This window comes from Artemia franciscana, unplaced genomic scaffold, assembly GCF_032884065.1.
Source record: "Artemia franciscana unplaced genomic scaffold, ASM3288406v1 Scaffold_855, whole genome shotgun sequence".
Lineage (NCBI taxonomy): Eukaryota > Metazoa > Arthropoda > Branchiopoda > Anostraca > Artemiidae > Artemia > Artemia franciscana.
The window spans coordinates 1,749-73,837 of NW_027068522.1; the positions used below are offsets into that span (position 1 = coordinate 1,749).

The 72,089-nt window shown below is 34.7% G+C and overlaps 1 protein-coding gene and 1 pseudogene across 3 annotated transcripts in view; both read left to right on the forward strand.

The window, feature by feature from the left end:
- Positions 1 to 20,288: 20,288 nt before the first annotated feature.
- On the forward strand, positions 20,289 to 42,720 carry LOC136043705 (pseudouridine-5'-phosphatase-like; annotated as a pseudogene).
- A 2,971-nt stretch (positions 42,721 to 45,691) lies between these two features.
- LOC136043706 (roundabout homolog 1-like) overlaps positions 45,692 to 72,089 on the forward strand; it is a 156,630-nt gene continuing 130,232 nt past the window's right edge. For 2 of the 3 annotated variants that reach the window (XM_065728594.1, XM_065728596.1), the window contains exon 1: positions 52,320 to 52,467. In XM_065728594.1, the coding sequence (XP_065584666.1) occupies positions 52,428 to 52,467 (40 nt within the window). In that variant the 5' untranslated portion in view covers positions 52,320 to 52,427. Of the gene's footprint in view, positions 45,743 to 52,319; positions 52,468 to 72,089 lie in introns of those variants that run through there. The other variant, XM_065728595.1, reaches the window with a different exon arrangement.

The window sequence follows — 72,089 nt, forward strand, 5'->3', positions numbered from 1 at the left end:
TAAAATGACTGATGAACTTACCATGGCAAAAGCCGATGAAGATGCTCAAAGAGTCTATGCCAAAAAACTTGCTGCTGATAGAGAAAGTCAGAAAAGAAAGCGTGCCGAGGAATCAAAAGAACAGCAAGGAAACAGGCTTGAGGCTAAAGAACGCAAAACCGCGCAGTTAGATGAAGATCCACCTGGACAGCGAGAGTCAAAACATATCAAAACTGAAAATGATAGCGATGATGATTGGGTTTGGGATCTTGACTTAAATAAGGTCATCAATGCCTACCAGATTTAAGTTAAAAAAAACAAAGGTTCGTCGATATGTATTTCATAGTGAAGCTGAAAAATAAAGAAGAAAAAGAAAACTGAAAAAAGAAAAAAATGTAAAAAACTAAAAAATACTAAAAAGAAAAAACACTCAAAGAGAAATTACAGACAAGGACACAAATGACGACCGGGACAAAGGGAATATAAATAACGACCGGGACACTCAAAGAGAAATTACAGACTGGGATACCGGGACACAAATGACGACCGGGACACAGGGAATATAAATGACGACCAGGACACAGGTATTTAAGAATATCGTTCAAAGACAAATTTTTAATTGTAAGAAGACCGTTGAAAGAGAAATTTCTAATTGTAAAATGACTGAAGAACCTACAATGGCAACACCCGAGGAAGCTGCTCAAAACGAATGTATTCAAGCCGAAGTAGCTGAGTTGGTAAAGCGTTATGTTTCAGGTTCTAGGTCCGAGAGGCTCCAGGTTTGAACCTTGGCTTTAGCATTAATACAAAAGAAGAAAAAAAACTAAAAAAGGTAAAAACTACAAAAAAACTAAAAAGAAAATATATATATATAGATTTATATATATCATCTTTTCCACAAAAATAATAATTTACTGCTTCTGCTTAAAAACAGCAATCGAATTGATGCCTCCTGATACGCAACTATCAACAAAGTGGCAATCGTTGTGGTCGGTGATCAGTTCTTACCTCGAGATAATATTCTTTATAGGCGAAACAATCAGTTGACAAGAATTGCTTAAACTCATCGATGCTACGATGCCCTACAATATCCTGACGAATATAAATGACGCCCGGGACACTCAAATAGAAATCACAGACTGGGACACCGGGACACAAATGACGACGGGGACACAGGGAATATAAATGACGACCCGGACACAGGAACACAACTACAACGGGGACGCCGGGGGGCATAGGGGGATATATAAATGACGACGGCAACAAAGGAAATGGTCGATTAGCAATCACCATCAACAAAGCTCAAGGGCAATCAATAGAATCATGAGGTATAGATCTGAATACGGATTGTTTTCCCATGGACCATTATGCGTTGCATGTTCAAGAGTCGGTAAACCTGACAATCTATTTATATGCACAGACGATAGGACAGCAAAGAATGTTGTATATTCGCAAGTTTTACGTAGTTAAAAACATATATATATATATATATATATATATATATATATATATATATATATATATATATATATATATATATATATATATATATATATATATATATATATATATATATATATATATATATATATATATATATATATATATATATATTCACAGGTGGGACATAGGGACACAACTACAATGGCACGTAACTAATATGGCGCGTAACGACTTACGCGCGCGGGGGGGCTTGGGGGGCACGAAGCGCCCCCACTAATTTGGTGTTGGGGTGGCGCGAAGTGCCACCCCAACAGCTAGTATGTATATATATATATATATATATATATATATATATATATATATATATATATATATATATATATATATATATATATATATATATATATATATATATATATATGATATATATATATATATATATATATCATGAAAAGAGAAATCACCAATGCAACAGCACAAACACAAAAAAAGAGAGAAAAAAAAAGAGAGACAGAAGGAGAAAAGGAAGACTGTTTTCCTAAATTAGTGATTAATATAGACCAGCACTTGAATGAGGCCTTAACCCTACTCATCCATACAATCACATAGGTCAAACAGCATAGCCATACACAATCAACCATAAAGAATAATCCATGGACAGGCAGTCATGTCGTCAATAAGTATATGTATATATAAATAAAAATAATATATAAATATACTACAAGTTTTTGAGGAAATAAACACTTGCAACTCCCAATTGGTTATATTGGTTGGGCTAAAAAAAAAGAAATATATATGTAAGCGTTGGTAACATTTTAGTTTAGAGAGTGGGGGATCGGGGGCGGGATTTCCTTCATATAAAGATAGTTTACATTAATTTAATGATTTTAGCTTAGTTTTTATTATTTGAAAACTGAAAACTTTTTTTTTCACGACTGAATAAGGACACCGACCGGTGTCCCAGTCTGTAATTTCTCTTTGAGTGTCCCGGTCGTCATTTATATTCCCTGTGTCGATTTATATTCCCTGTGTCCCGGTGTGCCGGTGGAAGCCTTATATACTTATATCTTGCGAATATCAACATTCTTCGCTGTCCCATTGTCTGTGCATATAAATAGATTGTCAGGTTTACCGACCCTTGAACATGCAACATATAATTGTCCATGGGAAAAAAAATCCGTATTCAGATCTTTACCTCATTATTCTAATGATTGCCCTTTTACATTCCCTGTGTCCCGGTCGTCATTTATATATCCCCCCTGTTCCGCCCCCGGCGTCCCCGTTTTAGTTGTGTCCCTGTGTCCCGGTCGTTATTTGTGTCCCGGTGTCCCAGTCTGTAATTTCTCTTTGAATGTCCCGGTCGTCATTTATATCCCCTGTGTCCCAGTGTCCCGGTCTTTATTTGTGTCCCGGTTTCCCGATCTGTAATTTCGTCAGTCGACAAACATGACGTCAGTCGACAAACAACTTCATGACGGAATAATGCTCAATCCTCATAATGACGTCAGTCGACAAACATGACGTCAGTAGACACACAGACAAACAACTTATTTATATATATATATATATATATATATACTAGCTGTTGGGGTGGCGCTTCGCGCCACCCCAACACCTAGTTGGTGGGGGCGCTTCGCGCCCCCCCCAAGCCCCCCCGCGCGCGTAAGTCGTTACGCGCCATAATAGTTACGCGCCATTGTAGTTGTGTCCCTATGTCCCACCTGTGAATATAGATATATATATATATATATATGGTTTTAACTACGTAAAACTTGCGAATATACAACATTCTTTGCTGTCCCATTGTCTTTGCATATAAATAGATTGTCAGGTTATCCCCCTGTTTCCCCCGGTGTCCCCGTTGTAGTTGTGTCCCTGTGTCCCGGTCGTCATTTATATTCCCTGTGTCCCGGGTCCCGGTCATCATTTGTATCCCGGTGTCCCGGTCTGTATATACATTCGTTTTTTAGTTTTGTTTTTCTCCTTTATTTTTTTCCTTTTTTTTTCTTTTTTAGCTTATTTAGATTTTTAGATTTTTTAGTTTTTTTTATTAGTTTTTAGTTTTTATTTCTTTTTAGTTTTTTTGTCCCGGTCGTCATTTATATCCCCCTGTTTCCCCCGGTGTCCCCGTTGTAGTTGTGTCCCTGTGTCCCGGTCGTTATTTATATTCCCTGTGTCCCGGTCGTCATTTGTATCCCGGTGTACCGGTCTGTATATACATTCGTTTTTTAGTTTTGTTTTTCTCCTTTATTTTTTTCCTTTTTTTTTCTTTTTTAGTTTATTTAGATTTTTAGATTTTTTAGTTTTTTTATTAGTTTTTAGTTTTTTTTTCTTTTTAGTTTTTTTGTAGTTTTTACCTTCTTTTTAGTTTTGTTAATTTTTTTTTTTACTTGTGTCCTGGTCGTCATTTATACTCCCTGTGTCCCGGTGCTTTGTTGATTGCTAATCGAACATTCCTTTTGTCCTGGTCGCTTTCTCTTTGAGTGTCGTCATTTATTTTTTTCTTTTTTAGTTCTTTTAGTTTTTACCTTTTTTAGTTTTTTTTTAGTTTTTAGTTTTTTTAGTTTTTTACCTTTTTTTAGTTTTTTTAGTTTTTTAGCTTTTTTATTTTTTTTATTAGTTTTTAGTTTTTTTGTAGTTTTTGCCTTTTTTTTTAGTTTTTTGTCCTGGTCGCTTTCTCTTTGAGTGTCGTCATTTATTAGTTTTTTCCTTTTTTTTTTTAGTTTTTTATTGGTTTTTACCTTTATTTTAGCTTATTTTTCAGTTTTTTCCTTTTTTTTAGTTTTTTTTTATTTTTTATTTTTTTTAGTTTTTTACCTTTTTTTAGTTTTTTTAGTTTTTTTAGTTTTTTAGCTTTTTTACTTTTTTTATTAGTTTTTAGTTTTTTTTTGTAGTTTTTGCCTTTTTTTAGTTTTTTCAGTTTTTTTTTTAGTTTTTTATTGGTTTTTACCTTTATAGTTTTTTTAGTTTTTTAGCTTTTTTATTTTTTTTATTAGTTTTTAGTTTTTTTTGTAGTTTTTGCCTTTTTTTAGTTTTTTCAGTTTTGACGTCACCTAATCCAGTTTTTTCAGGTGACGTCACCTGACACATCCATCCACACATCCATCCATCCATCCATCCACAGACAACTTATTTTTATATATATAGATATATATATATATATATATATATATATAAATATATATATATATATATATAAATCATTATATATATATATATATATATATATATATATAAAAGATAAAAAAAAGGATACGGCATTAGACTTTACAGTCCGTACCGGCGGTGCTGATCTCCGTTTCTTGGCCCTTCAGCCAGGAAGTGCAATGGGGGGTTGGGGGCCAGCCATCCTGTGTATATATATATATGTGTATATATGTATATATATATATATATATATATATATATATATATATATATATATATATATATATATATATATATATATATATATATATATATATATATATATATATATATATATATATATTCACAGGTGGGACATAGGGACACACTATAATGGCGCGTAACGACTTACGCGCGCGGGGGAAGGGGGCTTGGGGGGGCGCGAAGCGCCCCCTCCCCAACAGCTAGTATATATATATATATATATATATAATGAATATTGTAGTAATTTTTTACTACAAACTGAATGATCACTAGGTTGCTTTAGTATGGTTTCAGTCAATATTCATTATTCAGTCAATTTTTACTTCAGGTCAGAATAGACGAAACAGTTTCTCAGTGCGACTTCTTCCAGAAATTTTGTTTTCAATTTAATAAAAACTTTTGTCAATAAATTTTAGTGGTCGTGAAATTTAAGCATGCCAATTACTCATTGTGTTTTGCTGCATTATCTTGTAAATTATGCTCCCATTTTTCCATAAATTTTCAAAAGAAAATAATTAGTTTTAAGAGAAATTCTCTCTGAACTTGACAGTTTTTATTTGAACGGCGGAAAAACTATCGGGCAAATACTCTTCTTACCTTCCGTAAAGAGTCATCTGTTAAAATCTGATTTTATCTATTTATTCTAGGCTTTGGTTTTAGTGAGGGAAATCACCAAAACAGATATGCAATTTAAGCCTGTCACTCATGTTCTTTTTGACATGGATGGATTGCTATTAGGTGACTGTTCACTTTGTTTTAAAGCTCTGATAATTTAATCTATAATTCATTGCTAGAATTGTAATTAATTTTTTGAATCTTCATTGGAATTATTTTAGCCTATAATTTTCTCTTGTTAAACTAGGCTAGGTGGTGTTGAGATAAATAAAACATCAATAGTAAGCAAAACCTCCCAGATTTTCAAAGCTGTAGAATAGTGGTTTTGCAGAAAAAAAAATTAAAGCAAAAAGAGAGGCATTGTTAGATTGCTAATTTTATGGTTTTATTATGCAAGTTGTATTTGTGACAATTCACTGTCACATACCTTAATGGTCTGGTATAGCCCTGGGCTATATACAGAACCATTGCAAAATAAAATTAGTGCTATTATTTTCCTTGTTTTATGCTCTTTTGAACCATAGTTTAATGAAGTTTTGTTCTGACATTTTTTTTGCAAAGGTAATCATAGTTTTTGCCCTGGAACTATAAGTCAATCTTCAATGATATGGTAAGTTTTTTGTTCTCTGATAATTGGGAGATAAAATTCTAGTTGGGGGCTCTTGCTATGTTGGAAATTAGCCTATGCTAGTTAAGCTATGGAAATAAGGCTAGTATCCTTTTGAAGAAGGATTAGTAGAGGTTGGTGTTTCAAAATACCTTCTCTGGAGATTATTAACCCTATGTCTACTCCATGCTTTTTGAGATTATTTGCCTGTTGTCTGCAATAATTTCAGTATTACATATTTATTGTGTAGAGCAGTTTGACAAATTTAGATGATACAAGTTTGTTTATGTTTAGCAGTTAATAATTATATCTTTTAATTGGTTAAATATGAATATTTGCAAAGGGAGTGAAATTGAGAATACATCATGCAAATGCAAAGAAAATCTCTTTCAAAAATATATGCTTTCAAAATGTAAGAATTGCAAGGAGCATATAGTTGTATTGAGCTATATAATAACAAATGAAAAAAGCTGCAAAAATACTGTAAAAGTATATAGGCTACTATATATAAACTATATAAGGTAAAATTCCGGTTTATTGACTTTTGGCTATCTCAGAAAAAGGTTAGGTTAAGAAAATGAAACTTCCAGGGATAGGTCTAAAGGCTAAAGTATATCCCAGGAAGGTATTTTGAAGTACCTGTCTCAACTCCTTCTCTCTCTAGAGGGTCTTGACCTTTGATGGAGTTTAAAAATATGTGTGTTATGAAAGTGAAACCTTGCAAAATAGATCTTCTGCTTGAATACAGTACTTCAAAATTTTTTCCATCTTCACAACTTTGCTCAATCCAAATTTGTAAGGTTTTAAAGATATGCATGTGCATTTCCTAAATTTTGAAGAAAGAAAAAACATTGATATGGCTCATAATTCTACTCAAATAACAGGAATTGTATTTTCAGAACTAAAGGCAGAGAAAAGGCAACTGGTAACAAAAAATTAAGGTAAAATGTTGTTTTGTGAGAATTTCAAAATTTTGTCAGAAATTTGTCCACATGTCATGTAGGCGAATTTCAGGGCACATTTTCCCTCTAGAGTGAAAATGTATGAGGTGGGTCCTTCAAAATACCTTCCCTGGATATACTTTAGCCTGTAGACCCATCCCTGAAAGTTTCATTTTCCTAACCTAATCCCTTTCTGAGATAGCCAAAAGTCAATAAACTATAATTTTACCGTATATAAAACAAGCTGTGTAAAAATAATTGCTCTTAGGATATAGGGCATCTTGAGAAGCATTCTCTGAATGCAGTTTTAAGGGTTTCTTTCAGCCTGCTCAACTACTTTCAAAGATAGCAAAAAGCTCCTCAAGTAGAACTTCACCTCAGATTTTCCTCCTGATTCCAAATATAAAATTCATTTCTGTCAGAACTTTTCTTTGCTTCTACTCCCTGTAATGGTCAAGCATAAGGTATACCCTGAATATATAACAAATTTGAGTCACAGATTGAATATTTAATAAAAAACACTATTTTAAATCAGTTAAAAAATATGAATAGGCTAACAAAAGAAAGAAATATGATTTGTGTTTTTAGGCACTGGGTTTGAAGGGGATTGAACAGAAATTGTTTTTAGTTCTCCATGGTTAACCCAGCCACTCTTCAAAGTATTTTCATCTTACAAGTTTTAAGTGTGTTAAATATTGGTTCTTCTAAATTGTAGTGCACAAGACTAGCATGGTTTAACATGGGTTTTGAGAGGACCCAAAAACATTTTGAACATGGAACTAAAAATAATAATCTGCACATCCTGTATTGAACTTATTGTTTGACGGGGGCTGTCCAATAACAGAACTATGATAAACTGATTAATATAAATATGTTGTATACTAAAAGGCAAACTTTCATTGTTTCAGTGTTTTTCTTTTAGCAGCGTTCGGACTCGCCTATAAATTCCAATAAATTCCTATATTCTAATGCACTCCTATAAAATGCCTACATTTTGGCTAAAATCCTATTATTCCTATATTTTCGGCTGAAGAGCACTAAGAACGTTGCTCATGATTTACATTTTTCACTTCTCTTTAAGTAAGCCAAGATGTTTTTTTCTTTTTGCTTTTGACTCTGTTGTAGACTGTGCAGTCTTTTGGTGTAGATTGATAATTAATTACAACTGTTGAGCTGTTTGAACTTAATTAATGCTTTTTACTGGGCTTAGTAAACTGCTTGTTCCTGGGCTATGCTGTTGTGTTGACTTAGTAGCCTATGTTCTGTTTATGTCATGTTGGGCCTGTCCAAAATGAGCAAAGATCAGTATACAGGCTAGCAGTATCTGCTTAATGAGACTGGAGTTCTTACGACTTGTGCGTTTCCTGCTTGAACGCTATTTTAAAGGCTGATGCGAATACGGCCCAGTTTTGGACATATCCGTATTTTTTCTTTTTATGGTCTTTTAATCTTGGGATGCTATTTTGTAGGTGATGCTTGGTAATTAAGTATGGGGCCTACCAAGTTTAATAGTTCATGGCTTGCTAAGACGGATTGCAGCAGTAGAAAGATTGGCAAATGGTGTAAGACTGGGAATGACCAGTACTCGTTCTTTTGTAAACTCTGCTTGAAAAATTTTGGTTGCCAGTTGGGGTTGCTCAGGGGTAAACCAACATGTGCGATCTGCAGAACACAAAGCCGCAGTTACTGCTTAACTACATCCATCATAGTTTTACGTGAATGGACAATCTCGAGTTGATTAAACAACCAAGGATAAACTGTTAGTGGGTACAAACATGTTTTGTGAGCATGATGCCTCTTATAAAGCAGAGTTAGTATGGGCACTTTGGACGGTATTGGTCAATATTGGTCCTCATATGGAAACCAGAGCAGAAATCCAGAGCAGACTTTTATGCTCAAGTTTAATGGGCCACGCGACAAGTGATTATCTGTGTAGGAAGATTATGTCAGCCATTGAGTAGAATCAGCTGCCACTTGGAAAACTGATTGTGCTTGGAAGTGATGGACCAAACGTCATCAAAAGCGTTTGGAACAATTTCAGTGCCAAAAAAGGGAAGTGACGGGAAAGGGAATGTTGAATATTGGTTCTTGAAACATACATATAATCCATAACGCTTTCTTGAAGGGTCTTCAGGTGTTCGGAGAAGAAAATTCCGACTTTTATATTTTTGTGCATTCATTTTTTGACGGCTGGCCTTCACGTTGTGAAAACTATTGAAAGTGCCAAAAGAAAGTAAGAGTGCCAGAGAATGCTTTCATATAGCATGTCCTAAGCCGCTGGCTGACGATCGGACGTGCCCTTGCTAGAATCCCGGCAATCTTAGAGTACTTCCTGAATTTCATGCTGAGAGAGAAAAAACTGAATGAACTTCTGTCCACTCCCAAATTTCTGAAGATTGTAGCTTATATCAGAAGTGCGACGATGAAGGCCCAACTCGAGTTTGTTCTAACCTCAGCAGAACTGTTTATAAAATTCACCCAACTGTTCCAGAAAGAAGAGCCTCTCATTCATGTTCTGAACTCAGAGATCAAAAGACTAGTTGTGATGCTCTGCGGACGGGTCTTTACTCCATGTTTCATGACCAAGGTTGAAAATTTCTCACCAGAAATGTTGAACCTTGCTGAAAAATTTGCAGAAAAGCCCATAGTTTCAGAAAATATGGAGCGAGCTTTCCATGAGAAAGCAACGCTGAAAGACAAGGCCATTTTCTATGTCAATGTGCGAAAACATTTTATTGCAGGCATTCGCCATATTTTGAACAAATGTCGTTTGGAAAAGGATGGTTTTCTAGAGGCTTTACGCTTTTTGAGTCCCATCAACATGAAGGATTCAAGAAGTATTGCAGGCATAGCGACTGTGGCATACGAGATTAAGATTGGAGCAAGCTCAGACGTCGCCCAGACTGAGTGGCTGCTTTCGCAAATGGAAAATGGACCCTATGAAGACATTACTTGGATCGATCATTTTTGGAGCCATTACTTTGGACCGCTGAATGAGCGCAGGGACAGCAAGTACCTGGAACTTACCAAGCTTATCAAAGCAATGCTGATGTTGTCGCCTGGCAGTGCAGATATTGAGCGCGGGTTCTCGTGTTCTGGTAAGATTCTCGGTGAAGACAGGCATTAATGTCTGAATACGTTCTGGATGCGAGACTCATGGTATATGACACTTTGAGACTTTATGGAGGAAAACCAGAACGGTTTGTTATTACAAAAGAACTGTTGAATCTTGCACGATCTGCATGTTCTCAATATCAACAATATCTGCATGAAAAGAAAAAAGAAGAGCTATTTGAGAAGGAGAAATGAGCTTTTGAAGAGGACTACAAGTGGAAGTTGCAGGAGGTCCACGACAAAAAGAAAGAAATAGAAGACTTGGAAAGCGAAAAGAAAAACTTAGAGCATCAGAGAAAAGAGAACAGTAGCAGATACTCTACTTCAAGAAGTGACCGATAGAATGAAGAAGGCTGCCGGGTCCAATAGTTCCATAGACATTGCCCTAGCTGTTTCTTTGCTCGAAGGTGCTGTAAAGTACAGAACAAGTGAAAGAGAGCAGATGGTGGAATCTGCGAGAATTTTTTCTCTTGCAAAGAGAAAAAATGACCTTGTATCGAAATTGATGCCCAAGAAGCAGCAAGAGTGATTCCAGGTATTTTACCTGTATCAGTCAATCGTTGGCACAGTATGTGTATCTTATTAAAAAAAAAAGAAGAAGCAGAAACTCGGGAAATGACAAATTTGCGTGAGAAGACATCTCACGCCATCTACCACCGATCTGATTCCGAAGACTTCCGAATCCTATATTTGGCCTATATTTGGACTCGGGAAATCCTATATAAATAGGACAGAGCCTATAATTTGAAACGAACCGACCTGTCCGAACCCTGTTTTAGTTTTATTTATATATTAAGTACTGTTGTAGAATTATTGTAAAATAATAACCAAGTCAGTAAATTTGTCAAAATAATTTATTCTTTTGGAAATACAGGGTAAAATTTCTGTTATGGTTGCCCTGTAGCTAGAAAACCAGTTGATTTTTTTTTTAGCTTTTACTGAAAGTTTCTTTTTAAGATTTTTACTCTCCTAGGCTTAAAAAGGTAATACCCCTATTTTGAAAACCAATTGGTAGAAATTTTCTGAACTTAAGTGTACTCATGTTTTGTGAAAATACTGTTTAGCTTTGGGCAAAAAAATTTGAATTCCACTAATTTTATTATTTACAACAAAAAAGTGTTGATTTGCTTAATATCAAAGACAGCAGCTAATCTTGGCCCAATTCCCTGACACTTCAAACTTCTTCTTTGATAAATAATAAAATAATTTATTTTTTACCAAAAAAATCACTAGAAAAGTATTAAAATGTCAAGTAAGAACAAATAAATACACACAAAAAAAGCAAAACATACAAAAAACAAAAAATAATGACTAAAGAAATTTTTTTACATTAAATGAATACAAAAAATTAAATAAGCACACACAGGTCAACCAACAAAAGATAACTGTAGAAATTTTTTTAAACATGATTATGTAGAGAAACCTGAGAGCTTTCTGTATAGCATTTCTAACTTTAATGTTACCTCAGATACACCATATTTACCAATTTTAATCCAGTTGTGTCCAGAGAGGAATGAAAAGAAGAAACTTACAGTACCTGAAATCACTACTCATGATTATTTTAAATCAATTTTTCTCAGGATAGGGTAATTTCGTGCTGTATGAAGGAATGATTGGTCATAGTATGTAGAGTAGAGTTTTGGTGGTGCCTGTCTGTCATATTTCCCTTGATTGGGGACAAATTTTTATATCCAAATTTGTATTCTTTTAGAAATGTCATAAACAAAGGGCTGATGAAAATTGGAAAGATTATTAGTAAGGATTATGTCCAACCACCACAAAGAATCAACAGACACAATAGGGAAACTGTTACAATTAAGAGGAGATGGAGAAATTGAAACAAAAGATAAACACTCACACTTCTCTTTATTCAATGAAAGGTTACTCCCAGAAAAAGCCTTGGAAACAGAAGATATCATTTTGGAAAGATCAGTCCTAGTCTGACTAATTAGGAGCAAATCATCAGCCTAAGCCAGATAAGAAACATCTGAAAAATCAGATCAATACATAGAGGATTTTTTCACAAGCATGCCAGAAATACAAATTTTGGAAAGTGTAGGTGACAAAACTCCACCTTGTCTTAGTAGTAGTTGTCAAATAGTAGTTGGAGAAGGTTTTAAACTAAGGAAATAGCTAGAATATCAATACTACAAAAGCAGAATCACTGAAAAATTAAAACCTGAAATATAAGAGGAATAAAACAAGCTTAGAATGGATTACACTGTCAAATGCTTTGGAAAGATCTAAAGCACAAATATAAATTCCTTTATTCTTAGAATTATTATCCAGACGAAGAGATGCTAAAATATGATGAGGATGTTGACAAACCACCCCAGGCTGAAAATCCAACTGGTTCTCTCCTTCATTAGTCCTATCAGGGAGAAGAAATGAATTTACATAAATTACAAGAAATAGTAACGGACTGATATAAAGAACAATTGGCAGGAGATTTTCTCCATTTTAATATTGAACTTGTAGTACCACACAGGAAACTCTATGGAACACTAGATGTGCATATACACATCTGAAAAAGTAACTGTAAAGGAAAAAAAATGAAGGGCATCTTTGTGAAAGATGAACTTTACATATCCCATCTAAATCAATAGAGTCAGATCTTAAATTCTCAATACCACTACATACAGCAGAACATGTAATGGGAATTGCATGTCACTGTGAAATATGGATAAGAAAGTGCAATGAAATGAGAATACATGGCACATACGGAATAGTTAACAATAGACAAAATTGAAGAATAATGCTTCTGCCAGATAGATGGTTGTATGGCGTCACTACAAGAATAATCATTTCAAGCTTTTCAGAAGTAATCACTTTATGCCATTCACAGGGAAATCCATGCCATAGTACCTTACTGACGTAAGCTACTTCTTGTAATCTGCTTTAGTTTTTATTTTAAATCCACAACAGACCCTGATTATGAACTGCTACAATTGTTCCAAACTTGAAGCCAGAATTTAGCTTTGTTTTTACAGTCTTTAAATTGGGATCTGCTGATTCTAACAAAATAGCTCTACATTCAGCTTCTTTAAAAAAGATGCTATTTCTTGATAATACGATTTTAACTCAGAAACTCTGTTAGATCTGACATATTTAAGCTGCAATACAAGATAAGGTACATATAAAAGTTATATGTAAGCATTGATGTGTATAACAAGATATGTTTTTTTTTCAGTTGTACTTTGAAAACCATTTTGATTTCTTTTTGAATTTAAAATTCTTTGGAACACAGAGAAGTAAAAAATCACAGATAGTGGTAGGTGGTCAATATCATGATCATCGTCATGGACTGTTACAATTGAAGAATAAATAGAGGAAAAGGACACAACATGGTCAATGTCAGTAGTACTTCCAGAGTGATGAATATAGGTGAAGGGTAGAGAGAAGGGAAGAGAAACATTGGGGAGAGTTGGAGGGTGAAATAGGAAATCTTGAAAACACTGAGAGTGGAGAGATTGGGATGAAACTTGGTGGGAAGGATAAGCACAAGTCCAAGATACATGATTGGCACAAACGGACCGGATATGCTCTCTTTGGGGGAGTTGGGGTGAATTTCTAGTGCTTTGGCAAGTTTGGTGCTTCTGGACATGCTGAAACGATGAAGATTGGTAGACGTGTCAGGGACCTGTACAAATTGACTTGATAACAGTCGTTTCCCCAATTCGAGTGTCGGGGGGGGGGGGGGGCTGAAGGGAGGAGAAATCGTGAAAATTGAGGTTTGTTTATCTTACGAATGGATGATCAGATCTTAATGAAACTTGATATATAGAAAGATCTTGTGTCTCAGACGCTCCATTTTCAATCTGGATTGGATCCGAGGACATTGGAGGGTAAAGGGAGGAAATATAAATCTTGGAAAACGTTTAGAGTGGAGATATCGGGATGAAACATGACAGGAAGAATATGCACAAGTTCTAGATACGTGATTGACATAACCGGATCCGATCTCTTTGGGGGAATTAGGGGGAAATCTAGTGCTTTGCGAGTTTGAGGATAAAAACAAGTTCTAGTAACGTGATTGATTTAACCGGAACGGATCCAATCTCTTTGGGGGCTTTAGAGGGATTTCTAGTGCCCAATTTGACCATCTGGGGAGCTTGTGGGAGAGGAAATCGTGAAAATTGAAAAATCTTACAAATAGGTGATCAGACCTTAATGAAACCCAGTGTATAGGAAGATCTCGTATCTTAGATGCCCTATTTTCAATTCTGATCAGACGACTATCACATTAACTGTTTACTAATGTTTAGTTGTTCCCTTAATTTACCCCCCCCCCCCCTGCTTCGAAATGTAAGCTAAAAAAATCAATCTACAAACTCGAGCTTACTCTTGGACAAAGAGCAGCAAAATCAATAACTCTAGTACTGAGTCTAATTTTAGGTTCCAATCTCGTCACAAGTGCCGTATGAGCTCTTGGCTTTGTTACATGGTTCTCTGCATCTGAACTGTTTGCTCTGGTACATTTTATACAACTGGAAAAAGGATCTTTTTTGAACCATGCCTCCGCCAACTATCTGATGATTAGTCTTGGACCGAATTGTACCACGTTTTTGCTGAAACATTTCTTATTCAATTTTTTAATACGAGGTGCTGCCACTCTCATCCTTTTCACCACTAGAAGAAGGATCTTCTCTTGGCTCAGTTTTGTTCCATACTGCAACCAATTATCTGAAAATGCTTCTTGATCCTGGCTCACTTTGTTTTCATCCATGGGCTCAATTTTATTCCGGCTTAAATGAAGACCTTATTTTTGAGCCTCATATCTGTTGGAATTCTCGTAAAAATTGTTGCCTTTGGTACAGTTCCATTTCTTTTTATTCAAGTTCAAGGTTCTACCGTTTTTTTTCTTGACTTCGTCAGAATTCTCTTCCTAGGGCTTCATTTTGTTTTTCCTTGCTCATATCGTTCCTGGGACGTTCTATGTCGAAAATCAACTTGTTCACTTTTGCTGCCTGCAAATCACAGAGGGCTGGGTAATTTCCTCAGAATATTACTAACCCTGATGTTGAACTTCAGGTCACTTCTAGCTGTCAGTTTCGGGATATTATCTACCTTTTTATGATCAATCACCGTTCACTCGGATTGAAAGAGTTTTTTGCTTATGTAGATTTTACTTGTTGCACCTTTTTATTTTTTTTTGTAAGTCTGCTACGGTAAATCCATGTAGAAGGCCAGAAATTATGCAAATTTTCAATTCATTTATTTCAATGATATTCCCTCTACCCATCCATCCAAAGTTCTATAGCTCAACCATAATTAAAATTTGTTGCAAATTCTTATTCGAAATATAAGTAGCAAGCCAAAATGTTAATTTATGTGCAGAAAGAAAGTTCATAAATATTGTTTTTTTTTTTATTAACTAATAGAATAAAAATAAAGTTTATCAAAGACGAATTGAAAATAATTTTTAAAAATGTTGTTCAATAACGAGGTTTTTAAAAGAAATACAAAAAGCTGGCGGTAAGCCAAAGGTGAGCAAAAGTTTGATTAATGAATAGATGAGATCTGAAACGACAGAAAGCACAATGGATAGCCTAATCAAATAAAACTTGCAATAAAAAGAAAACACCACTAACAGAGATAGTATTAACCAGAAATGAAATTTCCGTTCAAGCAAGCCCTCTCCTGATTTTACATAACCAGTGTTTCGATACGATCACCCTGACAAAAAAAAAAGACCAAATAAACACGCATCCGTAATTTTTTCCTTCTGGCAAAAATTATGAAATTTCACGTTTTGGCATATGGAATCTAGAAACCCTTACACTAAGGTTCTCTGATGCATGGAGATTAATTTTATGACGGTTTCGTATAGGTATTTCTGACACCGAAGACTTCCACAACTGAGTCGATAAGATTTTCTTGGAACTAAAGACTCCTTACTGAAAATCTGGAAAGCCGTGACAGATGTAGCTGCTGACAGAAGCTTGCCTTGAATTGATTCCTGAAACTTTGTCATAGGATACCCACAAAATGGCTTGATTCTATAACGGTTGAATCACTGGGATTGTCATGAAACTTTCACCTGTTGATACAGAATCCAGTAAGGCCAAATACGTGTCTCTTGCTATTTTACTCTCAATTTAGAGAAGATCGTCAGAGGTAATATACAATTTCTTAAAACGCGGACTGAGGTATGTGGCAATCGTGACGAGGGTGATCTGAATAAGGCCTATACGCCTAGAAGGTGTTTATCTAGCCAAGCCCTTCAGAGATTCTCAGCACATTTGTAAGTCCACCCTCAGCAAACGTAGTTTGATACAGGTTATGCCAAATTATGGATACAGCTGTACATGCTGTGTATCAGCATATATGAGTCAATGGATTGAATACATTATTCTTCTTCTTGGAATTTGCGAAACTATTTTCATGTTGGATCTTTTCTCCTGGAAGTCCATCGGTAGATACCAGAAAAAGCTGAAATAATATCGTTTTCGGTATCGATATTTACCTTTCGATATTTTATATCGATATTTGGTGCAATATATTGATATCCGGTATCGCTCAGCACTATCTGCTGCCACTGTGATTTCTAAAATCTGTGATTGTTTCAGTCAAAATGGTCTTCTTACTGTTGAAATAAATAGGAAAGAACATCTGATTTTTATTAATTTTCATCTTTGAACAGCCAGTAGCCTTAATTTGTCTTTTGAAACTTAAACTACTCTTCAGAAACTTCGAAATTTTAAAGTTCAGTTCTCAAAATTTAATGGTGCAGACAAATGCACCTTCAAAGGAAAGGTCACCTTCTTACTCTGTTTAGTATATTTTCAATGAATATTGGATCGCTTTTTGATGACAATGTTCTCGTCCGTAAAAATTCGAATATTAACAATCTTTTGATTCCCAAAGACAACTGCACCATCAAAGGAAAGGTCACCTTCCTATGCTATTTGGTCTATTTTCAATGACAATTTGATCGCTTTTTGATGACAATGTTCTCGTCCGTAAAAATTCGGACATTGACAATCTTTTGATTCCCAAAGACAACTGCACCTTCAAAGGAAATGTCACCTTCCTATGCTATTTGGTCTATTTTCAATGACAATTTGATCGCTTTTTGATGACAATGTTCTCGTCCGTAAAAATTCGAACATTGACAATCTTTTGATTCCCAAAGACAACTGCACCTTCAAAGGAAAGGTCACCTTCCTATGCTATTTGGTCTATTTTCAATGAATATTGGATCGCTTTTTGATGACAATGTTCTCGTCCGTAAAAATTCGAACATTGACAATCTTTTGATTCCCAAAGACAACTGCACCTTCAAAGGAAAGGTCACCTTCCTATGCTATTTGGTCTATTTTCAATGACAGTTGGATCGCTTTTTGATGACAATGTTTTCGTCCGTAAAAATTCGAACATTGACAATCTTTTGATTCCCAAAGACAACTGCACCTTCAAAGGAAAGGTCACCTTCCTATGCTATTTGGTCTATTTTCAATGACAATTTGATCGCTTTTTGATGACAATGTTCTCGTCCGTAAAAATTTGAACATCGACAACTACACCTTCAAAGGATATTCCTAAAGACACCTACACCTTCAAAGGAAAGGTCAACTTCTTGCGCTGTTTAATCCATTTTCAATGACAATTGGACCACCTTTTGGTCCAGTTTACAATGTTCTAACATTGACAATCTTTTATTCATAAAGACAGCTACACCTTCAAAGGAAAGGTCAGCTTCTTACGCTGTTTGGTCCTTTTTTTTAGCTTTATTTTAACCATTTTTTTAAGTTTTTTTTTCTTTTGATTTTGGTGCTTACTGCCACCAGCAACTACCCAAGTGCATAGAAAAGTATTTTTATTAGAATTAAATTTCTGCTCTTTTTTTCTAATTTTTATAACATATTTGGCAGTATAAGTTTTGACTGAATTTTTCAAAACTGTACAATTTAATTTTCACTGTCCTTGATTCTTGAAGTAATTCTAATTCTTTCGATTTTGAGCCTCGTTCTATGGTTTCTACATAATTTAACGTGTGATAAACGCTAATGCATCTTGTTCCTTATCACCGTTGTATATTTGCTTAGTAATATGTCTTTGCCATGTTAATTTTGATGTACATATATAAGCTATGCGCATTATTAAGGCTTTATGCTCTAATATCGGAAGAAAAGCATTAAAGATAGCTAACGTCAAAAGCTGATGAGGTTTTTTTTTCGGTATTTTCTAATTAGATTTATAATAGCCGGAATTCTAACTACCTAATTAGTGAAATAAATTTCCTTAGAATTTTGATGGTAGGGAAAAGGGTAAAGATATGTGTAGAAAACTAATAAAGTTCAGTATTAAAAATGTTTACAGAATGGGCTTGGCAGTAACAGTAATTTGATGCTATGGTAAAATTCTAGTTTAGTGACTTTTAGCTATCTCGGAAAGGGGTTAGGTTAGGAAAATGAAACTTTCAGAGTTGGGTTTGAAGGCTAAAGTATTTCCCGGGAAGGTATCTTAAAGTACCCACCTCCACTCCTTCTCCCTCTAAAGGGCCCTGAAATTTGCCTACATGACACGTCTACTATACCTATTGAAATTTTGACAAAACAACATTTTACCTTGATTTTCAGTTACCAGTTGCCCTTTCTCCGCCTTTAGTTCTGAAAATGCAATTCCTGTTATTTGAGTAGAATTCTAAGCCATATAAATGTTGTTGTTTTTTTTTTATTTAGGAAATGTATTTGCATATCTTTAAAACCATATAAATTGGGATTGAGCAAAGTTCTGAAGCTGAAAACAATTTTGTTGTACATCATTCAAGTAGAAGGTCTATTTTGCAAAATTTCACTTTTATAACACACATATTTTTAAAGGTCATCAAAGGTCAGGACCCTCTAGAGGAAGAGGGAGTGGAGGTAGGTACTTCAAAATACCTTCCCGCGGCATACTTTAGCCCTTAGACCCATCCTTGAAAGTTTGATTTTTCTAACCTAACCCCTTTCCGAGATAGCCAAAAGTCACTAAACTAGAATTTTACCAATGTTACTAATGGTATTTTTCTTTAAGCTCTTTATTTCTGAATATTGTTTAATTCACGATAATAGAGATATATCCTCAGGTCACACTGATTACGCATGATAAAGGATAAATTGTTTACAACGATGAAAATTGATGCTCGTATTAATTCTGATTTTTTATATTTTTCGCAACCTATTTTGATTTTTAACGGTACCTAACTTACCTGAACCGTATTTAGGATTTTGGTCCGGAGGATGGGTGTTGACAGAGAAAACTAAAAAAAAACTTTAAATATACATTTTGATTGCGTTTTTACGAATCTGACAAATATTTCGGGGGGGGGGGGTCTAACCTCTTAACCCCTACCCTGAAATCGACCTTTTACCATTCATGGTTGAGTCTTGCAAAAGTATTATATAAAATACCTACGCAAAACCTTACTCAAAAGAATTTTGTTTAAAACAAATTCGCATTTGAGAGTTTAATATGCTATCCAATTTCGAGTTGTTTCTGAGTTGTTGTTTTTTTACTGTTACTTGTAGAAGCTTTTTTAAAGGCGTGTCTCGTGTTGTCCTTTGGAAATTTATCTATATTTTTTTTTTTTTAATCTTTTTCCTGCATCTAGGACAGTTGAGCAGATATCAGCTGAAATATTTGCTCTCTTTTTTTCTTTCAATTTTCACTAACCGTGATTAATTTTGTTTTTCATCACTATCCCTTGTCTTCTCGTCTTGATGTTTTGAAAAATCCGTGGAAACTTTAAAGGGTGGGGAAAAACGCCTGATTACAAGGCGAGATCTATCCATAACAGTTGGAGAATCAAATTTAATTGAATGTCGTAAATTAAGAGGTAATTAGGGCTAATTAGTTGACAACCAGCCATGCTAATTTTGCCAAGCTAATTAGCCAATGCTAATTTGCCATGCTAATTATCCATACTAATTTAAACCAGCCAGCCAAACACTACTGCTAATTTTCTTTTAAATCTAATTTTGAATAATATTTCTTTGACAACAGACTCAGAGAGGCTATACACTGTAGTAATTGAAGAGATAGCTGGGAAGTATGGAAAAATATACACCTGGGAAATGAAGTCAAAGCTAATGGGTCGTATTGGTCGGGAAGCTGCTGCAGCTTTGGTTGAAACTGTTGGCCTACCAATAACACCAGAAGAATATATCTATCAAAGCTAGGAAATATTCAGAAGGGTATTCCCGTCATGCGAAGTGATGCCAGGTAACTAGGATGTATAGGAAATACTACTTTTCCTTTAATACTTTTTAGGGATTATTATATAAAAAGCCTAGGATATATAGTGACCTAGATTAGAGTTTTCTGCAAACTATACTGGAATATAGCCAATGATTTTAATTTGGTCATGATCAGGAACGCTATTTGAGAGGAACACAATATAAAGGAATGCGTAGTCTAAAGCTATAATAAACTATATAATAATTAATTATAACTAGTAATATAAAATAATGATGTTTTTTAATAATAATAATAAATATACAAGAAATGTGTATTTATATTTCTATTACGGTGTGGGTGGGAGGGAGGGGAATATCCCACCATTAAAATCTCAAATGAATAGACTTGTTTTTACATTTTCTAATTTTTGCTCGGACTTTACGTTTTTCCAGAGGAAGACCTGGAATACTCCTGGAGGAATTTTCCCTTTTTTAGTCTTTATTTGCCGTATGGAAGTATAGAAAATAGAAGATAGTATAGAAACCTGTAAACCTCGGATGTGGAATGGAAATCATTCAGCTTCGGAAGGGATGCTTCAGAATTTTAAGGGCTAAAAGTAGGTAAGGGCAATGGAGCCTTGGAGCCGAGAGCAAAGCCCTGGTATCTCCAAATAGTGAGACAAGAGGAAATACCAGTAAAAAAAAATTTAAGAAGGGATGGGGTGTACTATTTTAAATACTGTCTAATTGTTTTCAACTGCTTTGCCAACCGTAATCCATATTTTTGAAAATTTTGGAGAACCGTTGTAAAATTAGGGGTTTCATGTTAAATTAGGGGTTTCATAAAATTAGGGGTCACTAAAATTCTAGTTTAGTGACTTTTGGCTATCTTGGAAAGGGGTTAGGTTAGGAAAATGAAACTTTCAGGGTTGGGTTTGAAGGCTAAAGTATTTTCCGGGAGGGTATTTTAAGGTACCCACCTCCACTCCTTCTCCCTCTAGAGGGCCCTGAAATATGCCTACATGACAGGTCTACTATACCTATTGAAATTTTGACAAAACAGCATTTTACCTTAATTTTCAGTTACCAGTTGCCTTTTCTCCGCCTTTATTTCTGATAGTGCAATTCCTGTTATTTGAGTAGAATTCTGAGCCATATCAATGTTGTTTTGTTTTTTTTTTAATTTAGGAAATGTATTTGCATATATTTAAAACCTTATAAATTGGGATTGAGCAAAGCTCTGAAGCTGAAAACAATCTTGTTGTACTTCATTCAAGTAGAAGATCTATTTTGCAAGGTTTCACTTTTATAACACATATATTTTTAAAGGTCATCAAAGGTCGGGACCCTCTAGAGGGAGAGGGAGTGGAGGTAGGTACTTCAAAATATCTTCCCGTGGCATACTTTAGCCCTTAGACCCATCCTTGAAAGGTTGATTTTTCTAACCTAACCCCTTTCCGAGATAGCCAAAAGTCACTAAACTAGAATTTTACCGATGTTACTAATGGTAATTTTCTTTAAGCTCTTTATTTCTGAATATTGTTTAATTCACAATAATAGAAATATATCCTCTGGCCACACTGACTATGCATGATAAAGGATAAATTGTTTACAACGATGAAAATTGATGCTCGTATTAATTCTGATTCTTTATATTTTTCGCAACCTATTTTGATTTTTAACGGTACCTTACTTACCTGGACCGTATTTAGGATTTTCGTCCGGAGGATGGGTGTTGACAAAGAAAACTAAAAAAAAAACTATTCAAATATGCATTTTGTTCGTTTTTACGAATCTGACAAATATTCCGGGGGGGGGGGTCTAACCTCTTAACCCCTACCCTGAAATCGGCCTTTTACCATTCATGGTTGAGTCTTTCAAAAGTATTATATAAAATACCTACGCAAAACCTTACTCAAAAGAATTTTGTATAAAACAAATTCGCATTTGAAAGTTTAATATGCTATCCAATTTCGAGTTGTTTCTGAGTTGTTTTTTTTTACTGTTACTTGAAGAAGCTTTTTTAAAGGCGTGTCTCGTGTTATCCTTTGGAAATTGATCTATATTTTTTTTTTTCTTTTTCCTGCATGTAAGACAGTTGAGCAGAAATATATCAGCTGAAATATTTGCTCTCTTTTTTTCTTTCAATTTTCACTAACCGTGATTTATTTTGTTTTTCATCACTATCCCTTGTCTTCTCGTCTTGACGTTTTTAAAAATCCGTGGAAACTTTAAAGGCTGAAAAAAACGCCTGATTACAAGGCGAGACCTATCCATAACAGTTGGAGAATCAAATTTAATTGAATGTCGTAAATGAAGAGGCAAAGGGCTAATTAGTCTGCAACCGGCCATGGTACCACTATTGCTAATTTTCTTTTAAATATAGTTTTGAATAATATTTCTTTGACAACAGACTCAGAGAGGCTATACACTGTAGTAATTGAAGAGATAGCTGGGAAGTATGGAAAAATATACACCTGGGAAATGAAGTCAAAGCTAATGGGTCGTATTGGTCGGGAAGCTGCTGCAGCTTTGGTTGAAACTGTTGGCCTACCAATAACACCAGAAGAATATATCTATCAAAGCCAGGAAATATTCAGAAGGGTATTCCCGTCATGCGAAGTGATGCCAGGTAACTAGGATGTATAGGAAATACTACTTTTCCTTTAATACTTTTTAGGGATTATTATATAAAAAGCCTAGGATATATAGTGACCTAGATTAGAGTTTTCTGCAAACTATACTGGAGTGTAGCCAGTGGTTTTAATTTGGTCATGATCAGGAACGCTATTTGAGAGAAACACAGTACACAGGAATGCGTAGTCTAAAGCTATTATAAACCATATAATAATTAATTATAACTAGTAATATAACATAATGATGTTTTTTAATAATAATAATAAATATACAAGAAATGTGTAATTATATTTCTATTACGGTGTGGTCGGGAGGGAAGGGAATATCCCACCATTAAGATCTCATATGAATAAACTTGTTTTTACATTTTCTAATTTTTGCTCGGACTTTACGTTTTTCCAGAAGACGAACTGGAATACTCCTGGAGGAATTTGCCCTTTTTTAGTCTTTATTTGCAGTATGGAAGTATAGAAAATAGAAGATAGTATAGAAACCTGCAAACCTCAGATATGGTATGGAAATCATTCAGCTTCGGAAGGGATGCTTCAGAATTTTAAGGGCTAAAAGTAGGTAAGGGCAATGGAGCCCTGGTAAGCTAAGGAGCCCAGAGCCAAGCCCTGGTGTCTGCAAATAGTGAGACAAGAGGAAATACCAGTCAAATTTTTTTAAGAAGGGATGGGGTTGTACAATTTTAAATACTGTCTGATTGTTTTCAACTGCTTTGCCAACCGTGATCGATATTTTTGAAAATTTTGGAAGGCCGTTGTAAAATTAGGGGTTTCATGCTGTAACATGACAATCTCAATTTCATTTTCTCTATCGTAGGATGTATTGAAGTCAGAAGGGGGGGGGGTAAAATCTTCCTCCCCTACGTGACACCCATAAGGAGGACCGCCATTTATTCCGCAATTATTTTTTTTAATGTAAAATCAAAAAAAGAAATCCAGATTTCGGAACCATAAACGAATATTTTTTTCCTAATTACCTGCCTATTATGTACCTACCTTCCTCAAATGGTGTTCAAGAATCATGCTTTTTTTGTCAGACAAATAAAAATTGTTTTTCAAATAGATACTGAAGTAATATATACTCGATGTACCGAAGAGATAGCGGCTCGCTATGGCAAGACATACCCGTGGGAAGTTAAACTGAAACAAATGGGGAGGACGGCGCCTGATTTGGCAAAAGTAATTGTTGAAGAATTGGGGCTCCCCCTTCTGCCTTGGGAATATGCTGCTGAAGCTAGAATAATTCAAGAAAAAAGTTTCACTGAATGTCAACTTATGCCAGGTATGACATTTTAGACGACTCTAATTTGATATATATTATACCCTTTATGTACCCTAAGTTGCCGTTCCCTTTATGTTACCCCATTATGCATGCGCCTCTTCAGGCACGCACCTGAAAAAAAATCACAAGATTGGAGGGGGGATTAATATTTGGGATGAGTAATGAATTGCTAAAATCACAAAAACTGTTTTAATAATATAGATAGCTATAAGGAATCCTGAAAATACCGAGATTTTTTTTTGGGGGGGGAATTGCCTCTAGTACGCCCCTGTGTTAATAAATTCTTCAGAGCTTGTTTTTCTATTACTTCTGTAGTGAGTAACGTTTTCGAGGTTGTCTAAATGATGACTTAGCCGAATCAGAGCCCAAGTGAGGTCGTTTCCATTTTCCTTTGGTGTGACTAAGAATTAATATTTTCAACGGGTTTACCTCATTTAAATACATATTTCAATGATAGTAAAGAATCTAAATTTCAAGTATACAAAAGAAATATATAGAATAGAAAAGATGGTTAGGAAAGAAATTTACAGAACAGAAAATATACTATAGAAAACAGAAGATAGTATAGAAAAGGAACTTATAGAATATAAACGATAGTATAGAAAATAGAAGATTGTATAGAAAGTAGAAGATAGTATAGAAAAGTAATTTATAGAATAGAAAAGATAGTCATAGAAAAAAGAAGATAGTATACAAAGGGGATTTATAGAATAGAAAAAATAGTATAGAAAATAGAAGATAGTATAGAAAAGGAATTTCAAGCTGACCCTACTATAGACACCTTTACTTAAGATTTACAAAATTTCCTTATTGGATACCTGTCTGTTCTTCTTATACATTGTATGCAGTAAGCAGGTAAAGTTTGACAGAGCTAGTATGTTTGGACTTCAGTTTCATAATTCCAAGATGTGATGCAGTTTACCCCAAACCTGTAGAAATTACTATTTATAAGAAGAGTACAACAATGGCACGATTCCTTTTTAAGAACAGCATATCTTGTTATAAAATTAAATATAGCGGAGGTAAAAATGGCACGTTCAAGGCCAGACACTTGCAATAGCATCAGCCGTTAGTAGAAAAGTGGTTTAGTTTCGTTTTCTCAGGGATGTATTCAAGGCCGTATCCAGGAGGGAGGTGTAGAGAAATAAACTCCCCCTCCCTTCGAAATTTTTGTTTGACTCGTAAAAATGTAGCAAAATGAATATAAGCAAATATTTTGTGCATTTTGCATTTTTTTTTAATACGCTCCCCCCCAAGCAAACAAGCAAAGCAAACTTTCGCATGCAAACCGATTAGGGTTCGCGTAGCGCAGGTGCCGATCTCCTGATTCTCAGCCCTCGGCCGGGGTGCAATGCGTGGTTGGGGGCAAGCCATCCGACGCTTTCCCGTGCTTTTCCCTAGATTTCTCTAGGTACCCATTTGAAGCTGGGTGGACTTTTGGCTTGTCTTACGGGGAAACGCCACTAACCCTCGTCCTAAACCAAACGGTCGGCACCACCGAGATTCGAACCAGCGACCCTTCGCTCGTGAGTTCGGTGCGTTAACCACTCGGCCACGGACGGACATCCCCCCGAAACGGAAACGGCTCCCCCCCCCCGAAAAGGAAATCTTTGATACGTTCTTGGAGGTATTTTTCTAGCGTATAGTGGAACTTTTCCGTTCCGTGGATACATGACTTGAGGGGATGCATGTCAGATATATTGCTTTGATATAAACTTTTGCCTGTAAGAAATGCAACCGAATATCAATTTTCCTTCGGTACGCCAAGTTCCTACTAGGCGTACTTCTGTGGGCTGAAAACCGGCGTATGGTTTCTATACATGGAGTTGTTGTCGTAGAGCGTAGATTGCGTTTTGAACAGAGTTTGGATACTTCGAATAGTTTATTTCCTGCCTTTTATAATTGTTTTTTCCTATTGAAGTTGCCTTTTGTTTCCTTTTTAATTTTTTTTTTATTTTCCTTTTCCTTGTGTGCTCCATTTTGACACCACTGGGTGTTTATTGCGTGTTTAAGTAGAGTTTCATTCATTATTGCAACGATACATGCATTAGTGGTTAATAATAATACTAATTTATTTAAAACATACATACAAACTGCAATAAGGAGAGTATGAAATAGAAAACAAGGATATACTCCTAACTGGGGGTACAAAAACGCGTCAAAAGACAAAAAAAAGCAAACAACTCAGAAAAACAGAAATTTAGGCAAAATAAAAAGTGCAATTTATGAATAAATTGAGAAAGTTCTTATTCTTCTCTGGGGAGAAGAATAATTATTCTTCTAGGGTGGGGAATGTTAACTTGCTGATATCTTGCATGATTCAATAGGTCAAACAGCAGCAACAGAAATGTTTTCGGCGACTGAAGATTGCTAGCTCCGAGTAGGAGGACTAGTGACGATTTGTTCTTACTCGTCAACCATTCAGTAGGCTTGCTATAATTCTGAATTGAAAAAAATTTGAAGAGAAACTTAGAAAGAAACTTTATCTTGAAAGTCGGCACTGAAATACAGTTTAGACATTGACAAAATCTTAAAACAGTAAATGACTTAGTTTCTGTCCGCTTTTTGGGTTAACTTGGTTTTCAAAAGGCAGGAGAATAAGGAATATTGTCACTGCAAAAATCCTTTGTCAAACAAACCAAAACAATTTAAGCACACTTTGTATCTTAGAAGTAGTGGATTTTGGTTTGAAAGCTTCACAAAAGTGTTACCAAATTAACGGTGGCCTAGCTAGAGTAATGGGGTAGTACTACATAGGAGAATCTTCGCCAGTCTGCGTATGGCTAAGGTTTGACTGAAGGAGTATAAATTATTTTGATATTTTCAGCTGACAGTAAAGTTTAAAGCTGACAGGAAACCATAAGCTTCCAAATGCCTGACTCTTTTAGGGCTTAGAATGTTTAAGATGGCTAGGCCACCTTTAAAATATGGATGAGGACAGATTGCCAAAATTGTCCTTTTAATCATCTATTTAGTACCAAACAAAAAGTAGATAGTCCTTGAGTGGGTTCGGAGAACGTTATAAAAAAGAAAAAAACTGGAACTTCAAGAGGTAAAGAATAAAGTTTTGAAAAAGATGCGAGTGAATGAAGACAGGCAGAGCTGTGTTGGCCTTAGGTAGCTTGGCTCATCAGTGAAATGCTAGTAGCCTAATATTAGTAGCAGTAGGAACCATTAATAGATATAGATGGCCCGATGCATGGTGATAATTAGCAGGCTTCCTGTAATGCGACAAAATTGATCCGAAGCTTAAAATGAAAAAATAAAAATCTGAATTTGAGTGCTGGATAAAAAAAATTGAAAGAGGATTAAAAAACTTTAGCTGAAAATTTACATAACGATCGTACAATTTGAATTTGGCTTGTTCTTGCGACAAACATGATATGTACCAGTTAAGTGGAAATCCACCTTAAACACAGATCTAAAATCTCTGAATTTTCAAACTTGTTAACAAGTATAAACCTTTTTGTTATAGGAGCCGAAAAGCTGGTACGTCATCTGAAATAAAAAAAAATTCCGATTGCAGTTGCAACTAGTAGTAGTGAAGAAACTTTTAAATTGAAAACAACCAATCATCGGTAAGTTTTTTTGGATAAGTTTGTTTTTTAGGAAATTTTTTTTTCATAGGTAAAAGGTTATTTTTACAAGGAAACTTTATTAGGGATTTATTTTTTGGGGGAAGTTTCTTTTTTAGGGAATATTCTTTTTATGGGGAGAGGAGTTGCTTTTCCTAGAATTTTTTTTAGAGGAAGGGGGAGAAGGAAATATTTTGTTCCAATATTTCTGTATAGAACTATTGTCGAAAGCTTCATCTTAGGCTTTCGTAAATGATTTTAAGGGTGTATTATCACCATCTCTTTTCAATATGGCAACCATCGGATGTACTGGGATAAATAATTACATCGTGGATGGAACCATACTCCAGAACGAGTGCAACCTCTACATGCCCTGACCTATATTAAGTTGATGACGGTAGTATTAAAAGACAAAACCTCATATGGACCTTGATAAACAAGTATCATCTAAAGAAAAATATGCAGGTTTTAGAGTAGCAATCCATTGTTACAGTACCACTGAGCATTGGTATTTTGGTATTGGATTAAGTATCGTGAAACAGGACTCAATATTATTCCCACTCAAAAAACCATATATAATTAAAAAAAAAAAAAAGAAAGTAAAGCAGCCAAAAAATAAATTGAACAAATTGAATGCTCAAACATTCTAACTTTTGTTGGCAGACTGAATAATTAATTTTTTGCCTATAACTAATTTTGAATAATATATATATATATATATATATATATATATATATATATATATATATATATATATATATATATATATATATATATATATATATATATAAATTATAAATCATTGCTTTATTTCATTGGTTTAAGTTTTTTTGCAATTTCATGTATGTATTTAATATAGTACTCGATTTTGAGGGATGTAAATAAATATATATATAATACATTATATAATAAAATAGTCAATACATTTATAAATATTAAAATAATGGCACCAAAACAGACTGAATAATGACCGCTCTTCTTTTTCTGTTCGGGTAAGCATATTAAGGAGATATTTCATTTCCCATACTAAGCATTTTTAATTGAAGGGGAGCTATTAGCCCCACCGCACCTTCCTTTTAAAAGGATGAAAAAAGGGACGTTCTTCCTTTGGAAAAGGGACTGTGTGACCTAGAAAAACTAGATTTGGGAGAAAAAAAAGTCATTCTCTTCTTTTTGAAGAAATCCTGCGTATGTACCTGTCAGGATCTTACCGATTGATTGCTGTTGAGCTGCATATATATCATGTATATTATGACTTCGTTATGCTATTATTAGCTTAATCATGCAAGTTAAAATGAGTGTAAGAAAATGGCAGACTCTTAAGGGATTCTAAGAAATTATAAGGAAAAACAGTTGAATTGTCAAATATGTTGGTAGTTCAAACAAGAGGTTTCAGGCTGGGATTAGATTTTTGAAAATTTGTTACAAGTGCTTATCAAAAGTGTGGTTCAATCCCGGTTTATAAGGCTCTAATGAGAGAAATATTGAGATGTCTAGGGTACGTTTTGTGGGTGAAGCATGGCAGATTTTCTATTTTGGTCAACCATGTAGGGCCAAACAAAAAGTAGGTCGTCCTCGGTTGGGGTTGTAGGATGTCATAAAGATTTAAGGGAAATAGGAATTTTGTGAGGAGGTGTAAAGAGGGAGGCATTTAACAGATTGCGACAGAGGAGGAGCGTGTGTAGCTGTTTTCGTCTCTGGCGGCTTGGTGCCGCAGTGAGTTTTTAGTAGTATTAGCAGTAGTTTTGGAATCTGGAATCCGATCAACAAATTTATTGGAATCTGACCCTCTGTTGTTAATTTTCAGCCATTCAAAGCTTGTGTTTTGTCATTTCCCAGGATTTTAGCTCACTTTCCGTTATCTTATTCAATTTTTTTCCTTATTCCCTTTCGCTGTGGTAATCCAAAAGCCATTGTGTGATAATATGGCATTATTGGCATTCTGTGATATTTTCTAGAAATGGAACAGATTCAAATGGAAAGCTGTTTGTTTGTTCCGTTTTCTCCAATCTAAATTGGCCCCTAAAATATTTAAAAGTTTCTTTGTTTTTAAAACAAAGAAATATTGTTTTTAAGTTTATTTTCAAACTTCGTTCTAAACTTTGCTAAAAAGTTTCTTTTCCTACTCACAGATATAGGAAAACCAGACCATTTAATCAAGTTTGTAATTTTTACATCTTATATACAATTACTACAACTAAAAACTTACTTCTACATCAAATTGCCTAATTCCAACAAATGCGTTCCAGCTGGTTCCAGCTGTATATGTTCTTCCTCCGCCCAATCTATTTGATGGTTTACTCTTTACATTTTCATTCGCTGCCCAGCAGTTTACTGATTTTTTTTTTCTGTTGGAGATATACATTGAGTTGTTTATTATGTGCAGAAATGAAGCAAATCTTTATTTCGTATAATAAAAGAAAAACAATTAAAAAAGCAACTGAAACGAGTAACCAAAAATGAAACTAAATGGTTCTACTATACTCCCCTGCTGACGGTGAAGCATAAAAAAATTTCAAATCACCGCTGACGGTGAAGCATAGAACATCTTGATGCCGTCTCAGCTCTCAGCCCCAAACGGTTTATTACCGTTACGAAAACCTCGTTTTACCTCAAAAACTGTCCGTGCCAACACAGTTACGCCTCCTACACCCTAAGTCTTCTAAAGGCTAAGTTTTTTTTTAGAATAACCCGTATCTTCAGTCAGTTCAGTTATCTAACTAGTTGTACAAACTATCCATCCTGTTTAATGCCCTTGATGATTCACCAGCACATTTTTCACCCTTGAAAGGAACCCATGGGGTTTTATTTGCCAGAATTCATTGTTTTTTGTTTTTTTATTTCACTGCCTTTTTACGTCTTTTTAACACTTACTCTTCGTTCTCTGCTTTTCAGTGGTTTCTTTTGAATCTCTTCTTTATATAGTAATGATATTATACTATTTTTTCTTATTTATTCGTTTTGATTTGGTCTGTTTCATCTTGCAATAGATATTTTCGCAAAAAAAAAAGCAGACTAAATCCTGTCTTACCTTAAATTTTAAAAGAATATCATTTTGCAATAAACATCCATCTTAGCTATCTTAAATCTGGGAAAGTCTGTTTATAATTCAGCATGTATTTATTGAGATATTTAAAACGTATATCTATAGATATCTTTTTTTGGTGCAGAGAATTCTTCAAAATTTTCGACCATATTGTCTTTGGAAGTTCAGACCCTGAAGTAAAGAATGGGAAACCTGCCCCTGACATTTTTTTTATTTGTGCTAGTCGGTTCCCAGACAAACCAGCACCAGAAAACGTAAGTACTCATTTTTGAGATAATGCCTCAAACTGATAATGTCTCAAAAAGAAAAAAAAAGTAAGCAAGTAAAAAAGGAAAACTAATATGTTAATACTTTATAAAACTAGATCAGCTAATCATTTGGCGAAATAAATTTAAGAAAAGTGCCGAAAAAGTACGGGTCATTTTTTCCGGAAACTTAAATAGGGGAAGAGAGAGGGAGTTAGTTCCTCATGTCCGCCTGCTTAAAGCACTGAAACTATAAAAAAAGCCTTCATAGGTGTTATTCCTGCCATAAAACGGCAATTTCTAAAGATTTTTTTTTTGGTTGTTTCAAAATTATATAGATTTGACGGCTGTATCATATTTTCGTTAGTGTTACCATGTCGAACTGGGAAAACACATATACAAACCTAATTGCTTGACATTACAGCGCTTGTCGTCCGTTAAACTTCAAGTGTTAAATTTTGGGAATCATTCCCAGGCACATTCCACAATTCATTCCCAAGGACAACCACACTCTCTTGAGCTGTTGGTTTTCATTTGCTTATAAGTGAGAGATTATTATGTATTTATTTATATTTTTTACTGAAAACGGCTAATTATTTTTTCGGGAAAATTTGTATCCTCGGATATTCTGGCCAAAAACAATCTAGAAAGGTCAAAAGTTTGAGAAAATTCGTAAAGAGCCTTAATTTTGAAAAAAAAACTGTGTGAGTGGCGTATTTTTTAAATACATCAGTATTGCAATTACGTCTTGAGCAATAATTTTGATGTTTTAATTCAAACAAGAAAAAAAACTGAAAATTTCAAAATTAGTTTGGTTTTTTTATTAAATAAAATCCACTTGCTACGTGATTAAGCTTATAGGCTAGTACGCAACCTGTCATGTTATATGAGTAGGATGGAAATTTGAAATCCAAATGAAAATTTGGAAAATTCCCAAAGAATGAAAATTTGCAATTATTACAAAAGACGACTCTCGATTTTGACAGTGAATTACAACAATCCAAAAATCTTAAAAAAGAAAGCCAAAAGTTTGAAGCTTAGTCGAAATCGTTGTTAGAAATTGGACTTGGCCTAATAATCAAATATCAAATATCTTGAAAAGGCACACTATAAATAGACATTACTTTGCTTCAAGAGCAAAAAACTGATAACTGCAAAAATATTTGTATATATCAGCTGCACTCAGAACCCATTTTACCAACACGCTAAAAACCCGGTTTGGAACCTGATTTCATTTAACATGTTCAGGTTGTTATCTGATAAAACCACCCACACCTGCATTGGCGCAGTGGGCTAAAATTTCTGTACCAGTAGGCATCTTATTACTATTTTATACGACAAGGAGAAAAATTTAATTGCCACAAGGTATTGAACGCGTTTGATATATTATAAGGGTTCGTAATTCTATTTAAACAAATAAATTGGAAAAATAAAGTTATTTTTAATGATAAATAAAACGGAATAAGTAGAACCTGAATAGTGTAACTTTTATTTTCATTTCAATGCTGTAATAACTGGAAAAGAGAATATTTTTAATATAAGTCGCTTTCAGTGAAGTGCCAATGACGCAGTAGGCTCGAGATTTTTACAGCTAAGGAAAGAGGCACTAGATAAATTTTTGTTTTTAGTGAAACTAAATTTGTCGTAAACGGTCTTGGAAGAAATAAGATTAAACTAAATATTTGATATATAATGATATTTTAAATAAATAAGTTTCATCAAATTTAGATTACTTATCAAAAGATACGAGCCTGAGAAAATTTACCTTATTTTCGAAAAATGGAATAAACACGAAAGTAAAACAGTTCAAAATAGGGATGATACCTTTTTATTGACAGTGAATAGATATAAAATTATTTAACTGGATATTTCGAACACATATACAGTGTTCATCATCAGCAGTAAAACTAAAAGACATGTGTCTAAAAGACATGTCTTTTAGTTTTACTGCTGATGATGAACACTGTATATGTGTTCCAAATATCCAGTTAAATAATTTTATATCTATTCACTGTCAATAAAAAGGTTTCATCCCTATTTTGACCTGTTTTACTTTCGTCATGGAAAGGCAGTGTGGTCCTCGAAGTTATCTACGTGGAATAAACACGCCTTAAAAGTCATAGCATCTTAATGAAAATCACACCATAAGATTCTGCGTATCAGATAACCCTACTGTAGAGGTTTTAAGCTCCTATCTGCAAAATATGGAATTTTGTGTATTTTGCCAGGAGAAAGATCACGGAGGTGTGTTTATTTGTTTTATTTTGTGTTTTTTTCGTTTTGTTTTTTTTTTGTTTTTTTTTGTTGGTTATCATATCGACCCTAGAATGTCACAAAAGGGCTCATTCAAACGGAAATTAGAATTCTAGTGCCCTTTTTAAGTGATTAACAAAATTGGAGGCCAACTAGGCCCCCTCCCACGCTATTTTTTCCCAAAATCACGGATCAAAATTTTGAGATAACTATTTTGTCCAGCATAGTCGAAACATCTAATAACTATGTCTTTGAAGACAACTTAATCCCTCAGAGCCCCGGGGAAAGGACTGTAAGTTATGAACTTTTCTCATTGTTTACGTATAGTATTGGCTATTGGGAAGCATACAGATGTTTTCAGGGAGGATTGTTCTTGTGGTTTGGGAGGGGTCGGTAGAAGAGGATTACGTGGGAGGATCTTTTCATGGAGGAATTTATCATGAGGGAGGAGAATTTCCATGAAGGGGGTGCTGGATTTTCAAGCATTATTTAAAAAACGATGAGAAATTAAATAAAAAACAAGTTTTTTGAACTGAAAGTAAGGAGCAACATTAAAATTTGAATTGGATAGAAATTATTACGTATATGAGGGGTTTGTCCCCTCCTCAATACCTTGCTCTTTTCGCTAAAGGATTTTTAGTAATTTCAAAAGAGCTATTATTCTAATTAAACGGCCTCTGTGATTCAGGGGTCATTCTTAAAAAATTGGAATAAAATTCGAAATTTAGTGTAAAGAGTAAAGTATTGATGAGGAGGCAAACCCCCTCATATACGTAATGAAAACATACGAATATAAAAGTTCGTTACGGAAGTTAATTTGTAAGTTACGTATATTTATTACTATTATATTTATTCCATATTATATTTATTTATTATTTATATTTATTACAACTGAAAGTAAGGAGTAACATCAAAACTTTAAAACGAAGTGAAAGTGTTACGTATATGAAAGGGGTTGCCTCTTCCTCAAGACCCCGCTCTTTACGCTAATTTTTTTATTAGAATTTTAAAACAAAATTTATTGTGTTTCAGGAATCGCTCTTAAAGAATTAGGACAAAAAGTAAAAACTTAACCGTAAAGAGCAAGGTCTTGTGGAAGGAGAAACTCCTTTCATATACGTAATAATTTCTGTTTGTTTTAAGTTTTGATGTTGCTCCATGCTTTCAGCTGCAAAACTTCTTATTTTGGACTTAATTTCTGATCGATTTTAAATAATACCGGGAAATCCAGCTCTCTCTCTCCGTGAAAAATTCTGGTATTTCTGTATTACACCGGTTTCTTCATTACTTTAGAAACAGATATGGGCTATATATTTGCACATTAGAGGGTGGAGGGTAAAGTATAGCGGGTCTGTATTCAAAATGTTTTAGGTACAATTATTCTGCATATTATGTAGTAAGAATTGATTTCTGACTTCATACTATCCAAATACTTTATCTTCACCGCCCGCGTATGTGCAAATATATAGACCAAATCTTATATTTCCCATCTATTCTATCACTTGTCTTTGTCTTGTCTCGTTCTAAGGTGAAAGAAACTAACGAAGAAACCGGTTTGTTATAGGGTTTTACACAGTGTAAAGTCGAGTGAGTGGCGTGTAATACACAAGTACCAAGATTCCTTTCCCTATGGAAATTGAAAAAAAAATTCAAATAAAACACTCAAATTCAGAAAGCCTTATTTTCCACGGGAGGGGGTATTTGCCGGGGGGTAAACGCCGGCCACCCCTCCTCATATATGTAATAATATCTGTTTGTTTAAATTTTAATGTGGATCCTTACTTTTAGTTGAAAAAGCCGGATTTTTTTTCTTTTTTTTTTATAAATCAAAGGCGCAAACTGTTCTCTGGGGAAAACATTGAAATGCTGCTCATTTTTAATAGCCGAAAATAGCCGGTAGTTTACTTTTCTTTATCTGAAGGCTGAGCCCGTGTAACTTAAAATCTTGATTTCTGTTGTAAACATTTATGACATCGAAGCTTGTTTTTATATTATTCGATGTTTTGGAAAAGTTGAGGGAAATACTCTATAATTACAATTGTTATTATTGAACTTAGGCATACCGAAGAGTTAGTTAATTTGAGCAAAAATGATCAGAGATATCGATATTACAAATATAGAGTTAAAACATATGTTTAATCAGATAATCGCCCAACACTTCCGATTTGAAGTGAAACATCTGATAGTAAAACTCATCTAATAACGGACTTGAAGTAAAACGGTGTTTTCGCTTTGGCTACGGTTCCGTGAGCTAATTGCCTATGGGCAGTTTGATTGGCTGCGCATACACCTTGACAACGCAGTGTTAATCGGCGATGCAAGAGTGGAGTGTGCTGTAAATTATGCAATTAAGGTACAGCATTTTCCTGGGGTTCTGACTATAACTAATATTGTAGTTCAGCTAAATTAAAAAAAAAAAAAATATTAAAGATTGTTTGCTAAAATTTTGGTTATTCACGACTGATGATGGAAAATTAAATTATTTGATTTTCTTTTTTGTGTGTTTGTTTTTGGGTCCCTGTGTTTGGGATGGCCTCCCAAGCTGCTCCTGTCCGATATTTATTTATTTACTTGTCTTTGTTACTTCTTTTTGTGTTTTTTTTTCCATTTTGCTTGTTTTTTGCCATGTTACATTTTTGAATTATTGTTATGATGAGATGTTGATGTTTTTTCTTTGTTTTTGCACTGACCCAGCCTTACGAGCCCTGCTCTCTGTTGAAGTAACAATTCAAAAACCATAAAAAATAAAACATAGAATTTAATCCTTAGTAGATGCTATTGTTAGAAATCGGACTTGCTTTAACAATCAAATATCTTTGAAAGGACAGGGAATTGTCTCAAACTGCTTACGGTCTTGCTTTTTTAATCAAATATTTTTGAAAAGATTTCAGTAAGAAAAGACAGCAAGTGTTCTCAAATTGTGTGCAATTAGAAGACAAGCGACAACGTGAATCCATATATAAAAGCCTGGCGAGTGACAGGGCCCGGCGGCCTCGCACCTGGCTTTCGGGTACTATATATATATATATATATATATATATATATATATATATATATATCATATATATGTATATATATATATCATATATATATATATATATATATATCATATATATGTATATATATATATATCATATATATATATATATATATATATATATATGTATATATATATATATATATATATATATATATATATATATATATATATATATATATATATATCTCATATATATGTATATATATATATATCATATATATATATATATATATATATATATATATATATATATATATATATATATATATATATATATATATATATATATATATATATATATATATATACATACTTTTTAAAAATTTTAATATTAAAATAAATGACAATGATAAAACGTTCCCTTTCCTATATTGGACTGTAAAATTTCATAACAATCCCCCTAAACCACGGTTTATTGCTGGAGCAGCTAAATGTCCAACCCGCATTGCTGCTACTGACCTCTCTTTAATTTTAAAGGAAATTGTAAATAAACTTAAAACCTATTGTTCTGGTATTAAAAAGTTTTCGAATTTTAATCCATATTGGAGTGTTAATAATTCACTGCAGGTGATAGAGTCTTTAACAATGGTTTCAGCTAAAAGAATTGAGTCTTTCGATTTTGCGACAATGTATACTAATTTATCACTTAATGTAGTGTTAGATAATTTAAAAACTGTTATCAAGAAATCTTTCCTCTTATCTAGTAAAAGGTTCTTAAAAATAGACAGTTATAATAAAAAAGCTATATGGACAAATTGCTTTAATACCACAGTTAACTTGAGATGTTACAGCTTGGATATGATTTTTGAGTTATTAGAATTTATACAATACTTATATAAGATTTGGTGGTGATTTGTACAAGCAAATCGTGGGAATTCCCATGGGGGGGAATGCCAGCCCATTTATAGCTGACTTGTTTTTAAGTCAACTAGAATATAAATATATGATGGATAAGAATAATCCAAATAATTTAAAACATGTTTTGTCAAATAATAAAAGATATTTAGATGATATTTTGGTCTTAAATTGTAAGGATTTCATTGATATTTCTAAAAATATATATCCATCAGAGCTTACTCTTGAACCTAGTCATGGCGCTGGTCATGAAGATCATTTCTTAGATTTAAATGTTAATATTTGTGATAATAATAAATTAAGTTTTAAAATGTATAATAAAACGGATGATTTTGATTTTGAAGTGATTAGTTTCCCATTCCCTGAAAGTAATATACACTCAAATATCACGTAGGCTATTCAGCGTTTTTCTCACAGTTACTTCGTTATGCAAGGATTTGTAGTAATTATATTGATTTTAAAAATAGATGTAAAATCTTAAGCCAAAAATTGATATCAAGACGTTTTTCTGCAAATAAATTAACTTGGCAATTTAAAAAATCTAGTTTTCATTATAACGAACTTTTAAATAAATATCAAAAGAATTATCTGGAAATACTTAAAGAAATTTTCAACTAATTTCGGAGGGTTGACAAATGATGATGCAGCGCTATTTATTTTGAATTGTGTTTCTAATAGAGCGGATTTTTTTAAAAAAATAGCCACATGGTAAAGATGAATTCTATAATTGTTTAGTTCATTAATTTTTTTTTTTTTTTTTTTTGCAATGTGTTAATATTTGTGATTTGGTAAATTTTATCATATTTAGTTTACCTATTGTTGCTAAAAAGAGGGATATATTAACAGGATAAGCTTGTTTTGGTGTTACTTGGTTGTTTTACATTTGCTGTTTTTTTTTTCATACGCATGTATTTTGGGGGTGATACCTGACACGGGGATGCCATGGATATTCTGTGGTAGCCACAACACTTGGCTGGGTAGAGAATTTAAAGTGGCGAAACCGTATAGGCCAGTGTATTCTCCTGATGAGCCCTTGCATTGGGTTGTTGCCTCTGAATTATTTGTCTTTATTATTTTTTCTATTGTTTGGTAAATGACGACTTATACTTATTGACGACATGACTGCCTGTCCATGGATTATTCTTTATGGTTGATTGTGGTTGGCTATGCTGTTTGACCTATGTGATTGTATGGATGAGTAGGGTTAAGGCTTCATTCAAGTGCTGGTCTATATTAATCACTAATTTAGGAAAACAGTCTTCCTTTTCTCCTTCTGTCTCTCTCTTTTTTTTTTTTTTTTCTTTTTTTTTGTGCTGTTGCATTGGTGATTTATCTTTTCATGATATATATATAAATAAGTTGTATGTTTGTTTTCTTGTATGTTTTTTTTTTGTAAAAAGAGGGTTTGCATATGACGTCATTAACAGTATATAAGGCTTTGTATATGACGTCATTGTTAGATGATGTTACAGACAGGGACACTGGGACAGAAATGACGACCAGGACACCAGGACACAGGGAATATAAATGACGACCAGGACGCTCAAAGAGAAATTACAGACCTGGACACTAGGACACAAATGACGACCGGTACACCAGAACACAGGAAATATAAATGACGACCAGGACACTCAAAGAGAAATTACAGACCGGGACACCGGGATACAAATGACAACCAGGACACCGGGACACAGGGAATATAAATGATGACCGGGACATAGGGACAAAACTAAAACGGGGACACCGGAGGGGGGGGCAGAGGGGAGATATATAAATGACGACGGGGAAACGGAATATTTGATCAGTAATCACTATCAACAAACATCAAGGGCAATCATTAGGAAAATGCGGTATAGATCTGAATATGGATTGTTTTTCCCATGGACAATTATATGTTGCATGTTCAAGAGTCGGTAAACCTGACAATCTATTTATATGCACAGACAATGGAACAGCGAAGAATGTTGTATATTCGCAAGTTTTACGTAGTTAAAAACATATATATATATATATATATATATCTCTCTATACTCACAGGTAAGACACAGGGACACAACTACAATGGCGCGTAACTTATACGGCGCGTAACAGCTAACGCGCGCGGGGGCTTGGGGGTGGGGCGAAACGCCCACCAACTAGGTTTTGATGTGGCGCGAAGCACTACTACACCGACAGCTAGTAAAAATCTACGAATATAGAAGTTTGTTACTTAAGTTAAATCGTAAGTTACGAGTATTTTTTACTAATAAAAACGTTCAATAAAATTAAAAGTTCTAGTTGCCTTTCTATATAAAGAAACATCTTTACATAGAAACCCCATCCTAATCAAAGATGTTAGCCTAGTAAGAGCTTCTACAGTTAAAACCCTGTCAGAGTTTGCTTTAAAGCCAGAAATCCTTACCAATTCTAGAAATAGAGATTCTTAATAATTTAAGAAAAGACGAATCTATTATTATTACAAAAGCAGACAAGGGTAACACTTCAGTGGTAATGGACACCAAGGACTACGATTCAAAATTAAACGCTTTACTGAAAGATGAAAAAACGTACAAAAAACTTTCTTTTGACCCGACGGACTCATACACAAAGAAATTTAAGAACGAGTTAATTTATAGATGCATTGTCACTGACATAAATAAAACAGTGTTAAATCGGAAAAATTAGAAAAAATGAGGTATTTTTAACTTACGAACGGATGATCGGATTCTAATGAAATTCGATGTTTGGAAGGATATTGTGTCTCAGAGCTATTATTTTAAATCCTGACAGATCCGGTGATATTGGGGAGAGCGGGGGGGGACCAAAAATCTTGGAAAACGCTTAGAGTGGAGGGATCGGGATGAAACTTGGTGGGAAAAATAATCACAGGTCCTAGATACGTGATTGACATAACTGGAACAGATCCGCTCTCTTTGGGAGAGTTTGGGGGGGGGGGGGTTATTCTTAAAAATTAGAAAAAAGGAGGTATTTTTAACTTACGAAGGAATGATCGGATCTTAATGAAATTTGGTGTTTGGAAGGATATTGTGTCTTAGAGCTCTTATTTTAAATCCTGACCGGGTCCGGTGACATTGGGGGGAGTTGGGGGGGGCCTAAAATCTTGGAAAATGCTTAGAGTGGAGGGATCGGGATGAAACCTGGTGGGAAAAATAAACACAAGTCCTAGATACGTGATTGACATAACCGGATCGGATCTGCTCTCTTTGGGGGAGTTGGGGGAGGGTTAATTCTGAAAAATTAGAAAAACTGAAGTATTTTTAACTTAGGAAGAATTGATCGGATCTTAATGAAATTTCATATTTAGAAGGACCTCGTAACTCAGATATCTTATTTTAAATCCCGACTGGATCCAGTGTCATTGGGGGGAGGGGAACTGGAAATCTTGGAAAACGCTTAAAGCGGAGAGATCAGGATGAAACTTCTTGGGAAGAATAAGCCCAAGTGCAAGATACGTGACTGACATAACCGGACCGGATCCACACTCTTTGGTGGAGTTGTGGGGTGGGGTGTAATTTGGAAAAATTAGAAAAAGTGAGGTATTTGTAACTTACGAACGGGTAATCAGATCTTAATGAAATTTGATATCTAGATGGATATGGTGCTTTAAAGCTCTTATATTAAGTTCTGACCAGATCCGGTGACATTGTGGTGGGGGGGGGAGGAGGGGAAACCGGAAATCTAGGAAAACGTGAAAATTGAGTTATCTTTATCTTACGAATGGTTTATCGGATCTTAATGAAACTTGACATATAGAAAGATCTTATGTCTCAGATTCTCAATTTTCAATTCTAATTGGATCCGTGGACATAGGGGGCTGGAGGGGGAAATAGAAATCTTGGAAACCGAAAATCTTGGGAAACGCTTAGACTGGAGAGATCGGGATTAAACTTAGTGAGAAGAATAAGCACAAGTCTGACATACGTGATTGACCCAGACTGAATCCGCTCTCTTTGGGGGACCTGAGGGGTGTTTTTTGGAAAAGTTAGAAAAATTGAGGTATTTGTAACTTAAGAATGGGCGGACTGGATCTTAATGAAATTTGATATTTAGAATAAACTCATGTCTCAGAGATCTTAATTCAAATCTTGATCAGATTTGTTCACATTGGGGGGAGTTGGAGGGGAAAATCGGAAATCTCAGAAAACGCTTAGAATGGAGAGATCGGGATGAAACTTGATGGGCAGAATAAACAGATGTTGTAGATACATGATTGACGTAATTGGACAGGATCTGCTCTCTGTGGGGGAATCAGGGGGTGGGGTTCAGTGCTTTGGCAAGTTTGGTGCTTCTGGACGGGCTAGGACGATGAAAATTGGTAGGCGTGTCTGGGAGTCGCACAAATTGACTTGATAAAGTCGTTTTCCCCGATTTAACCGTCTGGGGGGCTGAAGGGAGAGGACAAATTTGAAAAAATTGAGGTGTTTTTAACTTACGAGTGGGTGAACGGATCTAAATGAATTTTGATATTTAGAAGGAGGTCGTGACTCATAGCTCTTATTTTATATCCCGACTGGCATTAAGCCTCTGATTTTCCTTTTAAATCCATCTATTGATTCTTTGAATTTTGGTAGAGCTCATACCATATGAGGTCTTTGCTCTTAGCTCTTCTTGCCTCGTCACAAGTGCCATATGAGTTCTTGGCTCTTGTTTTGTGTAACTTGTCACACAGTGAATCCATCTTAGCAGGCAAAGAATGAATGCACATTTTGCATTGTAACAAGTGTACAATATATACCGACGTATAACATTGTGTAACATTTTAACACATACTTAGAGGTAACACAAGATTTGACATCATTTTTTGGGTCACATCTCAGCCTAACCTGTGACAATAGACTTACTTTACTCTCATATTGGATTCCTTCAGTAAAGAAGAAAAAAATTGTATTAACTTTTAGACCTGAAATACTCCCAATTATATAAAAAAAAAATAAAAAAAATGGTGAAGTGGAGCGGAAAGGTTTTTGTTTTAATTTAAACGCGTACATACAGAAAAAAGTATGAACTGGAGTTATATGCAAACAAGAAGTTCTACTTGTTCTTCCTTCGAAAAATTAAAATTGAAAGGAATCTTCAAGATCAAATGAGAAAGGATGATTTTTATTTATTTAATCTATAATTGAAAAAGTTAGCATTATATCTGACATCTTTATGTTTAACATAACCCTATAATGGCAGCAATACTACCAAGAAGAAAAATACCGCTTAAATTTTGTCAAATTTAGTTGATATACTTGCTTTTTTGCTCTAATGTTATTCCCCTCTTCTCAAAATCACTGGCTAAATTAAAACTTTGGGGAATAGGACCTCAATAAAGGAAAATTTGAACTGCAGACTCCCAGGCACAAAATCAATCTTAACTTCTTTTTTTTTCAAGGTTTAAGCAGCCCAGAAGTTTCAGAGATAAAGACACCCATTGGAATTAAAACAGGTGTACCCACAGCAAAAGCAGTGACGAACCTCAAGGGTGTTGCCTTGAACACAACAAGCATTGAAATTGAGTATAACATACCCACCCTCTATCTTGGTCTCAATGGCTATTCAGAAATACTTTACAGACTCCTGTAAGTAATCATTAAGTTTTGATGAGAATAAAATTTAACGTATTTATTTTTCAAAGTGGAATTGGATGAAACGAGCTTAACATTGAGGATGATATCTTAAAGGAGATTGAAACCAGGGTTCCCATCTGGTGAAAAAACACTAGGTTCTAGTGATTTTTTTGTTGACTTAGTGATCTTCTTCAATAATTTAGTGATTTTTGTGCTGATTTAGTAATTAGTTTTGTTTAGACAACAGGAAAATTATTGGAAATAGTGATAAATTACTAGGAGCGGCAACCCTGATTGAAATAGCTCTATTTTGATAATATTACTAATAACCCTTTTGTGTGTGTTTGTGGGAGAGATACATAGAGACAAAGAGACACACCGAAAGACAGACAGAGAGATTAATAATATAAAATACTAGCTGTTGGGGTGGCGCTTCGTGCCCCCCCCCCCAAGCCCCCCCGCGCGCGTAAGTCGTTACGCGCCATATTAGTTACATGCCATTGTAGTGGTGTCCCTGTGTCCCACCTGTGAATATATATATATATATATATATATATATATATATATATATATATATATATATATATATATATATATATATATATATATATATATATATATATATATATATATATATATATATTTTTAACCATTTTTTTTTAAATCATTATTCTAATGATTGCCTTTGTTGATGTGCTTTTGATGGGCTTTGAGCTTTGTTGATGGTGATTGCTAATCAAACACTCCTTATGTCCCCATTATCATTTATATATCCCCCCTGTGCCCCCCGGCGTCCCCGTTGTAGTTGTGTCCCTGTGTCCAAGTCGTCATTTATATTCCCTGTGTTATTTGTGTCCCGGTGTCCCAGTCTGTAATATCTCTTTCTGTGTCCCGGTCGTCATTTATATTCCCTGTGTCCCAGTCTGTAATTTCGTCAGTCGACAAACAACTTCATGACGACATACAGCTCAATCCTTATAATAACGTCAGTCGACAAACATGACGTCAGTCGACACACACGTCCCAGTCGTCATTTGTGTCCCGGTGTCCCAGTCTGTAATTTCTCTTTGAGTGTCCCGGTCGTCATTTATATTCCCTGTGTCCCGGTCTGTACATACATTCGTTTTTGAATTGGTATATGATGAAATAATTTTTTTGTTTTTTCGTTTTTTCCTTTTTAGTTTTTTTTGTAGCTTTTACCTTTTTTAGTTTATTTTTATTTTATTTTTATTTTTTTTAGTTTTCTTTTTCTCCTTTATTTTTCAGTTTTTCTTCTTTTTTTAGTTTTTTTTTCTTTTTCAGTTTTTAGTTTTTTTATTAGTTTTTAGTTTTTTTTTTCTTTTTAGTTTTTTTGTAGTTTTTACCTTTTTTTAGTTTTTTTTCTTAGTGTTTTCTTTTTAGTTTTTTTGGTAGTTTTTACCTTTTTTAGGTTTTTTTTTCTTCTTTTGTATTAATGCTAAAGCCAAGGTTCGAACCTGGAACCTTTTGGGCCTAGAACCTGAAACATAACGCTTTACCAGCTCAGCTACTTCGGCTTGAATACATTCGTTTTTGAATTGATATATGAGGAAATAATTGAGACGTCATATGCGGACAAACACAACGTCAGTCGACAGACAGACAGACAACTTAATTTTATATAGATAGACAACGTCAATCTAACACCCAATCCAAGAATTTCAAAACTAAAAACACAAAAATGGTTGTATATACTTTTTTCTTAGCGTGCGTTTTTCAACTTCACATTTAAAATGTCTGAATCAGCCGTTGAACATTTGTAACGCACGATATTACATCAAATTTCGACTGAATTCTGATGTATAAAAGAAAATGTATAAAATAGAACGATGCAAACTACAATAACTGTGTAAGACAACTACACTGTTTTTAAGCTGTTTTGTCAAATATTTTTTTAGCTTTTTTTTGCTGATTTTTCACTTACATTTTTTACGCTTCAAAATTATGAATTACTTAGGAGTATACCGCATTTTTGGTCAATGTTGCCAAACTGCGCTGTGAAAGTAAACAATCGAAATTAAGTTGTTAAATTTCTCATTTAACTTTCCATTGTCGTTCTTCCTAAGACGACTACACATTCTTAAGTTGTTTTGTACCATATTTTTTAGCTTATTTTTTGCTAATTTTTCACTTACGTTTTTTCTTACGCTTCAAAATTATGAATTACTTAGGAGTTTACCACATTTTTGTCAATGTTGCCACACTGACCTGTGATAGTAAATAATTGAAATTAATTTGTTAAAATTTCTAATTTAACTTTCCATTATCAACTACACCAATCCTAAGACAACTACACCTTCTTAAGGTGTTTTGTCGAATATTTTTTTAGCTTTTTTTTGCTGATTTTTCACTTACATTTTTTCTTACGCTTCAAAATTATGTATTACTTAGGAGTATGCCACATTTTTGTCAATGTTGCCACACTGACCTGTGAAAGTAAATAATCGAAATTAATTTGTTAAATTTCCAATTTAACTTTCCGTTGTAGTTCTCCCTAAGACAACTACACTTTCTTAAGCTGTTCTGTCCAATATTTTTGTAGATGAATTTTTTGCTGATTTTTCACTTACATTTTTTCTTACGCTTGAAAATTATGAATTATTTAGGAGTATACCACATTTTTGTCAATGCTGCCACACTGACCTGTGAAAGTAAATAATTGAAATTAATTTGTTAAATTTCTAATTTAACTTTCCGTTGTAGTTCTCCCTAAGACAACTACACCTTCTTAAGGTGTTTTGTCGAATATTTTTTTAGCTTATTTTTTTGCTGATTTTTTATTTACGTTTTTTCAAAACGTAAAAACGTAAAACTTACGCTTCAGAATTATGAATTACTTGGAGTATACCACATTTTTGTCAATGTTGCCACACTGACCAATGAAAGTAAATAAGCTTCTGAGCCGCTTGAATATGATGTCAGGTTATGGAATATGATGTCATGATGTCATTCGAGTTGTAACACCCCTTGACCCAAGTGAATGTAAGTCCAAGGATATATATTTCTCAAAGTATAAACAAATTTGTTTTGGTAAGGAAAGGGGGGATTAAAGTAAAAGAATAAAACAAATCAGACGAATAAAACAATAAAATGTAATAAGAGAAAATTTCGCTAAAATGTGGTGGATCGGGATGAGGCAGAAGGCCTAAAGACGGGTTCGGTACAGGTTTAGTCTGCTATTAATCAGTTCCTTTTTTCCAATGTTTAGGTATTTCATATAAAAAGATAACATTGTCTCATTTATAGCTTAGACAGCCAGTTTTTAGAATTACGGTATGCGAGGGTAATTTACAATACTATTTATATCATATTTCTCACAACAGAGCTTCAGATGGTTATGTCATTGATGACGAAACAGAACCACGGTCTAAAGTAATTGAACATCAAAAATGATTTTGTTTTCAGAAATTATCAATTGTAAAAATCCTAATAGTAAAGGTAATTATAAAATCCTAAATCTTATATAGCTCCGTATTATTTGAAACCACAAAAATAAGTTTAGAAGATTCCAAAAAAGAACGTAAAAATATAAGAAAAAGTACAAAAATAGACAAATTATGTAAAAAAATAAAAAAAATACAAGTGAAAAATACATCATCAGCGGAAAAATTGGACAAGAGGGTGGTTTCCTACGCTGTATCTTTTGCCTTGAAACTAAGCCGAAAATACCTAAATTACTCATAAAATATTTTTTGTCTGTCCAAGGTGGAAGATAAAGAACAAATTTGAAAAATTTAATTACCTTTGCCTATTAAATGTGTATTACTTTTCTTAAGAATAGTGAAAAGATCTGAAGCAAACAGTGTAAAATTTCCCCTGGAAGAGTCACCCCCGGAAATTGGCCTTAGGCGGCTTGGTGCTGCGGTGAGTTGTTAATAGCAGTAGTAGTAGTTGTAGCTTGCTTTTGTAAATTGCAGACTGTAAGCCAGTAGACTTGTAAATCCATGTTGATTCAGTAGGTAAGGGTGTTGTTATTAATGTTAACCGCAAAGCTTAAATAGACCTAGTCAAGAAGGATCATAAATGATTAAGATGAATCTTGTTTAACAGTTTACCAGATAATTACAATGTTGAGAGATTTAAGGATTAGAATTTGAAAGGAGTTTGAATCTTTAAATAGAATGGAGTGGAGGAGGAGCGAATTCAGCTGAGTTGGTCTCAGGCGGCTGAATGTTGCATCGAGTTGTTAAAAGTAGCATTAGCAGTTCCATTAACACCTCTATTTAAAACCGAAGAGCTTATAATTCGATATTGTTGAAGTTGGATGGAATGGTGTCAGAAAAATAGTTGTCAAAAGCAGAGAAAAGTATTATCATTTAATAATGATTAATTTAAAAAGATTTTTCCGCAAAATAATTTTTTCAAAGAAAAGCAAAGAGCTCCATTACGCTGAAAATGATTAGAAATGATGTCAAATAATTTTTCAAACTTAGAGCTACCACGGATCAATGTCAATAAGTAAATGAAGCTCAAAACAAGCAAAATTTAACATGAGTATGACTGATAAAACCCATGCCTTCTCATTACCAGAACATGATTTGTGCTTTACTGAAAACAAAATACGTTTTAAGTGTTTTTACTTTTTTTAAATTTCATAAATAATAAATTATCAAAACTTTAATGAATAAATATCAGTATATGTACATTAAACTTACGATGCACGGTCATTTCTATTTTTTACAGCAACGCGTAAATTATGTTCTGGTCTTGAGAAGGCAGGGGGGTTATCAGCCCTACTCATGTTCATTTTTGCTTGTTTTAAGTTTGACTCTGTTATTTATTGTAATTTGAAGTTTTTACGCTTGAAAGATTATCTGACACTATTTCAGCTTATTTTTAGCTTAATGGATCTCTCTTCGTTTCTTTGAGTCGGAATATTGTTTAGTCGGAGCTTGTTTAGTCGGAATAGTTTCTAAAATTAATTTTTGTTCTTTTTATTGACATAATCTTTCTCGTATTTTAATTTTTTTTTTATATCTTTTCGGTTTCAAAAGGTTCGTGGTACGATCTGTAGTAAGGAGCGACTCGGCTCAATAGTAACCAAAACTCTAAAAAAAGGAATTTTGACACCAATAGTTACATCAAAAGAATTGCATTTTAATATTGATTTTAAATATATTACATAAAAAAAGCTAGTTTTTCTAACTAAAAGTAAGGAGCGACATTAAAACTTAAAACGAACAGAAATTACTCCGTATATGAAATGGGTTGTCCCCTCCGCAATCCCTCGCTCTTTATGCTAAAGCTTTTAATTGTTTTAAATAGTAGAATTGTGGTAAAGAGTCAAACTTTAGCGTAAAGAGCGAAGGATTGCGGAGGGGACAACCCATTTCATATACGGAGTAATTTCTGTTCGTTTTAAGTTTTAATGTCGTTCCTTACTTTCAGTTAAAAAAACTAGTTTTTTTTTATGTAATTTCTGAACGTTTTTGAATTAATGCATGTTTGATTTTGGCTCTCCACACATAAATTATTAAAACGAAATTTACATTTTAATTCCTTTTTTGGCTAAATGACTTTCTCTTAGTTCTGATCAGACGATTTTGAGAAATAAGGGATGGCGAAGGAGGCCTAGTTGCCATGCAATTTTTCGGTTACACAAAAAGGCAACTATAAATTTTAATTTTTAATGAATTTTTTTATTAGTGAAAAATACACGTAACTTAAGAATTAACTTACGTAACAAACTTTTATATTCTTAAATTTTTATTATGTATATGAGGGGGTTTGTACCCTCTTTAATACCTCGCTCTTTACACTAAATCGTAAGTTTTGTGCCGATTCTTTAAGAATGACCCCTGAATCAGAAAGGCCGTAGAATAAATAGTTGAAATTACTAAAAATACTATAGCATAAAGAGCGAGGTATTTATCTCCTCCTAAATACCTCGCTCTTTATGCTAAAGTATTTTTAGAACTCCTCATATGCGTAATAATCTCTGTTCGTTTTAAGTTTCAATGCTACTCCTTGCTTTCAATTGAAAAAAACTTTACCATGTTTATTTTTTCATTGTTTTTTTTTATAGTAATTTTAGAAAATCCTGCGCCCTTTTCATTGAATTTCTGTTCCCCCATGACATATTTCACCAGGGAAAGATCCTCCCACATAGCCCCCTCCCCTCAGCCCCACCCCCAAAACCAAAAACAAATCCCCTGAAAACGACTGTACACTTCCCAATAACCATTATTATATATAAACACTGGTCGAAGTTTGTAACTTGCAGCCCCTCCCCCAGGGACTGTGGGGGAGTAAGTCATTCCCAAAGACATAGTTATTATGGTTTTTGACTATGCGGAACAAAATGGCTATCTCAAAATTTTGATCTGTTGACTTTGGAGAAAAAATGAGCGTGGGAGGGGGCCTAGGTCCCCTCCAATTTTTTTGGTCACTTAAAAAGAGCACTAGAACTTTTCATTTCCGTTAGAATGAGCCCTCTTGCAACATTCTAGGACCACTTGGTCGATACGATGACCCCTGGGGAAAAGAAAAAAACAAAAAACAAAACAAACAAACAAATAAACACGCACCCTTGATTTGTCTTCTGGCAAAAAATACGAAATTCCACATTTTTAAGGAGCTTGAAAATTTTGCTATAGGGCTCTCTGACGCCGAATGCGATGTTTTGATTTTCGTTAAGATTGTGTGACTTTTAGGGGGTGTTTTCCCCTATTTTCTAAAATAAGACAAATTTTCTCAGGGTCGTAACTTTTGATGACAAAGACCAAATTTGATGAAACTTATATATTTAAAATCCGCATGAAAATCCGATTCTTTTGATGTATATTTTAGCATCAAAATTCCGTTATTTAGAGTTTCGTTTACTTTTGAGCCGGGTCGCTCCTTACTACAGTTCGTTACCACGAACAGTTTGATAAGTTTTATCAAGTTTGGTCTTACCCATCAAAAGTCACGAGCCTTTGAAAATTTATCTTTTTTTAGAAAATAGGGGTAAATACCCCCACAAAGTCATAGAATCTTAACGAAAATCACACCAGGGGTGATCGCCCCATTTTATTCCCCAGGGTGATCGCATTAACCCAGTCGTCTTAGAATGTCGTGGGAAGACTTATTCTAACGTAAATTAAAAGTTTTAGTACATTTTTTAAGTGACCAAAAAATTAGAGGGCACCTAGGCCCCCTCCCACGCTCATTTTCTTCCCACAGTCACTGAATCAAAATTTTCAGATAGCCGTTTTGTTCAAAATAGCAAAAAAACCTAATAACCGTGTCTTTGGAGACGACTTAGTCCGAACTTTGACCTTAGACGAACTTTGACAATTATTTACATATAGTAATAGTTTTTGGGAAGTGTACAGACGTTTTAAGGGGGATTTTTCCAAGTTGGGGTGGGGATGGGTAGGGGGTTATGTGGGAGGATCTTTTCATGGAGGAATTTATCAAGAGACAAAAGAATTTCCATGAACGAGGCGCTGGATTTTCCAACTCTATCTAAAAAGCAATGAGAAATTAAATAAAAAAAAAAAAAAACGTTTAAAAAACCGAATTTTGATACTATGAGATCCATCAAAAGAATCACATTTTTATGCTGATTTTGAATACACAAGTTTCATCAAATTTATTCTTGCCAATCAAAAGGTACGAGCCTGAGAAAAATTACCTTATTTTGGAAAATAAGGGGAAACACCCCCTAAACTTCATAGTGTCTTAACGAAAATCACACCATCACATTTAACGTATCAGATTGCCTTACTGTAGAAGTTTCAAGCTTCTATCTACAAAAATGTGGAATTTTGTATTTTTTGCCAGAAGACCAATCAAGGGTGCGTGTTTATTTGTTGTTTTTTTTCTTTTCCCCAAGGATGATTGTATCGACACTGTGGTCCTAGAGTGTCGCAAAAGGGCTCATTCTAACGGAAACTAAAATTTCCAGTGCCCTTTATAAGTGACCAAAAAATATTAGAGGGCATCTAGGCTCCCTCTCACGCTCATTTTTTCCCATAGTCAATGAATCAAAATTTTGAGATAGCCGTTTTGTTCGGCATAGTCAGAAAATCTAATAACTATGTCTTTAGGGGCGAATTACTCCCCACAGTTCTTTGAGGAAGGGCTGCAAGTTACAAACTTTCACCATTGTTTACATATATTAATAGTTATTCGGACGTGCACATACATTTTCAGGGGGATTTATTCTGGTTGGGTAAGGTGATTTGAGAGGAGGGGGTTACATGAGATGATCTTTCCATGGAGAATTTATCATAAGGGAGAGAATCTCCATGAAGGGGGAGCAAGATTTTCTGGCATTCTTGAAAAAAAAAGAAAAAATAAACATGAAATTTTTTTTCAACTGGATGTAAGGAGCAGCATTAAAACTTGGACGAACAGAAATGATAAGGCATACGAGGATTTTCATCCCCTCCTTAATGCCTCGCTCTTTCCGCTAAAGTGTTTTTGTAATTTCAACTATTTATTCTACGACCTTTGTGATTCAGTGGTCATTCTTGGAATAAAATTTACGCTTTAGTGTAAAGAGCAAGGTATTGACGAGGGGATGAACCCTCTCATATTTATACGTAATAAAAATATATAAAAATATAGAAGCTCGTTACGTAAGTTAATTCGTAAGTTATGTTTATTTTTACTAACAAAAACGTTCGTAAGAAAATTCAAAGTTCTAACTACCTATTTAAGTAAACAAAAAATTGGAGGGTAACTAGGCCTCCACCCCCACCCTTTTTTCCCAAAATTGTCCTATCAAAACTGTGAGAAGACCATTTAGCCAAAAAAAAAAAAAATTAAATATCCAAATTTTGTTTTAATTATCGATATGCAAAGAGCCAAAATTAAAATATGCTTCAATTAAAAAACATTCAGAAATTAAATAAAAAAAACAAGTTTTTCAATTGAAAGTAAGGAGCGACATTAAAACTTAAATAATACTGAATAGCGGTACTACTACTAGTAGCATAAGTATTAACATATTGCCAAATCATAAGTAAAATTGACAAAAAAGAAGAAACATTGAACGCACTGTTGTTTTCGGATCCTGAATTCGTTGTTGGTGGAGACCACCACAGCAGGGTTTTTGCCTTGTCAGTTTTCCCGCTTGCTGAAGAAAACCGAATTTCGACCAGAGAAGGCCCGAAGCGATCTTGACGAACTTTGGAATTCCATTTGTGACGAAAAAAAACAACAACATGTTATTCGCGTAACCACTGCAGAATTGAATACGTCAGTTTTCTGGAAGAAAAAGTAAGGAATCCAAGGGGGAAAACACAAGGATTTGCGAGGTTTTATACTATGTGGCATGGAGGTATGATACTATGTATGATACTGTGGTATGATACTGTGGCATCGAGGTATGATACTATGTGGCATGCAGACTTTTCGGCAACTGCTGAAAGACAATTTACGCTATTTGGTAATATCAAGACCAAATAACGAAATGGTCTTCAAATGCAAACGACTAATTTTTTAATGCACGTCACTCGACTAAATTGACGTTTTAAAGCGTCGCTGGATTCCTAGATTATACATTTTGAAATGCGCAAGAAATTCTCCGATTGGTAAAAGGCTACCCAAGGAAAAGAGAATTCTGCTCATACTGATGACGTACTTTTTAAAAGGAATTCTCGTTAGTAGATTAGCCTTTGTTCTGTTCTATTCTTGGCTTTTGTTAGAATTGACTACAAAATAAGGGGATTTAAAAATGAAATTTTGGACTCCAATATTGATTTTTGCTTTGTCTGGTAAGTTTTTGTTTTTTGGGAAGAGGGGGGGGGGGATAAAGTCTTACAACAGTGTTGCCCCTTAAGGAAGTATGCTAGAGCAAAAACAGAGGCATTTTAGATTAATAATATTTTGCTAATTTTTGCGTTTTGTACAATTTGTTTCCACTCTTTAATGGTCTCATGTAAATTTTAACTATCCATACAAAATAGAAGGATAGTTGATTTTACTGAAACTGTACTGAAAAAAAAGGTAATATTCTCACTTTTATAACTGTAAGAAATCAAATATGATAAACATTTTAAAGAATCAAAATCAACATATGTGTATTAAACTGACCATGATATATATTTGTATTTTTTTTAGTAAAGTTCAAATTAAGTTGTAGCATTAGGAAGGCATAGGGGGTTTTGAGCCCTACTCATGTTAATTTCTGCTTGTTTTGAGTTTGACATGTTCATTTATTGTAATTTATGTTTGTTTTGGGTTTCATTTTTACTTTTTTTTGAAAAACTCATTTTGTGGAAAAATCTTTTTCAATTAATTGAACATACGGAATGAATACGCCTATTGCTGATTGCAATCTTGTTTGCCGTTAAATTAACTTGAAGGAAAGAGTCACGCATGGAAAATTCATTTCTCTTAACTGAACCCACTAATTGATGCTTTTTTATGCTCTTCTCAATTATAATAATCAAGTTTAAAGCCCTTTAACCCCTCACCTGAACTTTTTGTCCGACTCGCCGAAACTTGTTTTTTCTGAACCCTCCCCCCCCTGCTCCTCGAACAACAATCCTCGACAAACCTTTGACCTATTGTGACGGATAATTGGTAGTTTTGGGAAACAGACAAATATAATTGGTTAGAAAACATACCAAACAATTGTAAATGATTTTGATGGTCTTGTTTCATTTTGCTTGAGTCCTATTCCGGAGGTTAATTCAGTAGGCACTTTACAAATAGGCTGCAACAGACGCCATGGCTTGCGTATTTGCCTCATTTCAGAAAATAGGGGGAAATACCCACTAAAAGTCATACGATCTTAACGAAAATCACACCATCAGATTCAGCGTATCAGAGAACCTTATTGTAGAAGTTTCAAGCCCTTATCGACAAAAATGTGGAATTTCGCATTTTTTGCCAGAAGACAAATCACGGATTTGTTTGGTTTATTTGTTTATTTGTTTTTTTTTTGTTTTTGTATTTTTTCCTCAGGGGTGATCGTATCGACTCAGTGGTCCTAGAATTTCGCGAAAGGGGTCATTCTAACGGAAATAAAAGTTCTAGTGCCCTTTTTAAGTGACCAAAAAATTGGAGGGCGCCTAGGCCCCCTCCCACGCTCATTTTTCCCCAAAGTCACCGGATCAAAATTCTGAGATAGCCTTTTTATTCACCATAGTCAAAAAACCTAATAACTATGTCTTTGGGGACGACTTACTCCCCCGCAGTCCCCGTGGGAGGGGCTGCAAGTTACAAACTTTGACCTGTGTTTACATATAGTAATGGTTACTGGGAAGTGTACAGACGTTTTCAGGGGGATTTTTCGGTTTTGGGGGAGAGTTGAGGGGGGGGGTTACATGGGAGGAAATTTCCATGGAGGAACTTCTCATGGGGAAGAGACTTTCAATGGAGGGGGCGCAGGATTTTCTAGCATTATTTAAAAAAAATGAAAAAATAAATATGAAAAGTTTTTTCTACTGAAAGTGAGGAGCAGCATTAATACTTAAAACGAACAGAAATTATTACGCATATGAGGGGTTTACCTCCTCATAATACCTCGCTCTTTACGCTAAATTATTTTTAGTAATTTCAACTATTTATTCTACGGCCTTTGTGATTCAGGGGTCATTCTTAAGGAATTGGGACAAAATTTAAGCTTTAGTGTAAAGAGCGAGGTATCGACGAGGGGTGAGCCCCCTCATATACGCAATAAAACATACGGATTTAGAAGTTCGCTACGTAAGTTAATTCGTAAATTACGTAAATTTTTACTTATGAAAACGTTAGTAAAAAATTAAAAGTTATAGTTGCCTTTTTATGTAATCCAAAAATTGGAGGGCAACTAGGCCTCCTCTCTCACTCCTTTTTTCTCAAAATCTTCCAATCATAACTATGAAAACCCATTTAGCCCCAAAAAATTAATAAGCAAATTTCGTTTTAATTATTTATGCGCGGAGAGCCAAGATCAAAAAATGCATTAATTTAAAAATGTCCAGAAATTAAACAAAAAAAAACAAGTTTTTTAAAAATGAAAGTAAGGAGCGACATTAAAACTTAAAACGAGCAGAAATTACTCCGTATATGAAAGGGGCTTTTCGTCCTCAACGCCTCGATCTTTACGCTAAAGTTTTTTAAATTTTTAAGAAGTCGAGTTAAGAGAAAGAGTCATATGGTAATTAAACCAGACACTCAAGTTAGCATTTTCAAGTATGTCAAGTTGGAAATTTGAAAATGTCAAAAACTATTTTCTTACTTGAACTTAACAAGAATTTACTCTTATTAAATAAAAAAAACAAGTTTTTTAACTAAAAGTAAGGAGCGACATTAAAACTTAAAGCAAACAGAAATTACTTCGTATATGAAAGCGGCTGATCCCTCCTCAACGCCCCGGTCTTTACGCTAAAGTTTGACGCTTTCTCTCAACTCTTTGCATGTGCATAATGTTTTTTGATTTAGCCCAACATTTCTCTCAAAGTTAAGTGGCCTTACAAATAGCCTTAGTTAAATAGAATAAAAGGTTTTTTTTTCCCTGAAAGTAAGGAGCATCATTAAAACTCAAATAAGCAGAAATTATTCCATATATGAAGAGGTTGCCCCCCTCCTCAATACCTTGCTATTTGCGCTAAGGCTTTTAGTACTTTTAAAAGGTTTCCTATTCTAATTAAATGGCCCTTGTGTTTAAATGGTCGTTCTTACAAAACAAAACTTGTTTTTTTTTTTATTGAATTTCTGATCATTTTCCAAATATTGTCCATAAATCTGGCTCACCGTTCATGAAATATTGCCTCTCCCCTCATTGGAAAATTTTCTGTGGAAATATTTTCCAGTGCAAGATACCTCCTCCCGTAAAAATCCTTGGAGAAAGTTCCATCCTTAGTGAAAATCCCCCCGCCCCTGTACATCTTCTTGCAGACGATTCCTCCTGAAAAATTTTTCTTAGCATGCTTTCATTTGAAAAAGACTTAAATGTTCAATCGGTTTTTCGATTACTCCAGAAATCCCCTCTTCCGTTGAAATTTTTTCCCGGAAATTTAAACACGCTGAAAAACGCCCCTGGATGATATCCCAAAAACATCTCCACATACAAAATTGAGCTGCAAAGAGAATGCAAGACAATTAAAAAGAATTTTGTAAAGAAAATTATAAAATCCCTCCAATGTAAAATTTCCCCTGGAAGAGTCACCCCCGGAAATTCGACTCAGGTGGCTTGGTGCTGCGGTGAGTTCTTAGTAGTAGTAGTAGTAGTAGTAGTAGTTGTAGCATCCTTTTGATAAATTGCAGACTTGTAAATCCATGTTGATTCAGTAGGTAAGGGTGTTGTTATTGATTGTTAACCGCAAAGTTTAAATAGACCTAGTCAAGAAGGATCAAAAATGATTAGGATGAATCTTGTTTAACAGTTTAACAGGTAATTATTAATGTTGAGAGATTTAAGGATTCGAATTTGAAAGGAATTTGAATCTTTAAATAGTTTGGAATGGAGAAGGAGCGTGTTCAGCGGAGTTGGTCTCAGGTGGCTGAATGCTGCATCCAGTTGTTAATAGTAGCATTAGCAGCTCCATGAACACCTCTATTTAAAACCGAAGAGCTTATAATTCGATATTATTGAAGTTGGATGGAATGGTTTTAGAAAAATAGTTGTCAAAAGTAGAGAGAAATATTATCATTTAATAATAATTAATTTAAAAATATTTTTCCACAAAATAATTTTTTCAAAGAAAATTAAAGAGCGCCATTAAGCTGAAAATGAGTAGAAATAATGTCAAATAATTTTTCAAACTTAGAGCTACCACAAATCAATGTCAATAAGTAAATGAAGCTCAAAACAAGGAAAATTTTACATGAGCATGACTGATAAAACCCATGCCTTCTCATTACCAGAACTTTATTTGTGCTTTACTGAAAACAAAATACGTTTTAAATGTTTTTGCTTTTTTTAAATTTCATAAATAATATATTATCGAAACTTTAATGAATACATATCAGTATATGTACATTAAAGTTACGATCTACGGTCATTTCTTTTTTTTCAATAACGTGTAATCTATGTTCTGGTCTTAAGAAGGCAGGGGGGGGGGTTTATCAGCCCTACTCATGTTAATTTTTGCTTGTTTTAAGTTTGACTCTGCTATTTATTATAATTTCTGTTCGTTCCGTGTTTCATTTACTTACTGATAGTGATTTGAAGTTTTACGCTTGAAAGATTATCTGACACTATTTCTGCTTATTTTTAGCTTAATGGAGCTCTCTTCGTTCCTTAGAGTTGGAATATTGTTTAGTCGGAACTTGTTTAGTCGGAATAGCTTCTAAAATTAATTTTTGTTCTTTTTATTGACTTAATCTTTTTCATATTTAGTTTTTTTATATATCTTTTCGGTTTCATACGGTTCTTGGTAACGATCTGTAGTAAGGAGCGACTAGGCTCATTAGTAACCAAAACTCTAAAAAGTGGAATTTTGACACTAAAAGTTACATCAAAAGAACTGTATTTTAATATTGATTTTAAATATATAAGTTTCATCAAGTTCAGTCTTACCCATCAAAAGTTACAAGCCTGAAAAAATTTATATCTTTTTTTTAGAAAATAGGGGTAAATACCCCCACAAAGTCATAGAATCTTAACGAAAATCACACCATCAGATTCAGAGTATCAGAAAATCCTTCTGTAAAAGTTTTAAGTTCCTATCTACAAAAATGTGGAATTTTGTATTTTTTGCCAGAAGACAGATCACGGATGCGTGTTTATTTGTTTGTTTGTTCGTTTGTTTTCCCCAGGGGTGATCGTTTTGACCCAGTCGTTCTAGAATGTCGGGGCAGGACTCATTCTAACGTAAATTAAAAGTTCTAGTGCCCTTTTTAAGTGACCAAAAAATTAGAGGGCACCTAGGCCCCCTCCCATGCTCATTTTTTTCCCACAGTCACCAAATGAAAATTTTCAGATAGCCTTTTGTTCAAAATAGCTAAAAAAAACAACCTAGTAACCGTGTCTTTGGAGACGACTTAATCCCCAACAGTCCGCGGGGGAAGGACTGCAAGTTACAAACTTTGACCATTATTTACATATAGTAATAGTTTTTGGGAAGTGTACATGCGTTATGAGGGGGATTTTTTCAAGTTGGGGTGGGGTTGGGTCGGGGGTTGCTTCAAGAGAGAAAATAATTCCCATGAAGGAGGCGCTGGATTTTCCGATTCTATTTAAAAAACAATGAGAAATTAAATAAAAAAACGTTTAAAAAGCCAAATTTTGATACTAAGAGATCCATCAAAAGAATCAAATTTTTATGCTGATTTTGAATATACAAGTTTCATAAAATTTATTCTTACCTATCAAAAGGTACGAGCCTGAGAAAAATTGGCTTATTTTGGAAAAAAAGGGGAAATACCCTGGTCAAGGCGCCAGATTCTGTATCGTGCACCCACCCATGCTGGAAGGTGCAAAAATGCTGAGGACGGATCCTAGGGTAGTCGACCATTCTGAAAATGAATATCGTAGGGAGCATGTTCGCCGCTGGGGCGTTTCTGAGATATAGGCCAAAAACGTCAAATTTAGCCTATAACTAAGTGTGACGATTCAGGATTTTCTTGTGAGTTATTAGGTTGAGGAATCCGGCGTAATGTTACATCAATCGACAGAAGAGATCTAGATCTACAAGAACATGATTTTTAAATTGAAAAAAAAGCACCATTTTTTCTCTATTTACTGCAGTTTCAAAATAAGTGCTGTAAAATTCGACAAATACTTCAAAGAAAGGCTAAAAACTCAAAATTTCTTCAAGGTAATAAAGTTTTTTTTCATATTTGAAAAGAAAGTTCATTCAATTCCGCACAATTTGAGCTATAAAAATATAAACTATTTATATTTTTGAAATTTCTGCGATTTTTTTTTGCAGTGTCACTGAAATGATCGCTAGCCGTATCGTGAAAAGGGACATGATTTTTTTTTTCTTCAAAGAGCAGGAATACTTCAAACTTCCTAAATGTTTAAAATTTTTAACTTTTACTTAAAAATAAAAATAGGTCTAAAAAAATGTTGACTAAAAAAAGTATTTTTTAGAATTGACGAATATGTTTTCTGGTGTACTAAGGCGTCTGCAATTACCTTTTTGGGACCTGATTTGCCACTTATACGACTGAGCTATTTACTACATGAAATAATTCTGCTTCACAGATGGATTCAGTCGGCGCACTGCAGTTGTCTTACTCGGCCTGCCCGTAAAATTGGGTAATAGTGACTGATTAGGGACCTGTTGTAATTAAAAGAAGAAGGTATCAAATAAAACTTTCAAAAATATTCCTCATTTTCTTCTTCCGAGAATTCAGATAGGGCAAGATCAGACTCCCTGCATGGCCTTCTCAGTCCACGGCAGGAGAATAAGCTGCAGCATCCTTTCATTTTTGAGCAGCTACAGTCTTTCCTGCATCTTCCACTTTTGCATCTGCAGTAAGCTTCCAGGCTTGATGCTCCTTTACAGCTTGAGACGACCGCATCTAATCCCCCTTCAGCCATCTTTCATCCATGTAGAAGTGGATCCAGAATGTTCAGCCACGCCTGTACTGACGACAAGATTATCCATTTAGAAAATATGGCTCTTCGTGTGCATGGCTCGAAGGTGTCGTCAGAAGGTGGCAGTCTTCTCACATCTTGTTTCTGGCACCAAATGTAAGCCCTTACACTGGCCAGTGAATTGAATCCGGCCTGTTTACCGTACATTTCAATGACCAGGGATTTTGATAGGTCGTAAACTTCTCTAAACACGTCGACTGAAAGCTTCCCTTCTGCATCCTTGATCCGCTCCGTCACAGACACCATTTTTGAGGCAAAAGTTGGAGACGCCGCGGAAAAGAAAGAAAGAAGCTTTCCCAACGCCGAAGAAAAAGTTCGTTGTGTCACACCCTGACAGACAGTGCACGAACGGTAACATAATCTGCTCCTCTTTGCACAAGTGGACTCCATCCGCCAGCTCGTGTACTGAGATAATGTAACTCGGGAACTTCAAGAAAAGTTTGCTCAGTCCTTCAGCTTGAAGCTCTTCAAAAAAATGAACACAGGCTACGGCCATGTCTGTGTCGTTGGCATGCACAACGATGCTACAAGCGTAACTTCTAGCGTACTTGGCATGTGTTATAAGATGTTGGTCAGCCTCTTTGTGGTGGGAGCACAAGCATTCCTTGTAGTCACAGTGTTCTGGTAAAGTTGGACTGCAGCCATGCTCGACCAGAGACCCTTTGAATCTCTCCTTGAGCCCACATGAGAGAAAAAGGTTGTGTGCGTTCGGAAGCTGATCACCTATCTGCTCCCAGGTTTCACACAAAATTTCGATGAGCCCATTTTTAGACGCTGAGCTTGCAAGAGCGGCATCCCTTTCTTCAATTGTGCTGAGAGCGTTAATCTGGAGGTTTTTCCCTTTCCCTCGTCAGAATCTGCATGCTGATTTCAAGGAGATCGACTCTTCGGTGTCCGTGATCTTCCCAAACAACTCTTCGTACCGATCTGCGACAATGTGGACTTCAGGAATACCTTCTGGAAGATCATTCAGCAGCGATAGAAGCAATCTTTCCGCAAAGGATTTGATTGTTTCAAACCTGGGAGGCCGATATGACCTTATCTTGGACACTAGGTCAATGATGTGTACTGAAGCTGATGTTGTTTTTTTTTTGGATTTCAAAGTCGCCGGCCAAGCTGCAAGTCCTCCTTTTTTTCTTAGCCAGTTCATTTGTTCCCGTCCTCATTTTCCAGCCAGAGGATGTCTTGGTTGATTGTTGCAGAAGATATTCAGAAATGGATGGAGGGAAAGGAAGAATCTCTTTTGTGATGATCTTTCATCCTTTTCTCCTTTTCGCTTTCTCCTTTTCTTCGCCGTACTCAACTGAGCAGTAATGATTCTCTTCAATGTCTCGAACTCTATAGTGAAAATGTCTCAAACTCTATCTTGCGAAAGTTATAATCGCGTCGTCGTCGACTGATTGATAAATTGGATCAACGAATCATCATCTTTTATTATGCCAGGAGGAACATAAACGCTGTCTGCTGTGGTGTGAGTCCTCATTTCGTCTACCGCTGTTGCTAGGAGTCGTCTAATAGTATCGTACGATACCCCATATACTTTCACTCCTTTCAAGGTTTTACACTCCTTTTACCAGCCAACTTTACAACACCAAAAGTGCTTTTAAAAATTCTATTTCTTTCATATTTTTTTGATCTTCCAAATTTGTGTCATATTATTCATTATCGTCCATCAGCAAATCAGTATTTGCGTCAGGATCACATGTTGAATCAACCTGAAGTAACTGTTGTTTTTTTTTTATCTTGGCCTACCTGACTCACTTTTCTTTTTCGTCTTCTGCTTATCGATTTCTTCTACTTAGCTTATCAATCAACTTCAGGCTAGGTAGCAGCTTACCAAACAAAATTCCTATTATCGGGTACACTTGCTAAAAAAGTTGTATACCCCCCAGATACAATAATTTAAACTTTTTTTCTTAGCTCAATGTGTTCGGAATTAAAAGGGCTTTCTTTTTTAATATGAAGAAAAAATACTTTATCTTGAAAAAATTTCAGAGTTTTTAGCTTTTTTGTTAGAAATTTGTTGACAAAAATCTTATTTTTTTAAACTGCAGTAAAAAGTGTACTATTTTCTTATATTTTTTTTTAAAAACAAAAATCATATTCGTGTAGGCCCAAGTCTCTTCTTTCTATTGATGTAAGAGTACGCTGGATTTGACCAATCTTATCTGTAAAATTTTTTTAGAATCGTCGAACCCCATTATAGGCCAAATTTGGTGTTTTTGGCCTATATCTCAGAAACGCCCCAACAGTGAACATGCGCCCTACGATATTCGTTTTCAGCATGGTCGACTACCTTGGGATCCATCCTTAACTTTTTTGTACCTTCAGGCATGGGTACTAGTCGAAATAAGCGAGATACAGAATCTGGCGCTCTGACTACCCCTAAATGTCATAGTATCTTAACGAAAATCACACCATCACATTTTACGCATCAGAGAGCCTTAGTGTAGAAGTTTCAAGCTTCTATCTACAAAAATGTGGAATTTTGATTTTATTTGCCAGAAGACCAATCACGGGTGCGTGTTTATTTGTTTTTTTTCTTTTCCTCAAAGATGATCGTATCGACCCTTTGGTCCTAGAATGTCGCAAAGGGCTCATTCTAACGGAAACTAAAAGTTCTAGTGCCCTTTATAAGTGGACAAAAAATATTAGAGGGCATCTAGGCCCCCTCTCACGCTCATTTTTTCTCATAGTCAATGAATCAAAATTTTGAGATAGCCATTTTGTTCGGCATAGTCAGAAAACCTAATAACTATGTCTTTAGGGGCAAATTACTCCCCACAGTTCCTTGAGGAAGGGCTGCAAGTTACAAACTTTCACCATTGTTTACTTATAGTAATAGTTATTGGGAAGTGCACATACATTTTCAGGGGGATTTTTTCTGGTTTGGTAAGGGGATTTGAGGGGAGGGGGTTACATGAGATGATCTTTCCAAGGAGAATTTATCATGGGGGAAAAATTTCCATGAAGGTGGCGCAGGATTTTCTAGAGTTCTTGGAAAAAATAAACATGAAAAAGTTTTTTCAACTGGATGTAAGGAGCAGCACTAAAACTTAGAACGAACAGAAATGATTACGCATACGAGAATTTCATCTCCTCCTTAATACCTCGCTCTTTACGCTAAAGTGCTTTTGTAATTACAACTATTTATTCTACGACCTTTGTGATTCAGGGGTCAATCTTAAAGAGTTGGAATAAAATTTAAGCTTTAGTGTAAAGAGCAAGGTATTGACGAGGGGGTGAACCCTCTCATATACGCAATAACAATATATAAAAATATAGAAGCTCGTTACGTAAGTTGATTTATAAGTTACGTTTATTTATTACTAACAAGAACGTTCGTAAGAAAATTCAAAGTTCTAACTACCTGTTTAAGTAACCATAAAATTGGAGGGCAACTAGGCCTCCACCCCCACCCCTTTTTTCTCAAAATTGTCCTATCAAAACTGTGAGAAAACCATTTAGCCAAAACAAAATTAATTTCCAAATTTAGTTTTAATTATCGATGTGCGGAATGCCAAAATTAAAATATGCATCAATTCAAAAACGTTTAGAAATTAAATAAAAAAAACAAATTTTTCAAGTGAAAGCAAGGAGCGACATTAAAACTTAAAACGAACAGAAATTACTCCGTATATGAAAGAAGCTGTTCCTTCCTCAACGCCCCGCTCTTTACGGTAAAGTTTTTTTATTGTTTTAAGAAGCAGAGTTGTGAGAAAGAGTCAAACTTTAGCGTAAAGTGCAGGGCGTTGAGAAGGGAACAGTCCTTTTCATATATGGAGTAATTATTTTTCTTTTCAGTTGTAATATGGCTCCTTACTTTCAGTTGAAAAACTTTTTTTTTATTTAATCAAACAGTTCGTGGTAACGAACTGTAGTAAGGAGCGACCCGGCTCAATAGTAACCAAAACTCTAAAAAAAATGGAATTTTGATAGCAATTGCTACATCAAAAGAATCGCATTTTAATGCTGATTTTAAATATATAAGTTTCATCAAGTTTAGTCTTACCCATCAAAAGTTACGAGCCTGAGATATTTGCGCTATTTTAGAAAATAAGAGGAAACACCCCCTAAAAGTCATAGAATCTTAACGAAAATCACACCATCAGATTCAACGTATCAGAGAACCCTATTGTTTTAAGTTTCAAGTTCAAAAATGTGGAATATTTTATTTTTTGCCAGAAGGCAGATCACGGATGCGTGTTTTTTTTTTCCCAGGGGTGATCGTATCGACCCAGTTGTCCTAGAATGCTGCGAGAAGGCTCATTCTAATGGAAATGAAAATTCTAGTGCCCTTTTTAAGTGACCAAAAAAATTGGAGGGCACCTATGCCCCCTCCCACGCTAATTATTTTCCCAAAGTCAACGGATCAAAATTCTGAGATAGCCATTTTATTCAACGTAGTCGAAAAACCTTATAACTATGTCTTTGGGGACGACTTACTCCCCCACACTCCCCGTGGGAGGGGCTACAAGTTACAAACTTTGACCCGTGCTTACATATAGCAATGGTTATTGGGAAGTGTACAGGCGTTTTCAGGAGGATTTGTTGGCTGGGGGACGGGTCGAGAAGAGGGGGATATGCTGGGGCAACTTTCCATTGGGGAATTTGTCATGGGGGAAGAAAATTTGCATGAAGGGCACGCAGGATTTACTAGCATTACTTAAAAAAAAATGAAAAAATAAATATGAAAAAGTTTTTTCAGCTTTAAGTAAGGAGCAGTATTAAAACTTAAAACGAACATAAATTATTACCCATATGAGGGGCTCACCTCCTCCTAATACCTCAATCTTTACGCTAAAGTATTTTCTTAGTAATTTCAACTATTTACTCTACGGCTTTTGTGATTCAGGGGTCATTCTTAATGAATTGGGACAAAATTTAAGCTTTATTGTAAAGAGCGAGGTACTGACGAGGGGGCAAACCCCCTCATATATGTAATAAAAACATGAGAATACAAAAGTTCTTTACGTAAGCTAATTTATAAGTTACGTATATCTTTTACTAATAAAAAGATTCGTAAAAAATTAAAAGTTCTAGTTGCCTTTTTAATTAACCGAAAATCTGAGGGCAACTAGGCTTCCTCCCCCGCTCTTTTTTTCTCAAAATCATTCGATCAAAATTATGAGAAAGCCATTTAGCCAAAACAAAAAATATGCAAATTTCGTTTTAATTATTCCTCTGCAGAGAGCCAAAATCAAAACATGCATTGATTCAAAAACGTTCAGAAATTAAATAAAAAATACAAGTTTTTTTAACTGAAAGTAAGGAGCGACATTAAAACTTAAAACGAACAGAAATTACTTCGTACACGAAAGGGGCTGCTTCCTCATCAACGCCCCGCTCTTTACGCTAAAGTTTTTTACTGTTTTAAAAAGAAGAGTTGAGAGAAAGAATCAAAGTGTTCTCACTTTTATAACTGTAAGAAATCAAAATATGATAAACGTTTTAAGGAATCAAAATCAACATATGTGTATTAAACTGACCATGATATACATTTGTATTTTCTTTCGTAAAGTTCAAATTAAGTTCTAGCATTAGGAAGGCATAGGGGGTTTTGAGCCCTACTCATGTTAATTTCTGCTCGTTTTGAGTTTGACATGGTCATTTATTGTAATTTATGTTTGTTTTGGGTTTCATTTTTACTTTTTTTTGAAAAACTTATTTTGTGGAAAAAGCTTTTTTAATTAATTGAACATACGGAATAAATACGCCTATTACTGATTGCAATCTTGTTTGCCGTTAAATTAACTTGAAGAAAAGAGTCACGCATGGAAAATTCATTTTTCTTAACTGAACCCACTACTTGATACTTTTTTATGCTCTTCTCAATTATAATAATCAAGCTTAAAGCCCTTTAACCCCTCACCTGAACTTTTTGTCTGACTTGCTAAAACTTAAGTTTTCTCAACCCCCCCCCTCCGTGCTCCTCGAAAAAAAATCCTCGACAAACCTTTGACCTATTGTGACGGATAATTTGTAGTTTTTCGAAACAGACAAATATAAATGATTAGAAAACATATCAAACAATTGTAAATGATTTTGATGGTCTTGTTTCATTTGGCTTGAGTCCCATTCAGGAGATTAATTCAGTATGCACTTTACAAATAGGCTGTAACAGACGCCATGGCTTGCGTTTTGTATTGTATTACGTGATTATATTTTATTTAAGTATGATTATATTTTATTTTATTATAATTTTTTTTGTTTTTTTTTATTAGAAATTTATAAAAGGCAAACTTTGGCGTAAACAGCAAGGTATTAAAGATGGTCAGCCCCCTTCATATACGTAATAATTTTGATCATTTCTAGTTTAAAGTTCGCCGCTTATTTTCAGTTGAAAAAACTTATTTTTTTATTTAATATGTGATCGTTTTTTAAATTATACCGGAAAATTTACCTTCCCCTGCATGAAAAATTCCCGTCAACCGAAAAAATTTCTACTTGGAAAAATCTTCTCATGTAACCCCTTCCTTAAAAAAAACAAGTTTTTTAACTGAAAGTAAGGAGAGAAATTAAAACTTGAAACGGACAGAGACTATTACACCTATGAAAAAGGCTCTCCCCTCCTCAATGTCCCACTCTTTTTGCTAAAGTTATTTATTGTTTTAAAAAGTAGAGCTGCGAGTATACTGCAACTAGTATACTGCTACTAAAATAGTATACTACGATAACAAATAACTAATAATATGACTATAATAACTACCAGTGTAACTAAGTACTGCTCCTTGAAAGGTAAGAGTAATCACTTAAAAACATTGATTGAAAGAAGGCCAATAATTAAGTCTATTATTTTATCGAGCCAGTACACATGGGTCTATGAATTCTCAGTTTAAACCAGTGGAATGACATCAATTTTTTTCTAACATTGACTTATAAAGTGTAGAAAAAAAAAATTCAGGGAATTTGAGTTAACCCTGGAAACAGAACACACCTACAATATTACTTAAGAATTTCTCAACTTTTTAGTTTCAAACAGTCACAAATATAGTTATGTTTCAAACCGTTCGTGGTAACGATATTTATGCTGATTTAAATATGTAAGTTTCAACAAATTTTGTCTTACCCACCAAAAGTTTTGAGCCTGAGAAAATTTGCCTCATTTTCCAAAAAAGGGGAAACACTACCAAAGAGTCAGTGAATCTTAATGTAAATTAAATAAAACAAACATGTTTTTTAACTGCAAGTAATTTTGTAACGTATGTTGATTTTTGAGGTACGTATGTTTATTACTAACAAAAATGTTCGCACAAAAAAAAAAAAAATGTAGTTGCATTTTTAAAAAACAAAAAATTATTCAAATATGAAAAAGGTTGTCCCCTCCGCCACGCCCTGCTCTTTACGCTAAAGTTTGACTTTGTCACAACTCCACTTTTTAAAACAATAAAAAACTTTAGTCTAAAGAGTGAGGCGTTGTGGAGGGGACAATCCCTTTCATATTCGAATAAGTTCTGCTGGTTTTATATTTTAATATCGCTCCTTACTTGCAGTGTAAAAAAAAACTTGTTGTTTCATTTAATTTTTTAACGTTTTGGAATTAATGCATGTTTAGATTCTGGCTCACCGCACATGAATAATTAAGATGAAATTTATATACTATTTTTTTTTTTGCTTAATGGGTTTCTCATTGTTTTGATTTGATGATTTTGATAAGAAAATGGGGGTGGGTGAGGAAGCCTAGTTGCCCTCCAATTTTTGGTTCCTTAAAAATTCAATTAGATTTTTTTAATTTTTGTGCGGATGTTTTTGTTAGTAATAAACATACGTACCTCAAAAATCAACTTACGCAACTAACTTCCATATTTGTGTGTTTTTATTACTCATATGAGGGGGTTTGTTCACTCGTATATACCTTGCTCTTTACAGTAAAGCTTGAATTGTATACAAACTCTTTAAGAATGACCCCTGAATCACAAAGGCCGTAGAATAAATAGCTGATATTACTAAAACATACCTTAGCGAAAAGAACAAGGTATTGAGGAGGAGAGAAACCCTGTTAAATACGTAATATCTTATTTTCGTTTTAAGTTTTGATGCTACTCATTACTTCCAGGTGAATTTTTTTTATTTATTTATTTTCACTTTTTTTTGTGATAATGCTAAAAAATCCTGCATCCCCTTCAAGGATATTTTCTTCCCTCATGATAAACTCCTCAGTGGAGAGATCCTCCCACGTAACCGCCCCCCTCCCCAACCCACTTCCACACCAACGTTGCAAAGTTCCCCTGAAAACGTCTGTACACTTCATAATAACCATTACTACTTGTAAACAATGATCAAAGTTTGTAACTTGCAGCCCCTCCCCTGGGTTCTGTGGGGGATTAAGTCGTCTCTAAAGACATAGAAATTAGTTTTTCGTCTAAGTTGAACAGAATGGCTATCTCATAACTTAGATCCAGTGACTTTGAGAAAAAATGTACGTGGGACGGGGCCTAAGTGCCCTTCAATATTTTTGATCACATAAAAAGGGCGCTAGAACTTTAAGTTTCAGTTAGAATGAGCCCTCTCGCGATATTCTTGGACTCGATACAATCACTCCTGGGGAAAAAAATCACGCATCCGTGATCTGTCTTCTGGCGAAAAATACAGAATTCCACATCTTTGTAGATAGGAGCTTTAAACTTTAATAGAAGGGTTCTCTGATGCGCTGAATATTATGGTGTGATTTTCGTTAAGATTTTATGACTTTTAGGGCGCGGTTTCTCCTATTTTCTAAAATAAGGCAAATTTTCTCAGGCTCGTAACTTTTGATGGGTAACACTAAACTTGATGAAATTTATGTATTTAAATTCAGCATTAAAATGTGATTCTTTTGAGGTTGCTATTGGTATCAAAATTCCGTTTTTTAGAGTCTCGGTTACTATTGAGCCGTGTCGCTCCTTACTACAGTTCGTTACCAAGAACTGTTTGATCAAACTGTCAGATTCAGTGTATTCAGTGTTTCATACTGTAAAGATTTCAAGCTTCCATCTGCTAAAATGTAAAATTTTGTGTTTTTGCCAGAAGAAAGATCACGGATGCGTGTTTTGTGTGTTTTTGCTTTTTTTTGTTCTTTTTCCGTTTCCCAGGGGTGATCACATCGACCCAGTGGTCCTAGAATGTCTTGAGAGGGACCATCCGAAAGAAAATCAAAAATTATAGTGCCCTTTTTATGTGTCGAAAAAATAGTAGGGCAAATAGGCCCTCTCCCATGCTCAATTTATCTGGTGTTACGCAGGAGGGTCCTTCCATGAAAAAAATTTTCATGGGGGGTGATAATTTCCATGAAAAAGGTGCTTGATTTGCCATCATTATTTAAAAAAAATTATAAATTAATAAAAAAAATCAACAGAAAGTAAGGAGCAAGATTTAAAGTAAAATAAAAAGAGATTATTACGTATATGAGGGGTTTTGCCCCTATTCAAGGCCCTTCTCTTTGCGCTAAAGTATGTTTAGTAATTTTAAAAAAGCCTTTTATTCCAATTAAACGACCTTTGTGATTCAGGGTTCATTCTTAAGGAATTGGACAGAAATTCAAACTTTAGCGTAAAGAGCAAGGTATTGAAGAGGGGGCGATTCCCCTCGTAACGTAATAAAAATATACGAATATAGAAGTTGGTTGCATAAGTTAATACGTAAGTTACGTATATTTATTACTAATGAAAACGCTCGTAAATAAAACTAAAAGTTCAAGTGGCCTTCATAGATAACCAAACAAATTGAAGGGTAACTAGGCCTCCTCTTCCTTTTTTATTTTCGTGTTATAACAGCCTTAGCAATTCTGGTTAAAACGGGTCCTATAATTAATCATTTAAGAAAAATGAATTTCTTAGAAGTGAGTGAGTCACCATAAATAAGATTCTCATTGTTTGGAATGAGCATTTGAGTTTCATATCCTGTCAAACGAGAAACAAAATTCCATAATTGCAGCTGTTGGGTGATGTCATATGGTAATTAAACCAGACACTCGAGTTAGCATTTTCGCATTTTTAAGTATCACAAGTTGGAAATTTGAAAATGTCAAAAACTATTTCTTACTTGAACTTAACAAGAATTTACTCTTATCAAATAAAAAAAAACAAGTTTTTTAACTGAAAGTAAGGAGCGACATTAAAACTTAAAGCGAACAGAAATTACTTCGTATATGAAAGTGGCTGCTCCATCCTCAACGCCCCGGTCCTTACGCTAAAGTTTGACGCTTTCTCTCAACTCTACTTTTTAAAACAGCAAAAAACTTTAGCGTAAAGAGTGGAACGTTGAGGAGAGAGCAGCCCGTTTCATATACGAAGTAATTTCTGTTCGTTTTAAGTTTTAATGTCGCTCCTTACTTTCAGTTTTAAAACTTGTTTTTTTTCGTTTTATTTAATTTCTGAACGTTTTTGAATTAATGCATGTTTTGATTTTGGCTCTCCATTTATTTTTTTGGCTAATGGCTTTCTCATAACTTTGATCGAACAATTTTTAGAAAAAAGGAGCGGAGGAGGAGGCCTAGTTGCCCTCTAATTTTTTGGCTACTTAAGGTGACAACTAGAACTTTTAATATTTTATAATAAATAAATAATAATAATAATAATTTATTTATAACCCACAAAGTACATTAAACTGTGGAGTAAACACACACAAAAAAGAAAAACAAGACAAAAAACATAACAGCATAAATAACATAGCAGCATAACAACATACAACATAAATAAATTACCTCCAATCAAAAAATAGCCAAAGAGGGTCAAAAACACCGACCATTTGCTGAGTTTTAAAACATATATCTTTAGATAAATGTTTCAGTCACGAGGGCGCATCAACGATGTCAAATTTAGAGACGACTGTATGATTCCGATACCACCGAGGCAGACGCAGCAAATACTTGCAATACTTAAAATATCCTGAGCGTATTTTCTTTGTATCCTTCTTGCGAAGGAGGAAAGCAAAACCAGAAAGATAAAAAACAGCAGGGGCACAAAAACTAGAATAAAGACGGCATAGTCCATTTCGGTTATACCGACCACGATTTGGTGAAATTTTCGCGTATCCAACCCGCATACTTTTCAGCACGCTGGACGTAATAGCGGAGCAAGTAGACGAAAGTGACGTGGAAAAAGAGAGACCCAACCATTTAATACTTGCTGAACATGGTATAGTTGAAGAACCCAAGCAAAGAGGTGATGCTGGTGGAGGACTCCCAGAACACAAAAATTCACATTTGGAGGCATTAACTGAAAGGCCTACTGTGGATAGTGCGGCTGAAAGCCGGTAGAAGTTGGAAATTAGACTATTTTTTGTCCGGCTAAGAAGCAGAACATCATCAGCATATGCAACGTGACTAATGCCTAAATTATCATTGTAAAAAATTGACGGTTGAAGACGTTGGAGACACGAAGCTAAAACACATTTAAAAATGCTCGGGGATAACACGGCACCTTGCCTAACGCCTTTTTTAACAGGAATATACTCCCCTACCGTACCATTCCACTTCACCCTAACTGAAGAATTAGCATACCAATGCTTAAGCACGGAAACAATAGAAAGGTTAACACCCGAGGCTGCTAGAGAAAACAAAGCATTTGAATGAATTACATTATCAAAAGCACTAGATATGTCAACAGTCAAACAATACAGGGGACTTTTTTGAGCAACAGCTTGTTTCATTAGCCGACCCACAATATGGTGAGCTTGAAAACAGCCCATACCTTTTCTAAAACCAAGCTGGAAGGGTGTAAAATTGCACTTGGAGTTAATGGCCGGTAGCAGTACATATTCAAATAGCTTACTAACAAAACAAGACACAGTGATAGGACGATAATTAGAGCAAGCACTGGGGTCCTTACCCCTTTTGACTATGGGAGATATACAACCGGACAAAAAACTATCTGGCACAACGGGCTGTGCCAAACACATCTGAAACAATAATTGCAAATGCTTCAGCAGTTCAGGACAATCATAAGCAAAAAACTTGAAGCAAAGACCATCACTATCGAGAGACTCAGACTTATTCACTTGCATAAGAGCTCGGAGTATAACACCAGATTCCACCGACAACACTTGAGATTGGTTGATACGAATTTTGAGGATTGAGTTGACAAGCTTTGTAAAATGATTTTGGAGATTAATATTAAACGAAAGCAAAATATTTTTATAATGAGAAACGAAGTCACATAGCCGAAGAGACGAATTAATTGGAGGTGAACACTTAACACTGTTTATAACACGATCCCAGGATTTCTTGTCACAAGGACCATCCCAGGCATTCAGTCTCGCTCTACGCAGGGAATATTTGTACTCTCGTTTGATTTTCTGTTTTATTTGATGTACTGAACCCGAAGAAGGACGATTACAGGCTATCCACATACGGAGCCAGAACTTAGCTTTTTGTTTAGCTATCTTCACTTTAGGATCAACTTTCCAAAAGGGATTGCGAGTACCCGTTCGCACGCACTCGGAGGGTACAGCTGTTTTAGCGGCAGACTTTAGACAGAAGACTATTTGCTGATAATACGAGTTGATATCTATCCGCGTTGAAGTTGTAGATACAGATGTTTGCAATAAGTGGAAAGGCACTTTAATAGATGATAATAACTGGGACAATGTCAATACATAAAGTGGAGCATTGGTATTTTCCCAATTTAACTTTGAGAACCACTTGGGAGAGTTACGTTGCACAGAGGTTGCCATGGAGCAAGATTGTTGGTACGTGATTGGTAAACGATCGTCGTCGATTTTAGAGTCTTCCACATGAACTATTGATGAAAGTAGAGTTGAATCTGACACAATTACATGATCAAGGTTGGAAGTAAGACCACCACGATTGTGAATATAAGTAAATAGAAGATCTTTATCAGCAAGATGGAATCCTCCAGGTAGTGAATCGAGAAAGATTTC